This window comes from Chlamydotis macqueenii, chromosome 19 (genome assembly GCF_036417535.1).
Source record: "Chlamydotis macqueenii isolate bChlMac1 chromosome 19, bChlMac1.mat, whole genome shotgun sequence".
In the NCBI taxonomy this organism is placed as follows: domain Eukaryota; kingdom Metazoa; phylum Chordata; class Aves; order Otidiformes; family Otididae; genus Chlamydotis; species Chlamydotis macqueenii.
In genome coordinates this window covers 371,939-439,246 of record NC_141574.1, presented here as the reverse complement: position 1 = coordinate 439,246, position 67,308 = coordinate 371,939, and the positions used below count along the sequence as shown (strand labels likewise).

At 54.3% G+C, this 67,308-nt stretch overlaps 3 protein-coding genes and 1 long non-coding RNA gene across 7 annotated transcripts; 3 read left to right on the top strand and 1 right to left on the bottom strand.

The window, feature by feature from the left end:
* Window positions 1-9,094: 9,094 nt before the first annotated feature.
* SRSF1 (serine and arginine rich splicing factor 1) lies at window positions 9,095-13,140 on the bottom strand. 4 transcript variants are annotated; one of them, XR_015260588.1, is made up of 6 exons: window positions 12,505-13,137; window positions 11,950-12,134; window positions 11,509-11,681; window positions 11,058-11,244; window positions 10,523-10,642; window positions 9,095-9,601 (listed from the first exon to the last, which is right to left on the bottom strand). XR_015260588.1 is itself a non-coding variant. In XM_086762750.1 (5 exons), the coding sequence occupies exons 1-5, from the start codon at window positions 12,696-12,698 to the stop codon at window positions 10,620-10,622; spliced, it is 762 nt and encodes a 253-aa protein (XP_086618876.1). In that variant the 5' UTR covers window positions 12,699-13,138; the 3' UTR covers window positions 9,095-10,619. The 4 variants fall into 4 exon arrangements, 3 of the variants coding, with proteins under 3 accessions (XP_086618876.1, XP_086618878.1, XP_086618879.1); XM_086762750.1 differs by having other exon boundaries at window positions 9,095-10,642; window positions 12,505-13,138; XM_086762752.1 differs by lacking the exon at window positions 11,058-11,244 and having other exon boundaries at window positions 9,095-10,642; window positions 11,443-11,681; window positions 12,505-13,140.
* Window positions 13,141-13,379: 239 nt separating this feature from the next.
* Window positions 13,380-14,201, top strand: LOC147598296 (uncharacterized). Its single transcript, XR_015260666.1, has 2 exons — window positions 13,380-13,560; window positions 13,713-14,201. It is a non-coding gene; the product is annotated as an uncharacterized LOC147598296 (long non-coding RNA).
* Window positions 14,202-28,637: 14,436 nt separating this feature from the next.
* On the top strand, window positions 28,638-35,781 carry DYNLL2 (dynein light chain LC8-type 2). Its single transcript, XM_086763208.1, has 3 exons — window positions 28,638-28,805; window positions 32,109-32,247; window positions 33,894-35,781. Exons 2-3 carry the CDS (start codon window positions 32,116-32,118, stop codon window positions 34,029-34,031), a joined length of 270 nt encoding a protein of 89 aa, XP_086619334.1. The 5' UTR covers window positions 28,638-28,805; window positions 32,109-32,115; the 3' UTR covers window positions 34,032-35,781.
* Window positions 35,782-45,390: 9,609 nt separating this feature from the next.
* On the top strand, window positions 45,391-62,430 carry HEATR6 (HEAT repeat containing 6). Its single transcript, XM_086763261.1, has 20 exons — window positions 45,391-45,597; window positions 46,549-46,656; window positions 47,049-47,189; window positions 47,828-47,943; window positions 49,404-49,518; window positions 49,778-49,879; window positions 50,329-50,466; window positions 51,581-51,873; window positions 52,266-52,443; window positions 52,755-52,961; window positions 53,501-53,600; window positions 53,833-54,188; window positions 55,111-55,233; window positions 55,806-55,892; window positions 56,896-57,030; window positions 58,216-58,338; window positions 59,383-59,507; window positions 60,194-60,290; window positions 60,796-61,000; window positions 61,466-62,430. The coding sequence occupies exons 1-20, from the start codon at window positions 45,391-45,393 to the stop codon at window positions 62,014-62,016; spliced, it is 3,507 nt and encodes a 1,168-aa protein (XP_086619387.1). The 3' UTR covers window positions 62,017-62,430.
* The last annotated feature ends 4,878 nt before the right edge of the window (window positions 62,431-67,308 follow it).

The following is a 67,308-nucleotide window of genomic DNA, read 5'->3' as shown; positions in this document are numbered from 1 at the left end:
AGAGCTGCTCTTCCGAGCCGCGGCGAAGGGGCAGCCGTAGCGTTGCCCCCCTCCACCCCGCGACCCATGGCCGGAGGGTTTCCCTGTCCGGCCCTTTATCCCATCCCCGGCACTGCCGCCGGCAGAGGAAACCCGCGTTTGCAGAGCGGGGGACACCGTTGCTCCTGGTTATTTCTCTCCCGGTCGGGTCGGTCGGTTATTTTTGTTACCGCTTATTAATGAAGACTTGGAGAGGTCTCTTTGTGAAGGGCTCGCGCTCACTTCAATTACAGGCTAAGAAAACTACCCAAGCGTGTCACTGAGTCATCGAAGAAATCCTGATGAGCACGTAGGAGGCTTAGCTCCACGTTCTTGGTGGTTTTACAACTAAAGAACCCAGAGGGGACGCAGGAACAAAACCCAGAAGGCTCCAAGCCTTCTTACTAAGCCAGGAGAGAGGGAAGCAGAGCCGGAGCCCGTTTTCCTCTCGACGGCGTCCGGCTGAGCCCTGCCGGCCCCTCTCGCCCCCGTGACGCGTCCCGCAGCGGGGCAGCGATGGCTGAGAGAGCAGCTGCCCTGGGAGCGCAGCGAGCCGAGGTGCTGCGGAGAATCCCCGGGGCAGAAAGAGCTCGCGGGAGCTGTATTTGTGCAGGGCAAGCCCGTGCCAAGCCTGACAAACTTTCCTTTACCCAGAATTATAACTGGAAATACAAAAAGCCGCAGTGCTTGAAAATACATATTTACATTATATATGCCCCAAAGCAGAGTAAACAAAGGTTAGATTTGTAAACTCTCCATCTTAATTAAAGCAGCGCTGCTTTGGACAAACCCACAAAACAGGTGGCTTGAAGCCTCGTGTTATTTAATTTATACCTTCCAGCTCCCTGAGTCATCGCACTGGGACATGATAGCATCGGCAGCCACCCCGCTGCCGCGCCGGTACCGCAGTGAGCGCGCAAAGGGAATTTCTAGGGCAGTGGGAACCGCGTGGCCCATTTACCACCGTCTCTCGGCTGCTCTTCCCTGCCTTTTCAAACAAAAATCTTCCCTTCTCTCTTCCTCAGCACTTCCCGCGTGGTTGGGAAGGTCGGGAACGCTGCCGGGCTGTCCCCCGGCTCCAGCGCCCGTGCCGAGGCCGGTTGTGGGGAGCTTCCCGGGGCCCAGGGCAGCACCGGGGCTGCCCCTCGGTGCCGCAGACGTGTTCTGCTTGATGCCGGCGCTGCCGAAACCCCTGCGCAACCCTCGGCCGCTCGCATGCCCTCCTGCCACCCAGCACGCGGCTCCCCAGGAATGTTGCGCTCCCGGAAAAAGCAAATCCACGGTCAATTTGTCAAACGTACCTCGCAGCGCGGCTGGTGCGGAGAGGAGCTGTTCCTCCACGTGCTCAGCCCGGCACGGTCAGCGAGGTGCCAGCAGCTGTCCTGCCTGCTCGGGGATGCCAGGCAGGGCAGGGGGACGCAGCTCCCCTCGGGGAACCCGGAGCCCCAGCAGCACCATCTAAACTCTACCCATTTCATCCCGTTATCCTCACAGAACCCTCCTGCGCCTTGAGAGCCGGAGCGGGACACGAGCGATAAAATAATAACTCGCGCTATCTGCACATCTCCCACGGTTACCCAGCGGATGAGCTGGGCCAGGCGAGAGGCTGCCCGGCACCCACGCACCCTCATCACGGCGAGCGTGTGCGTGCATCGCTAAGAACAGAAGATGTTGTCAAATATTTCAGCTTTAGAGGAGCCCCTTTCTGTTTGCGCGCTGCTCCCCGAGCGAGGCGGCGGGGCTTTGAATTTCACGGCTCCGCGGAGCTGAAGAGCCCTCGAGCGTGTAAATGAGCTGCGGCGACCTTACGGAGAACGTGCTCCCCACCGGCGCGTCCCTGCAGCTGCTTCCCCAGTTCGTGCTCTGGTTTCTCTCTTTGCAGCCTCGACTTCCCTCTCAAACTGACCAGGGAAGATAAAAAGAGAAAGTAAAGCACGTCACTGGGAAGCACGGGGTGAAGCCTTGGCCGTCCACGCCGTGGGAAGGTTTGGTGTTCCCCGAAGAGCATCCCGCCGTGCCCCTCAGGAGCGCGGCCCTGACCTGCAGCAAAACCCAAGCTACCGCGCGAGCCCGCTGCCGCCCCTCCCTCCCTCCATCCCGCGCCCTCGGCAGCGGTGGCAGCGATGCCCTGCCCGCACCGTGCCACCACGCACGCCTGCCCCGGGGCTTGGCGGGAGCGCTGCCGCTCGCCGTCGCCTTCTCATAATTAGCACATCTGAAAGATCGCTCCACTTTTCAAAAGAGGAAAATAGGATGCAGGAAATTCCCAGCCAGCTTGGCTGCGTCACCGCGGAAAAGCGCTGTGACAATCACTTGGAGCAGCAGCACCAAGCTGCTCAAAGGGAAGGAGCCTCGTCAGCAGGGCTCAGCGGGGACAGCTGAACGCTGCTCGACTCTGTTTTCACGTTTTCTGCACCAAACTTGGAGGCGCGCATCGCTGCAGCAGTGGTGTACACGGAGGTAGGGAGGGAAACCAGAAAAGCCAGCGGGATGCCTGTGGTGGTGGGCGGCAAGGAGACCTCCGGGTCCGTACGGAGCCTCTGTTAGCTCCCACCGCGTGCTCGCCTGCCCAGGGCTCCCCGAGAGCTGGGTGATGCCCGTGCCCCTTGCCAGGCGGGAAAAGCGGGGGCATCAAGGCTGCTCGGTGCTTTCCAGCACTCCCCGGTGAAGCGTTCCCGCACCAAACAGCCCTGCCACGGTCGCTCCCATCCCCGCAGTTCTCCTGAACACTTCCCACTCTGCTGGGGCACGCGCTGTCCTCAGCCACGCTGCCATGGGAAGCCCTCCCTGCCTCCTCCGGGATTTCATCCTCCTCCCTAATCTTTGCCGTCCCCGTGAATCCGGCACCGTCCCCTCTCTCCGCGGTGTGGCAGCGGGTGGGTTCCCGCTTTCCTGCAGCCCGGGCGTTGCTTTCCCCGGCACGCCGCAATGCCGGTGGCTGGCTCCCTTCCTCCATGGCTGCGCCGCTCCCCTCTCAGCCCGGTGCACGCCGCTGCCGCGCGGGAGATGCTCGGTGCTTCCGGCTGGCTCGGCTCGCGGGACGGCGGCCAGCGAGCCGCGGCCGAGGAGCAGCACGGCTATCTTTAGCCCTGCGGCGGCGGGCAGCGTGCCGGGAAAGTGGCGTTATCTCTTCCCACCTCCTTGTCCTCAGCTGTGCCGGAGCTAATCTCCGCTTGGCACCTTGCGTGGCGGAGCTGCCCCACTCTGCGAGCGCCCGGCGTCCTTTTGTTATTATTTCGGTTATCTCCGGCACAACTTCGCTCCCCACAAAGCGGCCGCTGTCGTCTGCCGTGCTGACGGAGGGGAAGAGCTGCACTCCCTGCCGCTGGCCACGCTGGCCCTGGGGACGGGCGCAGGCCGCTGGCTTTGAGCTGTCCTCAGCCATGTGCAAAATTGCCGCCTGTGCCCCAAAAATGAGGCCAGCCACCTCTGCCGGTGCATGCCTGGGGATGTCCCGGGACAGCCGGCACGCGGAGGGGCGCGCAGAGCGGGGTCACCCACGCCGTGCAGTGCAGCTTGCCCACGCTTAACACCAAATACTGGCTTCTCCGCACAGACGTGAGTTACATGATTTACACAAAGGTGTGTGGTTTTTGTTTCGCGCCGGGACGTTTCAGAGACCTGCTGGCTCACCGACCCTGACCGAGCGCACCGTCCGCCCCGCGCCGCCTCGGCGCTTTGCCTTCGAGCAACCGCTGCTCTCCAGAAAAGCGTCCACAGCTCTGGTTTGAAATTTCCACGAGACAGCGCGTGTACCAATAATTACCGAGCGGCGCGCTCCTCCGCTTAATCACCAGTGACCATTTTTAGTAATAATTCCTGCGGGGCCGAGGACTGCAGGGAAACATCCGCTCCTGCCTGGCTCCCCTTCCCACCATCTGCCCCGGCTTCTCCCGGGCACGGGATGTACGGCAGCAGGCACGTAAGGTCAGCGCATTTAGGGAAAAACACGGCCGCTGAATTAGAGCAGCCGAGCCGGCGAGGAAATCCTAGCGCTAATCCCTGATCTTTCACTGACACACGGCAAAGCTCGGGCGAACCGGCTGCTTCCCTCCTCCCCAGCCACAGCTGGAAAACCGCGGATAATGCTGCATTACCTTCCCCGCAGGGCTGCAGCGATTAATAGCGGTGAAGAGCTTGGAAATCCTTCGGGAAAGGGAAGGGGGATGGCGGGGATTAATATCTGGCTGGATGGCCGCGGTCCCTGGGGACTCTGCCAACACCGTGCCCCATTTTTTTTTATTCTTTGCTATTTTATGTTTCTTTTTTTTTTCCTGGGATCTGGGTGTCGTTTAATCTTGTTTGGCAGCTATGGATTGTCTCCAGAACAATCGATGTTTGTGCATTTGTCTGGATTTGCGCAGGGATGAGCATCCCAGCACTGGCGGGAGCCAACTCTGCACCAAGGTTTTTAAAAATACGCACGCCTGCCGGGGAACGGAATGGCAACGTGGCCAACGGAGGCAGAGCCAAATCCAAGCCAGAGCTGCGTGGATGAAGTTTTTCCCCCCAAGTTATCAAAATTCACTAGAAAAAAAAATACAGACCCGCGTTTGTCAGAAGGAAAATACCGGAGTTCAGCAAGCTGCCAAGTTTTTTTGGTTTTAATTTTCCGCTGGCGTGCCGGAGGCAGCTGCTTTCTGCAGTTTCTCGGCATCCCAGCGAGTAAAACGCCCCGCGGCAGGAGCCAGCCCGGTGCCGGAGCCCTGTGCCCACGCTGGCGATTCTTCCCGCTGGCGCGGGATCAGGATCCCTCACATCGTCAGCGCCGCAGAGCGCAACCGAGTCACGCAAGAAATGGGTATTTAAAAAAAAACATATTAGACCTGAAGCGTGGATCGGTAGCTGACTCATAGAAATATGAAACTCACTTAAGGGAGGAATTAGAGCTATTAGAATAGAGCGGTAATTACTCAGGCGAGCAATGCCCTTCTGAACTCTCTAATGATTACACAAATTAGTGCATAAAATTATGGTAATAGCCCTACAACTGCTGTGTAGGGTTGGGAGGGGGCAGGGACCCTCTCGCCGCCCGGGACCAAGGGCCAGGCGAGGCTGCAGCCCGTCCCGCGGCTCTGCCGGGGCGAGGAGCACACCGCGCGAGCGCGTACCTCAGGGTCCGCAGCCTGCCTCGCTCGCCTTCTCCGGGCGTGCGGGAGAGGGATTTTAGGGAACGTTCCTTACCCAGGGAACTTCCCGGAGTCTGTTTTTTTCTTTACGTTCAGCTATTTGCAATAGCTTCAGCTGCAGTTCAGGACGAACTGCTCTTCGCTGTGCAGGTGCGGCAGGGATTATTTTGCGCTCAGCAGAGTGGACTCGTTACAAAAGCTGCAGCTATTTTTAGCCAATCTAGAAATTACTGTAATTTTGCTGTACAGCTAAAAACTATCTGCTGCCATCGGGAGCAAGAAGTCTGAAGCCACGGCTAACGCGAGCAGATCAATGAATGAGCCTGCTGTTCTAAAGCAGAAGTTTCTGTTCAAAAAGAAAACCAAAACAAACAACAAAAAAAACCCCAAACTGTGGGTTTCTGGGAGAAACCACAAGTTTTCTCACCATTTCTGTTTCAGCGCCGACGTCAGGTTGATGAAGGACTCGGCTATCGGTCACGTCCCGTTAGGAAGGCCGGATTCCCTGCCTGGCGCTGCCCTTCCCAGCCCGCTGGCACAACGGAGGCAGCCGCGCGCCGAGGGCAGGACGGAGGGGCCGCGCCGTGCCGGGACGGACAGTTGCCCTCGGTCAGGCCGACAAAGCAGCACTACAGGAAGCGCAGGAGCATCTGAAACGGTGGATTCCCTGGGCGGGAACGGCGCAGAGCTGCTTCAACACTGCAGTTAAAAGCGTGGTGACACGAGAGAGGTGACACCGCAGCCAGGAAACAGCGCGGCTTGCTTCCATCCGTGGATGGGAAACGTTTGGGAGAAGGGGTTAAGTTTGGTTGCCCCCTCCTCCTCAACAAAGGAGTTTCCATCTTCCAACGACCACCCCTTTCCGCTTCCTTCGGAGCCAAGGGACCCTCAAAAACATTGAGTTTTGGGAAGAACAGGTTTATAAAAAAGCCACTTGGCGGCCTGGTTTGATCTGTTTAAATCCTAGAAAACAGAGACCCGGAAGAAGCGCCGGCAGAGCAGCTAGCGTGGCCCGAGCGCTGCCTTCCAGCAGAACCCGTTTCCACTAATTTATTAAGACATTAAAATAAATGGAAGCCATTTCTCCCCCCCAGCCACTGCCGGGCGAGCGGATGACGCGCGAGGCCCGTGCCTGGAAGCCAGCGTTCCCGCCAGGGAAGCTATGCCGGTGCTGACTCGCGTTCCTTTTCACCCTCAGCCCAAGAAGGCAAAGCGGGGAAGCGCGGGGCTCCCCGGGCCGTGCCTGGCGGCAGCGACTGCCCCCACCGCTCAGGTGACTGCCCGCAATCTCAGTGTTACTCAGTTAATGAGCTCGCAGAGCCGTGGTGTAATTAAGAACAGAGTAATGTCAGAAGGCAGAGAATCCTCCACCTGACTCCTAGCGCTAGCAAACCCGGTTTGCCGCGCACTCCTGAGGCGTTAATTCAGTTCCTCTATTTGCGAAGCCCATGACGTCAATCAGAAAATATGATATTCCCCCGAAGACGTCACGCTGGCTCTGCGGATGGGAACCAGAAATCAAAACCCACGGCCCTTGGGGAAAGCCTTGGTTCGCCCGGTGAAGCAGGCTTTCCAACTCCATCAGCTGCCTGTCTGGCTGGTAACGATACGACGACAGGAAAGATTTTACAGGAAATAAAAGGTCTCGAGGCATGAAACGCACCAGAGCTCCGCAGCGCGAACAGTTTTATTACAGATCTCCAAGCGCTGCACGGCGCCAGGAGGCATGCACCGGCTGGTAACTTGGCGGAACAAAGGGATCGGGCCGGCGGCAGCGCACGACGCCGGGGCAGATGCACGGCAGCGGGAACGCGGAGCTGCAGGTCGTGGTGTGGAAAGCCAAAACGAGAGAAAGGACTCCAGGAGCACTCCATTCCCTTCCGTTTTCCACATGAAACGAGAACGCGGTGTTTCCATTTAAGAGGGAGGATCAGCAGCCTTCTTGCAGAACGACGCCCATGCGGTCTTCAAGAACTCAACGGCTGGAGCTTTGCAGGACGGCGACCAGGTCCGCAGGTCGCAGCGCAGAGAAATGCCAGCGTTACGACCTCCTCCTCCTCCTCGGCAGAGCCCAGCGCCCTCCGCGCTCCCCCCGGGGAGGAAGGACCTTTCGCGGGGCGACGTTTACTACGGCCGCGAACCACTCTGAGATAATCTCCGAAACAAACAAGCGTCAAGTATTTCCCGCTCACTGCCCAGCTGCGCGTGGCAAAACGCAGAGCTGAAGCAGCAGCCCCCTGCGCGCAGCCCTCGCCTGCCGGCTCTCCAGCGCCAGGACCAGGCCCCGTATTTTCCGAGCCCTCCTGCACCTCTACCGCCGAACCACCCTTCACGCCCGCTGGTTAGCCCCTCACGAACTTGCTCTTCCCGACTCCCCGCGGCAGAACCCGGACTCTCGTACTTCGGCGGGGACAGCCAGCCCTTTGTCTGCCGCGCTCCTGGCCTCCCCCCGCTCCTCCTGCCCCGTGAGGTCCACGTTCGTCCCAGCCCCTGCGCAGTCGGAACGCGATCCTCTCCAAGCCCCGCTTCAGCGCAGCCAAATCAAACTCTTCAGTTTTGCTGTTGTGAAAGAAAACATTTCCCCTCCCTGAGCACACTCGCAGCCTTTGCTTTAGAGCTGCTCCCACTTCGCCCTCTCGAACACAGAACTCCTCAATGCCCGGAAGCGCCGGGGGGTGTTTTGGGTCCAATCCCCCTCCTCCAACAGCACGCACCTACGTGCTGCCACCCACACGCTGCCCGCCCCACCGCCCTGCTCCCCACACAGGGACAAACAAACTTCTCCGGTGAGAGCCACCCCGCCTTCGCTCTCCACACCTCTGCAGCTCCTTCCCTCCCACGCGGCATCGCCCCGCGGCCACTCGAGCACCCAAGGAAAATCTGCCCTGCCCATTACAGCTTTTACCTTCCCCCACCCCAGATAAGGGCTTCACCATCAGGATTTCATTATTTTTAAAAAGACCACCTCACACGCACACCTTCGGCAATACGGTATTCTGCAGGGACACGACGTCCTGTGACAAACCGCTGCCAGTCACCACCCACAGCACCCAGCTCTGCTCCCCTGCCCCAACACAAACCCCACCTGGCACTAACGCGGTCCTCCCGCCCCGCTCCGTACAGGACGCCGTGTTTCCCTGCGGCCCTGCCGCCCCGCTCCGTACGGGACGCAGCCCGCCGTCACCCGCCTCTGAGAAGCACGGCGTTTGTAGCCCACACGAGCCCCTCGTTAAACACTAACCCGCTCAGCGCCTGCCTGGCACACCCTGGCCAGCCCGTTCTGCTGCACAGAAATAACCGCCGTTCTCCCCGCCACCAACGCTCCGCTCTTTAATGGGGTGTAAATTCAGCACACTCAGCGTAAGCAGTCCCCCTTCACCGGAATCCACAGGAATAGGCGCACACTCCCCATTAAGCCACGGAAGATCCCCTTGGGAAGGCGCTGGGCTCCCAGCCTGGCCGTGAGCTGCCATCGCCCCACGCCAAGCCCGGCAGCAATGGCTCGGTGACCACGCTCGGCGCCTGCCCCCAGAAACCCGGCCCCTGCGCACCCACGCGCCCTCAAGCCCACCGGCGCTGAGAGGGCAGGCGCCGGGCAGGCTTACGCACACAGCTCCTGCCCAGAGTTACTTCCAAGAGGATCGCGGCGGGAGCTGGGAGCCCGATTAATCCCACGTTTTCCCCTCTGTGAGCGCTTTAGAGGAGCATCGTTGGCAACATTGACACCAAAGCGTCCTCTCCAGCACTGAGGGTTCTCTTTTCCCCTTTTCACCTCCCCGCATAATAAATTCCACCCATTTCCCAGGGAACTGATTCTTTCTTCAGGAGCAGCTCGACCATCAGCGCTTCCTGTGAAACACTACGTCTCTGTTGGGCACAAAAGCCTTTTGTCTGAAAACTCGCGATTTAACTACCGAGACTCTCAGCAACAAATGACGACAACTGTGCAAGTTTTTTAAAAATTTTATTTGTCAAAGAAAAAAGGCAATAGCCAATTGAAAACCTACTTAATCTTTAACTCCAATTTTTGTCTTTAAATTTAGAGAAATGACTTATTTACTTTTTTTTTTAAACAAACCCCCCTTTTTCCCCTTTAACATTTACCATCTACTCGTGCTGAATCCTTCCAAGGAGATTGCTCCAGCGTACCTCTCCAGGTCCTCGCTTTGCTCCTTTTACCAAAAAAATGAAAAACTCCATCGTGCATCTTAAGGGCTCCAATCGTCAAAAATAGGAAAAAAAAAAGAAATCTTTGGAATAGCCAATTGAGTTGAATAAAAAATCCACACGAATGCGGTTTGGTTGGGGCAGGAATCCACTCCTATGTTCCTGGTAATCTGATCCCGCTCCATGAATCCTTGTAATTCAGCCTCCCTATCCTATCCACATTATGATTTGAATCCAATGATCCAGCTCCAAGGATTGGGATCCAGTGAGCCCTCTCCAATCCAAACCTTTATAACCAGCAAAACCAAAAAAGAGGAGGCAAAAAGTTAGATACTGTAATGAAAAAATAGGATTCTGGGGAATGATCAGTTATGTTTGCCATCAATTAATACAGATGTACATTAATAACTATCAATTCCCCAAAACAAACTTTTGAATGGTGATGCTCAGATAATTGCTAGAAATGTTAATTACTATTTGGAGGAAACATCGTAATATTTACAATACGTCAACGGAAAATGCCAACATACTCATCGCTCGTACGGTGGTGCGCTACCGGTTTTGTGGTTGCAAAAAATGTTTATGAAACTGGAAAAGCTTATGCTACAGCTATCCACCTACTGCATGTCTAAACTACAGCTAGCACTCCCAGCCGGAAGGGAACACAATTAACTAACGGAGTTTTCAACGGATCGGTGAGTCAATTGTGAATTAGTCCGAGGGGGCAGGGCTGAGACTTAAGAACTTATTCCCAACTAGGTTTTCTATTTTCGCTTTCATTCTGGTACTTTAAAAAAAATGAAATAGCAACGCTGTATCAGTCACACAGAGGACATGCAGATTTTAGCAGTATTGATATTATACTCCGGTTTAAAGACACCCTCCAGCTACTACAAGTGTACGGACACTACATTAACATCAACACTTGTAACCAAAGGCTGCATGACAAAGTAAACCGACACTCCCACCCCCGGCCCAGTTATTCCTTTAAAAAACTAGAATGGAATAGAGAATTACAAAAGCAAGTATTTAGCCACAATTGCTCCAAAACAAAACAAAAAAAGTTTTAAAGGAAAGGGCAATTGCGGTCTGCGGTAACTGAAACACGCCTGAAGCGACACGTAGGTGCGCGTACTCCGTTAACCTGTCTCTCAGTATAAGGTCAATACTGCCAAGTTCATCTGTGACAATAGCACTTGGAGTCATACCATTGCCTCCATTATTGATCTGCTCCTCCTCAATCCTCCTTTTGACAATCCTAAAATGATTGACATGTGCTCCACAATCCTTTAATCCAAAGCATTCTTAATCCATCTCTTCAGATATGTCTACAGAAAGACACACGAAAAGGCAAGATAAAATATAAGATCCCCCAGAAGAGACAAGTTAGCCACAAACATCCCAACATCCCCAGCTCGTATAAACCACAGCTGAACACTGAGACATTTACACAGCAATACCACGCTCGGAAGAATGTTGGTATTTAACTGGAACGGAACCAAAACTGTCCTGACTGACATCGGTTAAAATACAGTTTACCAAAGACACGAGGGGAATGTTGATGTTGAGGAGCAAATACTCACTAGTGATTTTACACAAGAACGCAATTCAACACTTCAGCCAATTTGAGTAAAACAGCTTGAATTTAAAAAAAAAAAAAAAGAAAGACTGTACTAAGTAAAGGAAAACTGTGTACAACGTGGGGTTCTACAAAAAGATCAGAGCTAGTGATCATTTATGTACGAGATCGGGATCTGCTGTGGCGGGGAGAGTAGCGTGGAGATCCTCTGCTTCTTCTTGGGGAATAACTGCGGCTTCTGCTGTTGCTTCGACTACGGCTTCTGCTACGACTACGGCTGCGTGACCGAGATCTTCCATAGCTTGGACTTCTTGGGCCATCAACTTTAACACGGATGTAGGCAGTTTCTCCCTATTGAATAGACAGAACTTTCGATTGAAAAGTCTAGGCTTCAGGGCCGTCTTTTTAGGCATGCTGACAGACTGAAGATACCGTTTACTACAGCGCGGAAATAAACATCAAAGCTTTAAAGTCTATCTCCTGACAAACCAGCCGCAGACTTAACTCAGCTGTTTTGCAAATAAACAACGGGTACCACGCGTTCCTTACCTGCAAATCCTACTGTTAAGCCCCTTGTATCCAATTCTGGCCAAAGAAAGTAAGTATGAAACCTACCTCATGAGATCTAAATTTAGTGTTATCCAGTTTTCGCACAGCGTAGGTCATATCTTCCTTCCGTACAAACTCCACGACACCAGTTCCATCTCGGAAAACATCAGCATAACATACATCACCTGCTTCACGCATGTGATCCTTTAAATCCTGCCAACTTCCACTTGGAGGCAGCCCTATACAAAACGCAAGACATGAAGTTTAAAAGCGGATTACAGTCTCACTTCTCCTAGTTACAGCTCGCAGGAAACGAAACAGGCTACTGAGTAAGCAGACGGGCTGCCTCGAGGAGCCGTTAGCATCCTAGGGACGGCGTTCCTCCCAGGCTACGCGAGGCGATGCTTTTTAAGAAAAAACTTGGAGCAGCATCACCCCTCGCTGGGAAGCTTGCCTGGAGGACCCCGCGGGAGCGAGCACTTGGGCTGAAAGGGAGGAATGACTCACCCGAGACGATCACTCTGTACTCCGAGCGCCGGGACGGGGGGCCGTACCTGCCCCGGGGGGCTCCGCCCCCTCCGCCACCGCCGCCGCCTCTGCCGGTGCCCCGGCCGCTCCGAGGGAACTCCACGCGGAGGCGATACCCATCGTAATCGTAGCCGTCCCGCCCGTAGACGGCGTCCTCCGCGTCCCTGCGGGACGGGACGGGGCGGTGAGCGAGGCCGCCCGGCCCCCCCCCCCAACCCCCCCGCCGCGCCCTGCCCACGCACCGCCCCCCCGCCTTTGTTCCCGCTTCCCGCCGGCCCCACCCCGCGCCACTCACCCCCCCCCCCCCCATCCCGTTCCTCCCCAGGCCCCGCAACGGTGCGGGGGCCCGTTAGCGCGGCCCGAGGCCCGGCGCGGCAGGAGGCCGCCGATACACGGGGCGGGGAGAGGCAGCTCCCGGGCAGCGGCGCTCAGCTCAAGCCGGGGGTGAGGGATGGAGACGCGGACCCGCCACAGGCCGCGGCGGGGCCCAAGCCCCCCCTCTCCCGGGGGTGGTGGCAGTGGGGGGGTCCTCACCTGGGGTCCTCAAACTCGACGAAGGCGAAGGGCGGGCCCCCGCGGCGGTTCTTGAGGTCGATGTCGCGGATGGCCCCATACTTGTAGAAGACGTCCTCGATGTCCTTGGTGCGGATGTCGGGGGGTAGGTTCCCCACGTAGATGCGGCAGTCGTTGTTGCCGGCTGGGCCGCGGATCACGCCCCCTCCGGACATGGCAAGGTCGGCAATGGCTGCGGCGGTTGAGGGCCGGAGCGCGGAGAGCGGACGGGCAGGCGGGCGCGAGGCCTAGCCGGGCACACGGGAGCGCACACGCCACCTCCCCCAACAACCGCTTCAAAATGGCGACCGCAGCTCCCCTCGCGCTCCTACTGCGCGCAGCGATTTCACCCCGGGACGCAGCACCGCCCTCGCGGGAAGCGAACGAAACCGTTCCCGCGTCTTCCGCCGCGCCCTCACTCCTCCGATATGCGCATGCGCGGTTCCGGAGGAAAAGTAGTTCCTCCCCTCTTTCCCCTCGGCAGCTCCACCGAAGAAGCCGAACCGGTGCTAGCGGTGCCGCTCCTGAGCGCGAGGGTGCGGCGCGCTCGGTTCTTTCTCGGAATCTCCCCGCTGCCCGCGGCAGGAGAAGAACGCAACCCCCGAGCGCGGGCTTTACGGCGGCAGACCGTATGGCGTCACATCCGGTGCGGCGGCGTCCGCGGCAAGAAGAGGCGGCCGGGGCAATGGAGGGGGGGGTGTATCCCACAATGCACCGCGGCGGCGCTTTTGGCGCCAAGGCGTGGGGCGTGTCCCACAATGCACTGCGGGGGTGGTGTGGGCCGTGTGCAGCGGCTGTGCGGGGTGGGGCGGGCGGCAGGGTTCGGTAATGGGGGCGGCAGCGGCGCGAAGGGGAGCAGAGCCGGTTGCTCTCCGCTGTGGGCAGGCGGGCTGTGGCCGCACCCGGGCGCAGTCACGGCTCCGTCACCTTGTGTCGTGGTCAGGGGGCGTGGGGAAAAGGGCTCTGCGCGCTCCCCAGGCGGGCGGGAGGGCCCGGGGTAGGACAGAGGCGAGCTGGGACCGGCTCGGCCAGCCTGAGGTAAAATGGCTGCCCTGAGGGCACGGGGAGCTGAATCCGGGCCTGGGTCCGCTGCTCAGCCCTGCCAGCATCCTGCTTGCCTGTCCCCTTAGGCAGAGCATTAAAGTTAAGTCTTAGGGCTATTTGTTTTCTTTTTTCCCCTCATACCTAAGGCTACGCTCTCCCATTTCTGAATGGTATAGCGTGGTTCTTAGCTCTTAGCCTGATCTTGTGATCTGGCCTATAAAGGCACTCGAGCCTGCTTTGCAGTCTGAGCATTGTAACTTTGGGAATCAAAGGACAGAACTTAAAAAGTGTTAGTGACTTTGTGTTCGCATGAGTTAATAAACATGAAGGAACAAAAAAAGCATTTGGAACAGAGGCAAAGTGGAAGCTCAAGCGGGCGTGTTTGTGAAAACGTCCCCTCCTGAGAGCTATGTGCTCCTGCAGGAGGGTGAGCGATGCCGTGTGTCTTCGGGGGTTTAACCGCAGAATCCTAGAGTGGTTTGGGTTTGGAAGGGACCGCAACCATTCTGTGTAGAGTTACATGAGAAACGTATATGGAAGAGGGCAGAAAAGGATTTCATGGGGAAGAAGCAAGAAAATAACGTACAGCTATGTTATGTTTGTGAGATGATAAATAAAGTCACGTTAAAACACCAGCGTATTACTCTAGTTTGTCACGAGGCCCTAAAATGTTAAGGCAGCAAATGTAGTTAGCGTGCCCACCGCGGCGGGGTCAAAGGAGTGTCGGAACGTGAAGAAAAACCCTTTAGGCTCCTAAGTTAAATAAGGGATTTTGAAAAACGTGTCATGTTTCTTTAGTGGTCTGTCATGCATACTTGTCAGCGGTTAATTAAAAATGCATATTCCTCTGGAAAACAGCAATCCTGATGGCTCTCCGGTAGAACAATATTTTCAGTGTAACGTCACGACGTGCTCGACTGTTACAAATGCCTTTCGTTTTTCTCTGGTGCAAGTTAACGTGCGGTACTGTGCTCTGCTCTGGTGACTGCTCTGCCCGTGGTTTCAGCGGAGACTGCTGTTAATCGCTGGAAGACATTACGAGAAAGCCCGTCTTCAGAAGCGGTGGTTTGCAGAGCGTAAACTACCGGGTGTCTAGGGATTGTCCGCCTCTTTGACCAGAGTCCTGGTTTCACAGTGCTGTTTGCGGCAGAACACGAGCTGGAGAGACGGGGACTGCAGTGCATATAAAAGAATAAATAAAATAACGACTCCCCTCTCCACAAAAACCAAATCTCCAAGACCCCGAATATTCTATTCCCAGGTGTCGAGAAGGCTCTGTCCCTTTCCAAGAAATGAGTCTTTGTTTTCGAAAGTTTCGCTGAAAGTTATTCTTAAAGGCATCATAAAATAATGCCCGGTTTGTGAAACCCTGTTGCATCATTTCTTTTGTGTGTTAATAAGCCTCATAACTGCTTTAAATGATTGCCTTAATTACCTTAATGAAGTGTCTCTATAGAAATACTGCGTGTTTTCTTCCTCGCTCCTTTTTTTAGCTCCGTGTCATCAGCGGAGTGCTTCAAACAGTTGGATAAGCTGCAGAACATTTATTTGCTTTGTCAGAGTTGCTTTTGGGCAAAATGTATCTGTGGAGAATTAGTAAACATTAATTATGTATAAAATAAATTACTGGGAAGGAAACGGCAAACGATCTTGCTAAAGAAAAGGGCCGGCTACTGGAAAATGACAAGATTTTGTTCTCAAAATGAGAGTGATGAAAAGCAGGGCTTTCACATGGAGAATGCGATGAATAACGCGAATATTAACCTGTCCCCCAGACCGGGAAGCGGCTGGGCGCGCTGGGCTTCTCCAGGTGCAGATGTGCAGGGGCAGGCTTTGGCGCGGCCGCCGCTCCGCCTGCGGCAGGCCTCCTCGCGTGGAGAACGAAAACCAACGGCTTCGGTTTGGTGCTTCCTGGCATTTTCACCGCTTTCCCTCCTCTCCGCTTTCTTCCCAGGCCTCTTCCCACGGTGTTAAAATGCGCTCTGGCTCTTTGCGGAGAGCCGTCCCCGTGCTGCAGGTGGGTCTTTCAGTGCAGAGATACGAAAACGCTTTGTAATCGGCTCACTGCCCGTTTTTATTTCTGACAAAAGAGAAACGTTGGCTCTCCCAAGAGCGGGCAGAGCCGGGCTGCGGTCCTGCGTGCTGCCTCTCGCCCGGCTCCCTTCGCCAGAACCTGCCGTTCCCAAATCACAGGCAGCCTTGGTACAGCACGATCCAGCTGGGATTAGTCCTGACTAATCTTTGTTGCAAAATAACAGTTCATCAAAGCTCAGATTGTTTGGAAGAAAAGGGGCATTTTTAAAACCGCGTCTTAAGTTGCAGCGGTTTTTTTTTTTGAGAGCTAAGCTTTGAATTGTCCAAACTTGCTGTTTCCTCCCGTAGCAGTGGTTCTGAACATGCTGCTTGTGGGATTTTTTTTTGGTGTTTCAACATGAAACTGCCCAGAAAGTGTCTTTGGAGCTTGGAATATTAAGCTGATATTTTGAGGGCCTTCAGTTTCAAATACTGCCTCATGGTTATCAAAGTTATTCACTTGCATGTGCAAAAAAAATATCAAAGTACAGTCTGTGATTTTTTTTCAGAGAAACTCCGAGTATATTCATAAGACAAGGAAAGTGTGTAAAAGTTTGAAAATATTTCCCATAGCAGTGGACGGTGGCAGAGCTCGCTTTGTATGTGTAGATTTATACACAAGCAAAAAGATTTCGCACGCACGTGCTGTAGCGTGTCTCGATGCAAAGGACAGACGCAGCACTGCGATGGTGTGAATTTTTCCTGAAAGCCAGCCCGAAAGGACACACACAGGTAGAGATTTAAAGGAGAAAAGCCACCCCAAAGAGCCGGCTGCGTCAGCTGGCGTTCCCCACGGCTAACAGCACCGGAATTGAAATCACGCCTGGAAGGCACGGCGAAAACGCTCATTTTTAGAAATTCTGAACCATTGCTATCATTTCTTCATTAGAGCAGCTATGCTGTTACAGCGGTTGGGCACGACCCGCTCTGTAGAGCCGTGCTGGTGCGGTCTCCGGAGCAGACTGCGAGGGCTCCGCGGGACCCTCCGGCACAGCCCAGACCCGTTCCCGCAGCCGCGGGCCGCCTTGGCACCCGGGCTGCTCCGCAGCGACCCGCGGGCTGGCCGAAGGGGCACGCAGAAGCAGCGTCTACTTAAATGGCGTGGTCTTGCTAGTAGCAATTAAATATTAATATAAAAATTATTTTAAAAATTAAAATCGGGTGTTTTATGTGTTTTCCCTGCCTCCTGCTGTCACTGAGTACTGCAGCAGCCGCTTTCCCTGCTCTGCCCTCTGGATGCTGCAAAGCCGGACACGGAGGGAGGAACATGAATGCGATCTGTTAATGAAAATAAACCCGCGAGGGGATAAATGAACAAAAGGAGTGTGTTCGTTTGGGTCGCTCGTTTCAGAAAGACCCTCGTGGTCAGGCAGAGGCTGCCCGGCGAGGGGTTCCCCCGCAGCCGCTCCTTCCCTCCTTTTCCTTCTGCTGTTTTTGTTTCTCCGTGCATTTCCCGGAGTTGCCTCCTTTTCCCTCAACGCCTTCCCGCACCCCAGGCCCGCGGCACGCGGCCAGCTGAGCTGTCTGCGTGGGGATCCGCCGAGGAGCCGCTGCCGTAGCCCACGCCGGTGGCACGGCACCGGCGCCGGGAGCTTGCCGCCCCCACTCGGCACCTCCTTTCCCACCGCTTGTGCTTCGAACGGCGCGGACGATGCCGTCCCGGTACTGGGACCTGAAACCGTCAGCGGTGACAAAACACCGGGCAGGTAACACCGAGCGAGCCAGCCCCGTGCTGCGGGGCTTACTGAGCCGGCAGCGTTTTGTACATGTCCGTTAGAGGCGTCGATGGCTTCTCGTTCGACGTGCGGCACCTGGCACCTTCCCCGGCGGGAAACCGCGGTGCCGTGCCGCAGCCCCGCCACGGGCAGCGACTGCTCTGCCTTGAGGCATCGTGGTGGCCACGCTGCCGCGCCTCAGGAACGCCGGGTAGAGCTGAATCTTTTTGTTCTCCAAAAATGAGCCCGATTTGCGAGGCCTCAGTGGTTTTTAAAAGGAGGTTTTCCATTAGCTTTCCATCAGAGAGCTGCCGGCAGCGCCGTCGACATCCCCGCTCCCGCTGAAAAGAGTCAGCGGGACGCGGCCCCCGTGGCATCAGCGTGGGTCTGCTAATACAAAAAAAAAATCGAATGAGTGAGAAATGCATTAAAATTTCTTTCAAGCAGAACATTTTAAAGTACAAATAAAGTTTTAGGAACTGTTCTGTTGACCTGCGTAACTTTCTGTAAACATTTGGGAAAGGCGAGGGATTGCGATAACCGCTTGGACACAAAAAGTCACGTAGCCCGAGGTAGGGGTGACACCAAGCCAAATATTTTTCACCCTCTGAGCTCAAGCAAAGGCAAACAAATGAGGAAAAATAAACCAGAGGTTTACAAAAGGCCTGGGCTGGGAGCAGGGCTGGCGAGGGCGGGGAGCCGCAGCACTGGTAACAGCCGTGTTTCCTCCATGGGAACCGGTTAACCGTAAACCCGGCAGTTTGGGCAGCGTTGTGGCGTACCAGAGGACTTTCCCGCTTCCTTCATTCGCCGTAACACCGGCTGGGGTCTCCCAGCACCACCTCCCCTCGCTCCCCACGCCCGGGGCGGCGGCTGGGATCGGTGGCGATGCGTCGCGGGGCTGTACGCGCACGCTGGCTGCTCCGGGGTCCGTCGGGTGTCCGTCCCGGCGCGCGTGGCCGCGGCTCGCTCTGCCCGTGGCCGTCCCCTGCGAGGCTTTTTTGCTGTTAACAGCAAAGAATGAACAATAAACGTCTGCTGCCGGTCCCAGGGGCGACCATAAAGCCGTGCCTCTGTATGCTTTTGTTTGCTCCGAGAGCATCAAAGACATCAGTGAGCATTTTTTTTTTCCTGTAGGGCTTTTTTTTTTATTATTATTCTCCTTTTTATTCCTCCTTGTCCTCCTGAGCAGAGGGCAGCTGTGCTCCCTGACCTGTTTGGAGTTAAACACGAGCTAAGCGCTGCGGTGGACTGGGGCTGAAGTGTCCCCCGAGCACTGGTGGGACTGGGCTGAACTGGAAATGCACCTTCTGGTTCCCTTTAAAAAATAAACCACCTGTGCGGAGCTTTGCCAATGTGTATTTTTTTTTCACTAGAAACCTCTACTTTTTCCTTGCCATGAAAGGCATTCCTGACTCCCTGTCCCCACATCGCCGTGAATAACCAGCACCCCAGACCCTGCCCAGTAATTCCCACCGCGGGGGATGCGGGGCAGGGGATGGGGTGCACTCGCAGCCCCGGGGCGTGAATTCCACCCCGATAAATCAAGTCTGGGTGTGTTTCGCTGCGTGCGGGAGAGGAACGGAGAGGAAACCCCAAGTGCAGCGATCCCTGGCCGTGCCACCCCGGGCCGCGAAGCCAGCCTGCACCGGGCTGCTACGGGGGGCTGTCCCGCTGCCAGGGGTTTCCCCGGGGCCCAAAACGTCTGCTGGGAGGACACCCCCAGATTTCATAAGCAGTGAAATGCCCAAAGCTGAGTTTTCTTCCCAGTTTTGCACAACATGCAGCCGGCACCAGAGCTCCGCGCTTTTTGGTTTTTTTTTCAGGATGTCTCCCTGGCATGGAGCTGTTGCGGTGGGCGACGTTTGCATGCTCGACCCTTCTTACGCAGGGCATCGCTGCCGGGAGGAAGAGCCCCATCACTGGCCAGAAAACGGGAATATTCCCCGCATCCCAACTGAAGAACCGCCTGCCACTTGGGCTGGAGATGCAAGCAGGGTTTCAGCCAACTTTATAAATAAATCCCTGGTGCCCAGAGCAGGCTCTGCCCGCTCCGTACCGGCAGGCTGGCGGCTGGCGCTGGGATCAGAGCCGTTCCGCTCAGCGTGGCTGTTTGTCCTGGCCAAGGTGGCGGAGGTGCCCGAGGGAGGCGAATTCGGGCCGCGCTGCCTCCGTCTCCCTGGCCCTGCCCTCGCGCTGTCGCTGAGCCTTTGGGTCGCTGCGGGCCAAGTGGGAGACGACCGCTCTCCCGCTGCGTCTCCAAGGCAGCTCAAGAGGTAGGCAGAGCATCCTTAAGCGTTCCCCTAATTAAAACAAAATCCCTTATGGCCTCTTATAGACAGAGAGATGTTACAGGCTGAAGGGATGTACAAAATGTGTATTTATTGATTGGATCCACTGTTGCGGCTTCTTCCAGCGTCCAGCATTAATGGACAACTGAGCGGGCCGGCGAGGAGGGCAGGGAAGGGGCGTTTGGCCGGCGCTTTCGTGGACGCTGGCCCGCTGGGCTCCAGCCCAGGCACCCGCGTCATGGCGAGCCCCTGACTACCTGCCTGGTGCGTATACATAGCTGTGTATGCATTTCTATACGTAGCCAGCCATGGCATCACCTCCCATGCCGTGCCGGGAGCCCCGCGTTCCCTCGTTTGCCAGGCTGGTGCCGGCGTGGGGCTGCGGAGCTGCTCCCACAGCGGGCTGTTTCTGCCTGCTCTGCTTCTGCATCTGCTTGCAACGGCTGGATTTTTTTTTTCAGTCACAGAAACGCAAGATCAATTCTGGCGAAGCCGCGGTGGTGATCGAGGGACAGGCTTTTCGGGGAGGAACAACCAGCCCCTCGAGAGCTTTTGCAGGCTGAGATTTTGTGCTTAGCAAGTTGCTTCCCCATGAAATGTGTGTAGTGCAGGCCTGGATTAAAACGGCGCTGGCAGATGATGCTGTAATTTCCACAACGTAAACAGTACAGAAAAATAGTGTAAATATGGGGGATTCTATTTATTTTCTTCCTTTTTTTTTCCCTCACTCAGGCCAGGAACTGCTAGAGCTTAAATAAATCACGGCAGAAGTGAGACTGACCTAAATCATTTTACACAGTGAAGACCTTGTCTCCTGCTCTGGGAGCTTCTTGTATCTGTGCCGTGCCAGAACAGAGCCGGAGTTGTCTGCGCGGCAGCAGCTCCTTCCTACGCCACGGGGAGCTCGGGGGAAGGTGTGAGATGGGCTGGCCCGCGGCGGCAGGGCTGCTGGGGAGAGAAGACCACCGGCGCAAGCGTGCCGGGGGAACCGGCGCATGTTTTTGGTGCTGCACGGTCCAGCTCCGCCGGGCTCCGCTTGTCCCGGCACGAGCACCCGGTCAGGTGATGCCTGAGCGCCCAATTAATTAATACGTAAGTGTCTAATCAGTGAATGCACAAGTGCTCTGTTCGGTTACATTTGAGCGCCCGTTGACTTCGTGCATCAGCACCCAATTAGCGCGTGCAGCAGCGGCCGGGAGGCACGCGGGTGCCCGACCAGCGCACGCACGAGCGACCGCAGCGGTCCCGCACGAGCACGCAGTGAACCCGCACGCAGACGCACAATCAGCTCAGGCGGGAGCGCGGGATCACCCAACGCATGCCTGCCCGGTTAGCGCACGCATGAACGCCTAATTACTGCCCACATGAGCCCCCAATTAGTGCGTGCATGAGCACCCAAGCAGCTCACGCATGAGCGCCCGGTGATTTTGCATGTGAATGCCGAATTAGCGCGTGCGTGACTGCTCAATTATTTGATGCATGGGCACCAAGTGACACACAGGTGATTTCCCGGCGGGTGCCTGGAGCAGGGACACCCTGGGGACTGACCCGCAGCAGGGAAGGAAGGAAGGAGCGCGGCAGGGCGGAGGAAACGCGGAATGCGGCTGCTGTGTTTGCGCTGCAGTGGTGCAGGAGGAGACCTGCAACCAGCCCAATGCAACCCGGCACGCCTTGGCACCCCGAGCTCGGCTGCGGGCGGCTAAACCACCTTGGGCTCAGGGCTTGTGCTGGAGCACCCAGCCCAAATGCTACAAGGGGTGGGAGGACAGAAAATGAAAAAAAAAAGAAGAAACTCAAGGGAAGAAGTCAAATTAACACTCGTTGACTTGGCCCCTGTCCAGTCCGTGTCCCAAAACTCCTGTGCCTTGTGGTCAGACCCGGGTCCCCGCAAAGCTCGCTGCGGGAGCGGAGCCGCAAGGCTCGGCCACACAACACGGTGGCTTTGATGTGACTTTTTCCATCGGCGTTTATGTTGTCTCTAAATTTGCCTCTCACTTTGGGAGAGATGGGATGAACGGGAGCTTCCAGCTCCCTGCGCACCCCACTGCTCCGGGGAGCCTGGGCCGGGGTGCCGGGCGCCGGGACGCACGCGGTGGTTGTGTTCCCGGGCTGCCGTGACCCCGCCGAGATTCCAGAGAGGTGTTTTTATTTACGGATCCTGCGTGAACTGCACACTGCCAGTCACTTGCAAAAACTTGCAGTGAGCAGCTGACCTGAATCCATATTAATAAGGCTCACAACTCATTTAGCGTTAGTTTTTTCTTGCGGGATGGCAACGAACGTGCTGCCTCGTGGAAAGCAGTGTGTAGACGAAAAGCCGTCTATGGCTTCTCACATTTTTAAGCCCGTTTGCCTTGGACATAAGCCCAGGCTGCCCCGACGTGGCTGCGCCTGCACCGGGACAAACCCTGGGGAGACGTGGAGCCACGGAAGGGCCGTGCTGGTTTTGGGGACGGGCAGGCAGGGCGCTGCGTGGCTGGAGGCCGCGTTTGGGGGTTTCAGAGCCCCGGTGCGTGATGCTGACCCAGTCCTGGCTGGTCCCACCGATGAAGGAGCATTTGTCCCGCAGTAGGAGCCCCTCGACCCCCTGCACCCGCTGCCCTGCTGCTCCCGGCAGCGATAACGGGTTGTGACCCGTCAGCTGGCTGGGGAACATGGGGGGCAGTCCCCGGTCTGGTGTTCGGGCGCTCCGGTCCCACTCTGGACCGAAAACCTTTGCAGACCGGGTGTGGGGACGAGGTGCTGGGAGCACCGGGCGCGGGGACGGCCTGGTGCCCATTCCCCAGGGATGCGAGAGCAACTCCCGGGAGACAGGAACACACCCAGGCCGTGTCTCTGCAGGGTGGCAGGAGGTGAAAACGCTTTATCGTCCCACAGTTGTGAACAATAAACTGGGGGACTCGGGGTCCGATATTGGTGTTAACAGACTGCTTACAGTGGTCAAACCCCCAGCATCAGCGGTGGCAGCTCCCCGCCGGAGTTTGACAGAGCATTGCCTTTTATAGGGCATTTTCTTTTTCCACGGGATTTGCTCGGGTTCTATAGCAGGGATTCAGGGAGATAATAGCGCACATTAAGCAGGGCGCAGAAAACTGCTTCGCAAACAAGACTGATCAAAGCAGCCCCGGACTGACAGCGAACCCTCCGTAGTGCGGTTTGCAATCACCTGCCAAAACAACTGACTCCTGGTCAAAAATAACCCCTTGGGCAGCCCCGAGGGGCCGCGGCCGGCGAGGGGCCCGCTCCAGCGGCCAGAAAGCTGGCGGCTGGGGACCGTAGCGAGGAGCGAGGGCCGGATCCGGCTCCCTCTCGCCCAAGGCAAGCGCCGGGCGTTGGCACGGAGGGGCGGGCGCCCGGAGAGGAAGCTGAACGCGGCGCTGAGCCGCTCGCGGTGCCTCCCTCTCACGCCCGCGTCTCGTTTCCGTGCGGTCGTGTTGCGGCGCCGAGGAGATGGGGAGCTGCTGGCTCCTCGCTCGATGCCTCAGCCACTGGAGGACGATGGTCGGCGATGGCGACGTTGCCCGAGGAGGAAGAGTGCCCACAGCCGCCCCGGCTGTGGTGTGGCGCTCCGGCCGCAGCAGGCAGTGCCTGACGGAGGGGGTTTGTGTTCATACGATGCGGTGGGCAAATCCCCCCTGCTCCAGGGTGTGCGGGTGTCACCGCCGTGCCCAGGACACGCGGGGAGAGCGAGGAGGAGAATTAATAAAAGCTGCTGCACTGCTGCGGTGGCTTTTATTGATTATTGGCAAAAGGGAGCAACTGACGGCGGAGTTGAGAAGAGCAAGGAGATTCGCAGAGGTGCAGGAGGAGGAGGGAGGGAAGGAATTCTGGAGGGAGAGGAGACAAAGGTCTGCAGTCATCTGCTGCGGACACCTGCGACGAAATTCGTCGCTGTGCCACATCCGTTGTGGGGCAGAGCAGAAGTAATGGGCTAACTTACAGCAAAGTGGGTGTAGGTTAAAAAAGAAGAAAAACCTCCGATGGGGGGATGCTACTGCGGAGGTGCAGCATGGAGGCAGAGCTGGTGCGGTGCTGCAGCCGCGCTGGCAGCCGCGCTTCCCGTTTCCCAGATGTTTCTTAGGGCAGATGTGCACTAAGTCTGCGGTTTTTTACTGAAAATCGCCCAGGATTGGCAACGCGTCCCGCGGGACAGTGCAGGGCCGTGGGGCAGGAGGAGCACAGCCTTAGATGGCAAACGGCTCCTCGCCGCCAGGCCCTTTTCCTGTGAAGTGCCTTATATAGAGCACTCGGGGGAATTTATAAATAAATGCTTTTTGTCACGACTCAGGAACGCATCTCCCTCCGCGGCATTCGAAGCACTTTCTTCCCTCGAGGCCGTGCTCCTTGACTGCAAAGATCAGCGCCGAGCCTGCAGCGCCCGGAGGCGGTGACGCCACGGCTGGGGCTGTGCCGGGCGGGACGGGGCTCTGGAGCTGGCTCTGTGGACCGCTGACCGTCACCGTTTGGGCTCAGGGCCGCTGTTTCATACCTCGTCCCTTCGCAGCCGTGTCCCTGGGGCAGAGCCTGTGGGCATCCCCGGGACAGACAGAGCAGGAGGGAGGCGAGCGCTGCTTCCGCACCCGCTTACACCGGGAAAATACCGGGAGGTTTGAAGCGTGGGAGCCCTCGTGGGAAAGCCTGGGGCTCCCGTTGTATGGGACAGACAGGACGAGCATCGCTCAGCAGCTGCCTCCAGCCTTAAATCTCACCAAGCCCCCATCGTCAGCCCCAGCCTCAGCTCGGGATTAACAGTATGGTAAAACCTGACTTTGCAGTTGTTGCTCTGTTGCACACGAGGATTAAGCAGAAACTTATGGCAGCAGGAACAGCGATCTGACTTAGAGCAGCTCAGATCCCTCCCCGCTAATGAAGCTCCTTCGTTAGTAGGGGATGGTGCGGCAATACAGGACGGGCAACCTGGCTCTGCCGCGGGCGGCGGCGTCCCGACCCACAGCCTGGCTCGCCTGCGGCAGCGGCACTGCGAAGCTGGTTTGGTGTTTGCCAGATGCCGGAGCTCCTCGGAGGAGAAAAGCGGAGAGTTTCCTCCGCAGCTCGGTGCCGGGGAAGGGAGGGAGCTGCCTCCTCCAGCACAGCCGGGCTGGTTCCTGTGCCTGCACCGCGGCCGTAGCTGGGCTCTGTGCCCGCAAGCGCTGCTGTTGTGATGCAAACCACAGCTCCCTTCTGGCCTGGCAAGGGGAGAGCCGAGGCCCTTGCGCCTCCCGTCTGGGATGTTTGTAAAAAGGATCCACAAGGCTCAGAGATGCCTTGCCTCAACAGCCTCGGCAGAGCTATAAATAGCCCAGCCAAGCGCCACGCAGCGAACCCGAGCGGAGCCGGCTGCCCTCGCGGCCAGGCGCTCCCGGGAGCCTCACCGGGATGACCGGCTCTGCCACTCCACGGCGCGGCCCCGGCAAGCCCGGCCGCTCCACTTGGGCAAGCCTAGACCATGCTGCAGCCTTGGGGACGTGGGTCTGCTCCATCCCTGCTCCCGGGGCTCCCCGTGGGCTCCTCGGTCCCTGTCACCCCACGGGACGCCAACCTCCTGCCTCTCCCAAGCAGTTCCCACTCTGGCAGTTGCCCGTCATCTGCCTGGACATGGCCTTTGCCCCCTCCTCAGCCCGGACATCAGCACCTCCAGCCCCCTTTGGCCACACGGCGCCTCCGGAAACATCCCCATAAAAATACTCCTGTTGCCACTGAGACGCGAGCTCGTAAAGGGCCGTAGCTAAGCCTGTCACTGCATTAGCACTGGCATCCCAAACAGGCGAAGGCAGGGGCCCGGCTGCGGGTGCAGTGACCCAGAGCACGTCGGTGGGTCCCTGCGTCCCGGCAGGACGGGCACTGCGCGCTCCCCCTTCCTGCGGAGGAGCAGGACAAACCAACCTGCAGAAGAAAGCAAGAAAAACCGGGGTTCAGCGGTGCAAGGAGACCATCAGTTATGTCTCAGAGCGGTGCAGAGGGATCTGGATATTAGTAAGGCTGAGGCCCGGGGCTGTAATTTGACGGCACAGCCCAGCTCTCCGCTCTGACCGCGTAGTTATTTATCCACACTTTGCTTCTCGGCCGGAGCAGCCCTTGGTGCAGCCCCGGGCTGGCCGCAGCTCCCGCGTGCGCAGTGCCGGGCAGAGAGCCGGCGACCCGCAGCCGTTGAGCATCTGAGCTCAGAGGGGAGGCTCGTGCCCTCAAATTCTCCGCCTGAGGGCCGGAGGTCAGGTCCCACGCAGCCAGCGGTGATCTCACAAACGCCGTGCCGTGCCCTGCGGCATGAGTCCTCGCTTGCTTTTCTGCTGCTCTCCAGCTTCTCGTCTCAAGGCTGAAGCTGAGGTCCCATCTGGGAATAGTAAATGTTTTATTTACTGTTGGGAGTTTTGACCAGTATCTCGGAGGCTGCAAAGGTCACGCTGGGAAACAACCACTTCGTTAGCGAAAGGGATCGGCCCGTCCCCGGGCAGAAGCGCAGCCGTGGCGTGAACTCCAGCCTGTCCCCCGAGCGCTGTTAGCAGCCGTGGGCTCGTCTGCCTCGAGCAACCGAATTAGACAGATTTCAGTACCCGGAGTGGTCTCCCTGCTTCTCAAGGCCATGCAAGCAATTAAAACTGGTCTCATTAAGAGCCAGCTGAGCCCCGGCAGCGCCGTCCCCATCTCGCTGCCGATCAGACCAGGCAGCGCTGCGCGGGCACCGCGGTGCAGGAATGGGGACGGGGCGGGAACGGGGACTTTGGCGTCTTGCTGGGCTGTTCTTCAGGTGGCTGCTGCAAAGGGGCTTCTTGGCACCGCTGCTCAAGAGAAACGGAGCAACCAGAATGGGAGCTGGCGGGCGGGGGCAGCCCAGGGCGCGGGTCTCTGCCCAGAGCACGTTTATGGAGGGCAGGAGCTCCGTGCGGGAAAGCCCAGCGGCCGAAGCGCCGGTGTCACAGCCGCGTGCCAGGATCCTGCCGGCCCCGCTGCCCCCTCGCCGCCGGCCCCAGCGCAGGAGCAGGGCTTTACTCCAGGGAGAGCAGTAACGCTAACTGGAGTCTCGCAGTGCTGCCGCAGGCCTTTCCCTGGAGTTTGGGGTGAACAGAGAGTTATTATTCTCCCCTGTGTCCTTAGCTTGGCTTTCACATGCACATGAACCATCACACGTTTTCACAGCGAACGTACAATGAAGCTCAGCTGCGTGTGGTGCAGCGCCAGTTCTCGGCGGCGCGGTACCCGGGGTTGGGATTTTATCAGCTTTCCCACAGGAAGCAGGGCTGGACCCGGCAGGACTCGCTGAGACAACCCTGGGGAAAAGCAGCGGCTCCCGCAGCACGTGGGGCTGGTGGTTTAGTGAAAGACGCTCCCACCTTTGCTGGGCATCCCCCAAGCTTTGTTGCCAGTAGAAAAGCAGGAAAAACTCAAGAAATGAGGGAGCCCTGGAGGGGAAAATCTGTTTGGCTTTGCAGGGCAGGGAAAGATGATGAATCCCGTGCTGCCTGAAAACCCTGACATCTGGGGACAGTGGAGGAGAAGGAGGTTACGTGGAGCTCCAGGAGACCTGGTTGTGTTCCTAACGGGGTCGCTAACGGCCTCAGGGACCTTGCACAGGTCGCGCTCTCCTGCTACTGCCTTAGTTTCCTCAGCTGTAAACATGAGGAGCTGCAGCAAGGCGAGCCAGGTTGGGACGGTCTCCAAGGCTGGAGTGATCAAGGACCATCAGGTGCTGAAGATCCCAGGTGGAAGACACCCTCGAGGTACAAACCTACAACTAACCACACTGACAGAACTGGTTTTTCACTCCTAGGTTGAGCCATCTTTCCAAGAACACGTTGCACACGGCGGTCCCTGGCTCTGCAGACACAGGGAGATCTCACGGGACGCAGGAATCTGCTGGCGGGGAGCCACACACGAGACCTGGTTTTCCGTGCGCACAGCGCTGCCGAAATGCGGGCGCTTCGGATGGGCACAGTGCTCGGTGCCCAGCGACATCACGGGAAATCGTGCCACCAAGATGCCCTGAGATCTCTCAGGGTTGGGAATATAATCCCCTCCGCGGTGACGCTGCCCTGTTTTCAGCGCCCGGCGGAGCTGCCACACTGTGCGGCTGCCCGACGCCGAAACCAGAGCCCCGCGGTGCCCGCTCAGACCCGGAGCAGGGCAGAGCCTAGACCCAGATCAGGGTCCCCAAGGCAGAGGGGACCCTCCCGGATGAATTGTGGCCCCCTAAGGCAGCAGAGACCCCTCCATCTGGGGATCCAGGGTCCCCTCCAGGGAATCAGGGTCCCCAAAGCAGAGGGGAGCCCCCCCAGAGGAATCATGGCACCCCCATGGCAGCAGAGACCCCTCCCTCTGGGGATTCAGGGTCCGCCCAGGGATCAGGGTCCCCAAGGCAGAGGGGAGCCCCCCCCAGAGGAATCATGGCACCCCCATGGCAGCAGAGACCCCTCCCTCTGGGGATTCAGGGTCCCCTCCAGGGAATCAGGGTCCCCAAAGCAGAGGGGAGCCCCCCCAGAGGTATCATGGCACCCCCATGGCAGCAGAGACCCGTCCCTCTGGGGATTCAGGGTCCGCCCAGGGATCAGGGTCCCCAAAGCAAAGGGGACCCCCCTTCAGAGGAACCATGGCCCCCTTACGGCATCAGACGCCCCTCCCTCAGGGGATCAGGTTCCCCAAGACAGAGGGGACTCCCACCCCCAGAGGAATCACGGCCCCCTATGGCAGCAGAGACCCCTCCAAGGGCATCAGCCCCCGCAGAGGATCAGGGTCGCCCCGGGGCTCAGGGTCCCCCAGGCGGCAGGGCGCCCGCAGCCCCTCACGGTACCGGTAACCCCCCCCCCACACCCCCGCCGGGCACCGCCGGGCACCGCCCCGCCCCGCCCCGCCCCGCGCGCGGCCGCGCGGCATTGTGGGATGAAACAGGATGTAGGCAGACGAACGCGGGCGGACGGGCCGGGGCGGCGGGCCGCCCGGCGGAGCAGCCAATGGAAGCGCGGCGTGCCGGCAGGCGCAGCCAATGGGGGAGCGGCGGGCCGCGCGCCGCAGCGGGCGGGGCGGTATTTGAGCGCGGCGCGGCCGAGGGGCGGAGAGCGCTCGGCGCGGCGCAGGGAGCGGAGCGGGTCCGGGCCTCCTCCTCCTCCTCCTCCCACCTCCTTCTCCGTGCCCTGCCTCGCCCTCCCGGGGTGGCCCTGTCACTGTGAAGGTGAGCGACGCCTTCCGCCGGGGGCGACGGGGACCTCCGCGCCTCGCCTGGTTACCGGTAGTTCCGTGCGTGAGGTGGCGGTGGTGGCGGCCGCGGCGGGGCCGGCCCGGGGGGAGGGGGTCGCGGCCTGTGGGTAGCGCCCGGCGGCGCTCGGAGCCCGCCCGGCCCCGCTGCGGGCAAGGTCACCGATGCCTCGGGCGCCCCCAGGGCTTTCCCCCCTGTGAAGGTCACGCAGGGCCCCGGCCTGTACGTGCGCCCGGCTCCCGGGAGCGCCTCCCCGGGCCCCCTTCGGCTCTGGTGGGGACGGGGCTGTGCCGCATCCCCTTCCCAGGGCCCCCGCCTGCCGTGGTGGGTGCTGGGCTTGGGCTTCGCCCCGCTCTTGGGGCCCCATCCTGCCTGGGGAGGGAAAGGGTAGGCGTGGGGGGTTTGTCTCATCCCCATCCCGAAGCTGCGTCTTGTCATGGTGAGGGAAGGAGCGGGTGCTGAGCTCGAGCATCGTCCCCCTCCCAAATCCCCCATCCTGACCTGCTGGGGGAGTGGCTGGGTGCTGGGCTTGGGCACCATCCCCCTCCCAAATCCCCCATCCTGACCTGCTGGGGGAGTGGCTGGGTGCTGGGCTTGGGCCTCGTCCGCCTCGCAAGGCCTCATCCTGCCCTGGTGAGGGAAGGTTTGGGTGCTGGCTTGGGCACCGTCCGCCTCCCAAGGCCTCATCCTGCTCCGGAGTGGCTGCTAGGGCTGTGGTCTTCCCTTCCTCCCTCAAGACCCCATCCTGCCCTGTGCTGGGGAAGGGGTGGCTGCTGGTGCTGTGCTATAACCCCTTCCCAGGCCCATCCTGTTCTGGGCTGGCTGCTGGGGCATTGTGGTTTTCCTCAGAGGGCCGGACTTGAATGGCAAGACCCTGGGGGCCAGCTGTGATCTTAAGCTTAGGGATGAGAAGCGTACATGGTGCTGCTGGGCTGCCTTGCAGGGAAGATGCCTCTCTAACCCCACGGGGGAATGAGCTGAGGCTGGGGCCCTGCTCTGTGGTGTTTGGGTGGGTGGGGTGGCACTCATGCTGCTCCCTGCCCCGCAGCAGTGCGGGGGACCCTCCCTCCAGCAGACAGCCGGCTGCCAGCCCCTGTCGCGGTTGGCCTGTGAAGGATGCTGTGCCATGGAGCAGTGCGGTGCTGGGGAGGGCAGGCTGGCCAGCGCTTGCAGCTCTGCTGAAGGATAATAGCTTTTTTTTTTATGGCACTGTTGGCCCTCGGCAGCGTGGGCCTGCACTGAGATGCTCCTTGCCTGAACAATGAGGAAGGGAGATGCTTTTTGCAGGTCGCTCTGTGCCTGGTTATGTAATGGCAAATGCCCTCTGAACTCAGCGGGTGGTGGAGGTGTGCGGAGGCCTCACGTGCGTGAGAGCTTGCTTGCCCTCTTTCCCTAAAGAGGCTTTCCTGGAAGAATGATCCACAAGTGAATTCCTGCTACTTCCCTTTCCTGTGTGCTGGACCCACCCAGAAGACTTTTCCAAGAGATTCCTGGGTAGTGAATCCAAATCTGCAGGCAGTTGGTTGGGCTGTTCTGAGCAACATCTTGTCCTGCCGCGGCTTCTGGGCCACAGGCTAAAACCCACCGCCTTAAACCGCAGCGTGGAGGGGAACAGCCTGCCTGGAAGTGGCTTTTCCAGAGCCGCAGCGGGAGCGTGCGCTCTCTGTTGGCGTTTGAGCTCAGTTCCTGTCGTTCCTCCTGCTGCTATTAGTGCATGGTAATAGCAGTGCTCTGTTAAACACTGTGTCTAAAACGTATAAATTAAGGTGGCAACAGGAGGCTTCAACTGCAGGCAGAGTGAAGAATTGAAGTATTGTAATCATAGGGCTGCAATTATGTAACTGGATTCTCTTTCTCTCTGGATAGCAGGCTCCTTTAATTGCTGTAACAAAGCTACTCCTTCAGCTTTCTGGGGCTGTTCCAGGAAGCGATCATGGCAGCAGATTTTCCTCACTCCCCAGTAGAGCTAAAAATGTGTCGTTTCACTATTTCAAAACGTGCTTGGTAGTATCACTCAAGACTTACAGCACTGTGAGAGGATTTAGGAAACTTAGTGGTGCTCTGCAGGCTTAATTGGAGGCACTCCTTGCCCTTGGGAAGCTTATTCCCACAAAGTTTTAATGTGCTCTGGTGAGCAGCCGTGGTCCTCGGCGCAGACCTTCTCCTGACCGCTCCACCAGATAACACGTGCCTCCTGACCGGGCCTCACCTGCGGCTTGGGAGCGAGGGGTCCGGTGCCCGGAGGGTGTTGGCATGTGCCGGGCTGCGCGGGGCTCCTTCCCTGGGGCGTGAGTCCTGGCCTCTGCTTGAGGAAAGGCTGCAGGGCTCGGATTGCCAAATCCCTGTTTTCTAGGATAATAGGAACTGCACTGGAGACTTCCCAATGCTGACCGCCTCCCTGGAAAGGCCATGACAGATCTGTGTGTAAATGGCTTCGGTTTGAAGCACCTGAGCTCACTTGCGGTGAAGAGGGCTATGTGTCCGGCTCCGGTACGCTGCTTTGTAGTCTTTAAAGGTCACGGGCAACACCAGCATGCTGGTTTCTAGCATCTGTGTTGTGGCTCGCAGGCAGAGGGGGAAAGGAGGCTGCTTTGCCAGGCCCTAGCTGTGCTAGATCTGTGGTGGGGCTTGCTTCCCCCTGCTCCTAGGCTGCAGTGGTGCTGACCTGTTTCTGCCTTGTCAGACCAGCTCTGTCCTGTGGGAACGGCTGAAGTCTGGGTTTCGGTGACAAAGCAGCGGTGAGGTGAGGGGATGATGATAGGCAGAATGAGGAACGCCACTCCTTCCAGGCTAAACGAGCAGCAGGACCTGTAACCCCTGGCGTGGGGTGGAGTAGAAGCACTGCTGCTGGGAGTGCGCTTCCAGAGCCTCCCTGCCGGACTGGAGCAGTCTGGGATTGCTTGCTTGCTTGCAAGGCTCTGAACAGCTGGTGCTCCAAACCACTGGTGCACCTGGGAGGCAAACTTGGCTGCAGCCTTTTGATGTCTAGGAGGGCTGTGGCTCTCTGCAGATCCTGTCTCCTCCCACACGCAAGCTCTTTCTGCGTGTGTTTAATGCAGGTGGTGGTGTTGGACTATCTCTGATCTGACCTCCGGACTGCAGCACTCCAGCTGTAAGGGGCACCTCAGCCCGGGACTACCCCGATAAACCCCCCCTGCCCAGAGCAGGGGGTCTGTACTAGCGGCATGTGACGCAGCCCGCGGTAGAGGACCACCTCTGATGTGCGGGAAGCTGCTTCTTTCCTGGGAAGGGATTAAAGGAGTTTACGTTCTGCCTTAGGTTCACGATGTCTGACAGAAAGGCTGTGATCAAGAATGCGGACATGTCTGAGGACATGCAGCAGGATGCTGTGGACTGTGCTACGCAGGCGATGGAGAAGTACAACATCGAAAAGGACATTGCGGCGTACATAAAGAAGGTAACTACGGGAGGAGGGGCTGCTCTGGCTGAGCCTTCCCAAAGCTCTTTTGTGAGCCTGTTGTGAGCCTGAGTGTCTGAGACTTCGTACCTGCGTCTTCGGAGGGAGAAGGTGCTTTCTTCTTGCCGCCTTTACTGCTGTTTCCAAGAGGATGGAGTGACTTCTCCAAGGTCAGGGGAGGGCTGTGGCAGAGCAGGGCCTGGTCTGCCGCTCTGGCAAGCCGTGAGCGAACAGCGTGAGCGCTGTCCCTCTGGATTTGCCAGCCTGGGAAGAGCTGGCTGCGGTCTCTGTTCAGGACTGCCTCCACAGATGCTGCTGCTCCCCTTGCAGTATGAGTGCAGGGTGGGGTTGATGTTCCACTCGGGGTGGGCAGCTGTGCGTGTGTGGTTCTGTCTGCTGTGTTCCTGGCGCTGTGGAGGAGGCTGGGGCCTCGTGCTGGGCTGGCAGGGCTGCGAGAGGTGCTGCGTTACGAACAGTGCAGCTGGCCTGGCTTGTGAAGAAGTGTCTCCTCGTTTGCAGGAGCCCATTAACTGAAGTCTCCTGCTTGACTGCGTGTGGGGGGTGTTGGTTCCCTCTGTAGCAACTTCTAATAGTTGGGCAAAGTGCTTTTGAAGGAGCAATGTGTGACTTCAGCCCTGACACCTGGGCTGGCTTTTGGGCCTTGCTTGTGATCCAGGATTCAAAGGTGTCTCCTAACCTCTCAGATTACTTTGAGGCAAGACTTACCTCAGAGTGCTTGGGGCAATGCAGCCTGTAAAGGAGAGAGTGCAACAGAAGGCATCCAAAAAGAAGCCGGCCTTTATCTCCTGAGTGTGTTGGGAGGAGGGGAGCAATTGGATGCACCTTCATGCCCTGGCAAGAAAGCTTTCCCTTGCCTCAAAGGTTACCTGCGAGGAGCTCACGCTGTCTCACTGCTGTCTGAGGATTAACACTTGCTTTAATCTTGAATGTGGAGTCTGTTCTTCTGGCTCTGTCTCAGGGGAGGGAGGGGTGTTCTTGGGAGCTGTGTATTAATTAGAGGGAGGACAATGGTCTTTAACCTGATCTTACCTGCTAAGCAGGGGAAAACTAAGCCAGCATTCAGCCTGCTCGCCTCCGACCTCTTGGGCCTCCCTGTGCTGCCTGGCCTGTGACTTTGCTCACTTTTGATGCAGGCTTCCTCCCCTTCATGGGAAGAAGAGTCCCAAACAGCACAGGCCGGACTTCTCCTTCCTTTTTTTAGGTGACCTTTAAGCTCAAATGCCTTGCTGGAGCAGAGATGCCAAAATCTTTTTTTATTTTTTGTGAGTGGGTTTGGAATGGGAGAGGAGGAATATTCCCCTGAGCTAGCCTACACGCAGGGCTTGAATAGCACTGTGCTAAGGAGAGCTCTCACGCCTGCTCTTTCTGCCCAGGGCCGATGGGTCCTGCAGGTCTCGGGAGATGATTTGCTTCTGTTGGATCCTTCACACAATCCAGTGCAGGGGTCTGGTTGTGTCAGTCACTGCCTCGCTTAATATGATGGTGTCTTGCAGTGGGGAATCTTAAAGATGCTGCAGGTGGGAGGGGACGCGATAGTGTGTGAACAGAACCAGCGAAGAGTTTGTGCTTAGAACTATTTTCATGTGGGCTTTCTTGGCCTTAATGCTTCTCTTTTCTTTCTTCAGGAATTTGACAAGAAATACAACCCAACTTGGCACTGCATTGTTGGCAGAAACTTTGGCAGCTATGTAACACACGAGACAAAGCACTTCATCTATTTTTACTTGGGTCAGGTTGCAATTCTTCTCTTCAAGTCTGGATAGGAAGTAGGAGCAAGTGAAATTTGGACTGTAATGCACTGATGGCTGAAGCCACGACTCCCTTTAACATGGCTATGCCGCTGCATGGACTGTATACTATATTTAATGTGTATATGTTGCAGTAAAAATCTACTTCTGTTTAGTTGCCTGGGAAGAAGGCGGCATTTTTTTTGTTACTGCTTTTTTTTGGTTGTATTGCACTAGGAAACCTGTAAATGCTTAAACAATGGCCTTTACGTGGGAAGAAATAAAACTATTCCACAGCAGCTCCCTCAGTGGTAACTCCTTCTTTGAGGCTGGGAAAACTTCTTTGGGCAGGCCAAAAGCCCCTGACTTTCCTTCCTGAGTTTTATTAGACTGTTAATCTTGTAACGAGGAGCAAAGCCAGTGTGAGCCTCCGTAGCCACCCTGCAGACTGTAGAGAGCTGGCTCTCCCGGTAACCTCAGCGCAGGTACTTAGACCTTCCCTGAAAGCCGGCGGGGTGGCTCTGGTTACGTGGTTTTCACACGCAAGTTGAACTCCACCTCGGACTGTGATAAACAGACTTGCAGCTGACACCCTCGGTGTTCTCTTTCAGTGCCCATCACTGTATTTTTGGTTCTGCTGAAACACTGACCTAGACTTGTAAGCCGCTCAGCCTGGTCTAGAAGACTTCAACAGAGATCCCCCTGCACTGCCGCTTGCTGCGGACAGTTGCGTCCCAAGGCTGAAGTCTTTAGACCTTGACGTTGAGCTCTAAAGCCACGCGGCCCGTCCCCGCGATGGAGTAGGATAGCAAATTGGTGACTACTGACAACAGCTCCGTTTGGCATGTTCTTAGCCAGTTGTCTCGACACTGCCTTAACTTGACGCTCTCCTTAAAGCAAGCTAGTCATGTGGAAGACTTGTAAGTGGCCACTGTCTCCTTTTTTTTTAATTTTTTTTTTTAAATTTTGTGTAGCTGATAAGCTATTTCTGGAGGACTGTCCTCCATGTTCTGATATCTGCTTTTGTTCTTAAAGCACAGTACCAAGAAGTTTAAATTTACATGTGATGTTTGTGTGAAGGAAACTCATGTGACATCTGCTTTGAAGGCAGACAAATGTCTTGGTCTCCAGTAGGTTCAGCGGTGATGTTGTCTTAGTATGTACTGACTCTTGGCTTACGCTGCAGGAAGTTCTTTTCATCTGGGTGCGGAGAAATGCTGTGTGGTGGCAAGTAAATACCTGGTGCTCCTCGCAAGGTCTAGTTATTGGTTTGCTAACTAATGTGTGGACAGCACGACCGGGCTGGTGAGCCCGGCTTGTGTCTCTGAGGTGAATTTGGTGTTGGTACTAAGTCACTGCTGGGGGGAAGGGGCAGCGTGAAGGGAGCTCTTCGTTGCGAAATGACTCGGTGACCCAGGTTGACTACTTCCTGAAGTAAAAGTCCTTCTTGTCTCTGTGCAAAATCCAAAGTATGCCTAATTTTGTAATATTGATAGAACAATGTTGTAACTAGAGAGAATGTAGCTGTCATAACTTCATGTTGATGGAAATGTCTGCACTGGGGTAACGTGCCTTGGGCTGTCCGGGGCACTCTTGTCTTGTCTGTTCAGAACTCCACTCTGGATCTGAAAGGAGAATGTTTTGGGTTTGGTTTTTTTCCAAGCATGAGTCTAATGTGAACCTGTTCACGGTCTGTCGTGGAGCAAGATCTGTTCCCTTCATAACTGCAATGGCTCAAATACCATTTATTTTTTTCAATCATTAAAGGTGAATTGACACATTTCAACAGTCTCTAGTTTCTTCTTCATTGCCAGCTGTCCCGAGCAAAAACTGCACTTGTCCAGAGCGGGTGAGCGGTGACTCCTCTGCCCTGGAAGGTGTGGATGACCCAAAGGAGGGAGGTCTGCAGAGGGAGAAGCTCACCCTGAAGAGCGTATGTGGCTGGTGCTCAAACACTGTGCCAGAAGGAGGGATGGAGGGGAGCATGTCCTGCCGCAGCCCTGAGGGTGTGATTCTGTGCCAGCTCACCTAGATGTGAAGGTGTTGGGGCGAACTGAGCTCAGACAAACTAGGGGTGGTGCAGCAGCTGTGTCCTGGCTCCTGTATGCGCTCTAAGGTACCTCCCTGCTTTGCAGGAGAGGTTTTTCTTTGCAGGAGAGGTTTTTCCCTTCAGGCTTCCTCCCTGTGCTCCACAGAAGGGTGAAGCTGACGTGTTTAATGCTGCAGGGGCTGTGTGCTTGCGCTTAAACAGCCATCCCCTCCCAGTTTGCTGTCTTGCTCCTGATGCAACCTAAATTTCGGGTAGATATTTTGGAGAAGCTGTGGGCACAGCAGTGTAAACAGCTATGCTGCGGGACAGTAACACCAGCGTGAGAAAAGGAGGGGAAGTGGAGCTGCAGACTGGCGCGACTGGTGCTAAGCAGCTATAAAGTGAGCTGAGCCCTGGGCTCCCGAGCTAGCAGCAGCGTGGCTGTTACACACGGGCGATCTGCTGTCACTGTGCCGAAAAGCAGAGGTGGTTGCTACTTTGTGGGGAGCTGGGAGTGATGCTCCTCCCTCAGGAGTCCCAGCAGGCCTTTTAGCTGGAAGAGTGGTTACAGGGCTTACACTCCAGCTGGGCTGTGCTGGGGCTCTGCGCTCCTGGCCTGGTTACGTCTGGGTTCACGCTGCGGCTCCAAGAAAACGCTTGCAGCCTTGTGGGGCTAGGGTAGTCCGGCCGCCTTGGTGCGCAGGGCTCTTGAGGCGAGTGGTGGAGAAGCTGGCTCCTGAGTGCCGCTGCAGCACAGGAAAGTGCTCATCTAAACCTGAGGTGAAAAGCTGTTCCAGGCTGGGTTCTGCGTGTGGGAAAGCACCCCTTCCAGCCACCTATCCCGTGGCCGTGGTGCTGCTCTGAATTGACCTCCAGTGGGACGCGGAGGCCTTGCCAGGGCCGGAGGGACGGTGTGCCCTGGAGCTGACGCTCGCAAGTAGGAAGTGGGTTTGGTGCTTCCTTGGATGTGTCACTGCGGTGGGAGTCCTGCTTCAGGCTGAGAAAAAGAAGCTGCGGCTCGCACCTTGGCACTCAGGCAGTGAAACTGAGCCCTGCTCGCCTCCCTGCAATGGACACTGGTACTGCGTGTCCCCAGCCTTCCCCCTAAACCCTCTTTTGCGTAGCGCTGGGGCTCTGGAAGACACAAACTGCCCGAAGTGAAGCAGCGCTTCCCTCCACACGGCTGAGAGCAGGGTGAGGTTTTAACATGGAGCTTTCTGTCCCCGCTGCCTTTCCCTCCTGCCCTGCAGCAGCTGTCTGACACAGCTTTTGGCTTTGACTTTTTCCGTTGCTGGGCTCCGCTTTGTCTCCAGTTTCCACCAGGCGCAGGTGTCCCACATGATGCCTCAGGGCATTGTTTCCGTGCTGGGGAGGCCAGCAACATGCCCAGGACGGCCGCTGGGTTTCAACCGGGGCATGAAGCTGTTAGGAAACATCTGGATCTGGGGCACTGAGTGAAAGGTATGCAGCTGGGGGAAACATCTGGAGAAAGAAACTGCTTCCAGATGTGCTTCAACAAAAATGCTATTTAAATGTAAAAATATACATTCCTGTCCTGCCGTACAAGCATCCGGAAAAAGCCTGGTTGCAGAGGAGTCCGAGGGGCTGGCTGCTGTGTGTGGGTGCAGGGCTGGGTGCAGGACAGTGTCCCCAGCCATGCGTGTGCATTCGCTGCGGGTAACGGCGTGGTTTGTGGCTGGGGAGAGTGCCGCGTTATTGTCTCTTGTACAACCCAAGTTACTCAATTGCTGTGGAGTATTTCTTCCAGATGTGGCCTTACCAAAGCACTGAAGAGCAGACAGGCTGGTTTTTGGTAGCTGTGCTCCACATGTGCAATGACCAGACATCATGTAGGGGTCATTCCGCAGAGGGAGCGTGGGGTAAAGCTGCAGGGGAAAGTGTGTGACTCTGTTAGCAGGGAGAGCTGGCCTTGCTCCCTGCCTGCCTGGCACCATGTTCTTCCCCTTCTCCGTGGCCATCTGGGACTCTGAGAAGGCACAAAGTGACAGTGACGTCCTCCCCAGGCGTTGCACCCTGCTCTGGTGGGAACAGCCAGGGCAGCGCTCCCCTTCCCTCCCATCCGGCGCTGCCAGTGCGGTGTTCATCTTCCCCAGGCACGAGGGAGCAGAGCCTGTCGCTGGTAAAGCCGGTACCCAGCGGACCTGTTCCTGTTCACAGTGCTTTTGTGGGAGATCTGAGATGAAGAGAGAAAACGTGGAAATAATTTTTATCTCGCCTTCAGTCTCTGGCGGGTAAATCCTTAGGAGGCCGGTGCCGCTGCGTGAAGGAAGCGTGGCTGTGCCATCCCTGCCCACCCGAGGTTTCCCCGCTTTGTTCTATTTATTGAGCACCGGCTCTGACACTTTCCCAGACTGTGACTCATAGCAGCAGTGTCTGTGCATAAGCCGTGCGTCTCGAAGCGCTTTATAGATACAGGAGCTGCAGGAGCCTCGCAGGAGCCAACTGTGTTTATTAAAAGACGATCAGATGTTTCCTCCCTTAAGGCAGTGTCTAGCTGAGGCTGGGTAATAACTCATTACCAACGAGAGAAATAACTGCTTATCGTCAGGTCAGCACCTTCACCGGCCCTTCTGTTAGCGACGGCAGGCGCCGCGCTTCTGCGCCGAGCACTGGTGGTCCGCTCTGTCCCCGTCCCTTCCGCTGCCTGAGCAGGGGCACCCCCGGGGGGACAACCCCAGGCTCTGCTCCGGTGCTCACCGGGGTTTGGCCCTGGGTTAAGCCTGAGGAAAAGTTTTATCCGGCCCGGTGTAGCTTGGTTCCTCCTGCTCGTGGAAGCAGGCTGCTGTGGCAGCCTCGCAGGCCGCATTTTTCTGTCCTGCTGCTGGGGCCTCGGAGCAAATGCACAAGAGCTTTTTGTGGCCTGGTGGAAAAATCAATGGTGGGCCAGCACAGCTTGCCGCAGCAGTGCGGCGGGAGCGCTGCCGGGGCCGTGGATGAGGCGGGATGTCATGCTCCGCCACCCGGCATGGCAGCGTTTGCTCCCGGGCCTCTGGAAGGCCGGGCTGGAGGAGAGCGGAGCCAGCTCTGGTCCCCTTGCAGGACGTGGGGCTCGCTCAGAGGCTTTCCTCAGACGCCATCCTCCGGCGTGGCCACCGCGGCCCTCCCCTGCCAGATGCCGTGGCATCTCTCCATGTCCTTTGTTCCCTCCCTTGCTTACGCGGCTCCGTTGATTTATGGCCGTTGCGGAGCAGCCCGACCGCAGCTCCGCTGCTTGCCCAGACCCCGGCCGGGCTGCGTGCCCTCGGTCCCGGCCTGCCAGGCAGGGAGGGTTTTGGGGAGAGATCCAAGCCCCCTGTGCAGTAGGGCCCCCACATTTCAAGAAGTGCGTGGCCTTTTCTCTCCCCTCCCTCTAGCCTGGGTGTGAATGGAGCGCTTTCAGGGGGAGGAGATCACTGGGAGCCCTGCTCTCCCTCTGCATGGGTTGCAGCCCGTAAAAGCATCCGAGGAATTCGCCGCAGCGGTCCCTGCGCGTGGTGAGCGCAGTGAAAGCCACTCTTTGTTCCCGTGGCCCCAGCTGCCGAATCCCACACAGGGATGGGGCTGGAATCTGCAGAGCTGGACGCGTGCTCCCACCAGCACGTTGCCCTTAGCTGCCCCGTTGCAGGTGCCGTGCTGCACCGAGGCTGTCAGGACAGGGTTTGGTTTTCCCATGTCCTGCCCCGGCCAGGATGGGCAGCGTTTCCGGGGAACGATGAGAGGGTTTACCCGGAGTTCACCCCACTGAGCGCCTGGTGATCCACGCGCTGCGCCCCTGCTGCTTAAGCTGAGTCAGAGGGACGGGAATCTCATCTTACGCAGATATTTTGCCACAGGTTTGGGGTTTAATCTCGCGCCCACCTCGCGCGGTTCCCTGGCTGGCCCTGCTGCGCGCCGGCTGCCTGCCAGGGCCGCTCCGGCAGGAAAGGACGGAGGGCTGACACCGCGCCAGGACGTGCCTCCGCTGCAGCCTGCGCGCAGGCGGCTGGCGCCCGGCCCAGAACATGGCTCTGGAAAAAAAAAATAAATGCCTTTTTTGTTTTTTGAGGAAAGCCCAGAACGCTTCGACAAGGACAAAACCTCTTCCTAAATCCAATTTTCAAAGTCCTGTTTTCCCTATGGGACCGAAATGACCTGGCCAAAAGCGGCTGCTCCTCCGCGGCTCACGGGTCAGCTTGGATGGGATAAACCTGGACCCACGTTGCAAAGGTTCCCTCTGAAACCACGGCTCGTGGGAGCGCTGGGGACGGCGCCCATGCAGCTCCCTTCCAGTGGGGTCCCCACCCCTGGGTGCAGGGGGTCCCTGGGCCGTTCCTGTGCTGTCATTAGCAGAAAAAAAACCCGCTGGGTGACTCAGCAAGCGTCGGGTGCCTGGCCAGGGCTTTGTCACCATCCTCCAGCAAAACTCGACACATGCGGTTCAGGCAGAACCTGGGCTGGCTAAAGACACCGTGTTACTTAAATATTTTATAGAAAATCATTAAGCAATTAAACCTGGCGGATCTCGCATTGTAGAAAAAGCAGCTTGAAGTCTGAGCAGTAAGCAGGGCACTGCGTCCCGGTTTGGGATGTCTTCTCGGAGTCTTGACTCCAATCCTCGCTTCAGAACAGCTATAATTATCTCTTCATTGCCATTATTGTTTAACATTTTTAGCATTCGCAAGTGCAAACTGTTACAGTTTTCCGCGCAGATACAATCGGTAGCCAGGGTTCGCAACGAAAGCAATTAAAATCCTGTGATTATTACCAGCCTGCGTGTCTATCCAACAGCTTCAGTCTGCATAAGTTGCCAAGACGTAGGCTAGAAACTCAGACAAATTTAGGGTTTATTTGGTAACCCAGCAAAGCTACTACCTCTTGCTGCCTCCAATGATTCGCATCTACGGCACTTTTTGGAAGGACGTGAGCGCTGAGGGGAGGGGAAAGCAAGCATTTTCTAGAAGACATCTCTGGAGAGAGTACAGCGAAGATAAAATTATGCACATGAATTATGCATATGAATTATGATTTCACTCCTATTTTTGTTGGGATTAGCTCATGTTTGGTGTGCATCCCTGGCAGGTTGCTGGCGGTTCGGCAGCTCGCGGAGCACTTGCTCCAGCTCCCAGCAGGTCACTGCGGTTTGGGGTCCCACGTTCCCCGCTCGGCTGGCGGCAGAGCTTCTTGGGGACCCAGCCCCTGCTCCTGCACCCCTCTCGGGTCAGGGCAAGTAGGTTTTTTTCTGTGTTAATTTATGGCATCTCCTCTGAAAACATGCAAGGGATAAAAACAGATTTAGGTGTAAAAAAAACCCCGAGTCTGCGCTATTTTGTACAGAGGGAGATGTTTGCAGGCTCTGCTGCCACCAGCCAGGCTTTGCCGGGGTCCCCAGGGTCCCCACCATCACCCGGGGAAGGCAGACATGGAAACATCCCAGCCTCTGCCAGCTCTGGGGGGGATAAAGCCCAGGAGAGGAGAGCAAGGGGGAGGCAGCAGCAGCATTTCCAAAATCTCCGCACCAGACTGGGCTGCAGTCCTAGCACACAGTCCTTCCATGTGGAAACATCTTGGGAATCCTGAGCCCCATTTCCAGGAGGGCTGGTGACCCCAACCCACGGGTGTTTCCTTGCGAAAGGAGGTTTGGGGCGCTCCCTGGCCGGGTCCTTCCCTTGCCATCCCACGCGCAGCAACATCCTTGACAACCCTGCAGTCGTTTGCATGAGAAAATGAGATTAGGAAAGCATTTCAACTATTTGTGTCTGTCCTTCAGCAGCAAACAAGCCCGGAGCCAGCGCTGTTTGTCCGTCAGCTGGCCCGAAGCTTGGGAAAACAGCCGGGAAGCCAGTGGGAGACACCTTTGGCACCAGCGGAGATAATGCTGAGTATGGGGGCTGAATTTGCACGTCTGTGGGGAATGGTACAGGGCCAGCGTGGTGCGGGCAGGGGCGCTGGCTAAACCCCCCTCCAGGGATGGAGCAGCTGCCTGTGCGTCTTTGCTCTGTCACCGATCTCAGCTCTGGGGCAAGCAGTTTTTCTGGTCCCGCTGTCCTCAGCCCGGCCGCTCTCCTGCTCTCTAACCTGAGCAAGTCGCCTGAGAACCAGCGTGGCTCGGGAGGACGGCACAGCTCGTGACACTGGTGTGTAACACACGGCGATGCTCCGCGGGGCACGGGCAAAACGGAGGCAATCGCTGCAGCCACATCAACTTCCCTGCACGTCTGAGCATGCCAGAGGATCGGGGATTTTTCTAGGTTCAGGACTTTGATCTGTCTTGAAACGCTGCTGATAGGGAGTGAAACGTTAGTAAATTTGGACAGTCCCAGGGAAGAGGGCCAAAGGCAGGACTGATGGAAACAGCAGTGTTAGGGAAAGCCTGGGATCAAAACCCCCCAGAATTCCCAGCTGAATTTTGGGCCAGTTTCTCTCCCAGGGCAGTAAGATTAAGATGAACTCTCCCTGTTTTGCCTTTAACAGGAAGAGACCCAGCTGACAAATCCAAAAGGTGAGGAGGTGGCAGGGAGAACCGGCAGCAGCGCCCAGGTCGTCGCTTTGTCACAAGCAGCAGGTACCTGCTGCGCCCTGAAGCTCGCTGTCCTGGCTCCTGTTTAGTTTGGCTTCCCCGTGGCAGCTTTCACCATCCCTGCATTAGCAAACCACCTGAATTTCAAGGATCTCATCCTTCTATTCAAAGGAATATCAATTTCCAGGAGCTCCTGGAGGCCTTGAGATCAGAGCAGCGAAACCGGGGATTTCTGCTGAGCTGTGCTCGCCCCAGCGGAGCTGGGATTTCTCTTGGCTGGGATGTCTGCTGGGGGGCTGCAGGGAGGGGTTTGGGTTTTTTTTTGTTTAAGCTGTAACCACACAGGCTTGGCAAAATGTTGTCAGCGTTTGCCCGGCCTCAGCCCCGCTCCCTGGCAGGCGGAGGAGCGTGGATCCCACTGTGGTCCTACTCTCCGGTCTGTCCAGCGGCATGGCGTGGAGCTTGGCTGTGCTCCTGGGGCCGAGCCCGCACCCCAGCCGCATCGCGGCCGCTGGGACTCAGCCCAGGAGAAAGCAGCCCCAGCGATGCAGCCCAGGGAGGACACTTTCTCTGCGTGTTTTTAAGCCAAACGTGGCTCCTAACATCAGTAGAGGAGATTCCTCTGCAGCCTGGGGAACTATCCTGTCCACGTTCTTCCCTGGGACCTTCAGAGGAGCTGAGGAATCCAATTCCCACTAATTTTCTTTGAAAACACCAACCTAGAATTGTGATTGTGGCATGCTGTGTTACAGGGGAGGAAAGAACCCCCCAGACTGTAGCTACTTGGTTTTCCTAAGGCGTGAGTTTTGATGATTTATTAAGACTTACACTTTTAACAGTATTCTGTTGGTTAACGTTGGAAGATGTTCCTACAAGTAATGAAAATTTCGTAGACTGCCTGGGGAAGAAAGAGACCATTTTACGTCCCCTACCAGATGGCCTGAACCACCTGCTCACTTTTTTCTTTGAACTGTGATTCTAACAACTTCTCTGTCCTTTGAAGTCTGCCTCCGAGCTGCTGAACCAGATGTGTTTGCGCTGTAGTAGCAGAGCACGTTTAACAGTCGAGGACTTGTGCTCTTTTCCCTCACGGCCGCTGCTGGATACTGCGATGTTTGTTCTCGTTTGGGAGCTTTGAGGGGTGAGTAAACGCGAAGGCTTACCAGGCGCTGGTAAAATGTGTCATGTTGTAATGTCACTGGCTTCAGCCGACTTATTCCCTAAACCTGCGGCGTCTTTACGCAGCTCTCGGCTGGTTCTGTGGCTTTACAAACCCGTGCGGCGGTGTCAGTCTGCTTTCCGTCACAGATTTATTAGGGCCTCACAAAAGCGGGGGCTGCTGTCAAAATGCACGTTTCAGCACCGTTTTGAAAACAGGGCAGGAAGAAAGGAAGAGCTGTAAATATGTATTAAGAAGTTTTAAAAATAATAAATCACAAAATGAAATGGTGACAAAAAAAAAAAACAAAACCAAAAGAGGTCCCTGAGTAGGGATTTGGTAGAAATTTATGCCAAACAGAGAAGTTGGGAAGGCAACGCTGACATTCCTGGCTTTGAAATGTCAAACCCAACACAGCTCTGCCTGCGTCCGTCCCCGCGTGCTGCAGAGTGGCAGAGCGGCAGCGGGTGTCAGCCAAGACCGCGGCTCCGCCATGGCACCCACTGACGCTGTGGGTGCCAGAAAAGCTTTCTGGGACGGAGCGAAGTGCCGGGAGGTGCTGGCATGTGGTGGATGCCGGAGGTTTCCCCTCTCTCCATCCCACCCCAGGCCCCGGAGCTGGCCGGTGTGGTGGTGGGGATCAAACCAGCCCGCAGGCAGTGGCTGTGCGACATGGCACCGGGCTGCGTGCGGGTACGACTCATTTGATGAGCTTTCACACCAAAAGAATGCCTGTGTTTCTTCTGACAGCGATGAAGACCCTCGCACAAAGGCTCTGTGGTGGTGAAGATGGCTTCATGCTCCTCTTTTTTTCACACTGCCTCCCAGAGCACTTAGAGGACATCAAGCATCTGCTCTCCCCAGGGCGACGGCTGGGCTGGGCTGGCAGAGAGCGCTCTAAAACCATCTTTGCACAATATTGACGTGCTTGAGGCTGCCTCTTTGCTACGCTTTTCCCTGTGCCTGCCTCGGAGGCCTGTTAGAGACTTTTAGGGAACAAATAATAAAGAATCAATGGGACGATAAAGGTAGGAAGCAGAGCAATTTGTTATAAAGAGACAGCCCAGGGCAAGGAAGAAAGCCAAGGCGATGGCGCTGGTGGCGCAGCACGTACTTTTCTGACTTGAGGTGCTCAGTCTGATAAGGAACTGAAAGGAAGGTAAAGCGAGGCAAAGCGGAGGTCAGACAGTCTCTCGAGTGAGGTACCAGAGCTTGGCTTCGCCTGGTTGTGACAAAGAAGGAGAAGACAGCGTGCCCGCACCCTGCAGCCCTCCCGCTCCTTCCTGGGCGATGCAGATCCCCGTGTTGGCAGCTGCCTGTGTGCGGCAGGGCGGTAACGCTTGGCTCGTCCCCGTTCAAGTGTGTCTCCCCATCAACTGGGGCCTTTCAACCCTCGGCCTCTCTCCTGGGATCCCCATCCCTGGAAACGTTCCAGGCCAGGCTGGACGGGGCTCTGAGCAGCCTGATCCGGTTGGAGATGTCCCTGCTCCTGGCAGGGGGTTGGACTGGGTGAGCTTTAACAGTCCCTTCCCACCCAAACCACTCTGGGATTCTATGAAGTGGCACGAAAGGATCAGTTAATTAGATGGTACTCATCAGTAAGAAATTAATTCTGGGTGAGGTGCAGACAGGCCCCTCCCGGCCCCCGTAGCCGCCCCCCGCCCCGGAAGCGCTCCCCGTTGCCATAGCGCCGCTGCCGGGAGGGCGGAAGATGGCGGCCGTGGCAGTGGCAGGGCCGGAGGAGCCGGAGCCGGGCGGCTCCTTCCGCCGTTACCTGGCGCGGCTGGGCGCCCTGCGGCCTCAGCCCGGCGGGGAGCGGCCCGACGGGGGCCGCCGCCGCACCGAGCTCCACCTGCTCTTCGACCAGCTCATCTCGGAGAGCTGCGGGCCGGCGCCGGCGGCCGGGCCCAGCCCCCAGGTACCGCGGGGCGCGGCCGGGGAGCGGGGCCCCGGGGACGGGACGGGACGGGACGGGGCGGGACGGGGGGACCGAGGGTCTCGCCGCCCGCGCTGGCGTGCACGCGCATGGGGACGCGCCCGCTCCTGGGGCGTGGCGGGGGGGGGGAGAAGGCGCTTGCACGCGGGCGCGGACGTCATGCGGGCGTACACGTCACGGGAGTGTACACGTCACGCGGGTGTGAGCGCACGCTTGGGGGGGGGGGCTCTCGGCCACCCGCGTGGGTGCTCGTGGTGGGGGGGGGGGCGCACACACACACTCACACACGCGTGTGCGCGCTCTCGAAGGCGGGGGTGCGCCCCGCGGTTGGCGTGCGGGTGCTTTCCCGGGTGCCCGCGCGTGTGCGCAGGCTTGGCGCGGAGGTACCGCAGCAACACCCCCGCGCGTACCAGCCCGCCGCTCCCCGCGGGCCGTGGGTTTGCCTCCCCTCCCCGGCACCGCGTTCCCTCCGGCCCTCGCCCGCCCCTGGCTCCCCTCCCCGCGCTGGGGGCCTGGCGAGCTGCGCTGCCGGGTGGGCACGGGTGGCCGGGTGGGAGGAGGGCGTGAGGGCGGTGGCGGGTGACACCGGCGGGTGGCACCGTGGGCACGGGGACTCGGCGAGTTTTCACAGCCAGCTGTTGAAACAATTAAAAATTTTCAGTTCTTAACATAAGCCCTTCCACGGTGACGATATTGGTACTGCTTCGTTGGGAAGACGCTGTACGTCGCTGTTACCCCGTGAACACTGCTGACTTCCCCCTTTTTCTTCGTTTTTTTTCCCAGTTTCATTTGTTTCGTTATGTTCTCCGTGTGTACTGGTGTCAGCGGTATCCACACGCAGACCGGGCTGCATGATCAAAGTCGTAGCTGCTGATGTGGTTGCCGCCCTGGCTTTGTAGTTTCTAAATAATAAACTGAGGCTCTGTTTTCCAGGATGTTTGCGCTCTGCTTGTCCAAGCCTGTCAGCTGGTTCACCTTGATCAGGAACATCTTGTCAGCAAAGTTTGTCAGCTCATCCATCACTTACTTAACAGATTTCAGGTACTGCAAGTTTGGCCTTGTCCCTTCTTTTCCTGTGTGCTGGCTCCCTGGGCCCCCACTGAGCCAGGGAGGCTTTCTGTCTCCCGTGATGGGCACCTTCATGCGGAGTTTTTCGGATTTTCACCGTATTGCTTATTTATTCTTGGCTGAGGTTCTGATCTGTGGCTCATGTAAAGACAGCTCTCAGTCAGAAGGGGCACACCATCAGAAATACTCTTGGCTAGAGGACGTTTGGTGTTGATTTATCCAGGTCTTAAGTGTCAGCTGGTTCTGTGATGGTGTGTCCTTTTAACAGCGGCTCACCCGAGTCTGTAACCAATGCATCTGTGTGTGTCGACTCCAGCAGTGTATGGTGATGTTTTCTTCACCACAGTCCTTTTCTGTTACTGCAGGTGATGGCTGATGAACAGAACTTGAATTTTCTTCTCTCCTACTGCATCTCTGCTCTTAAGCAGTGCAGCTCTTGGACACATGTTGAAATTCTGCAAGCCTTAGCAGCTCTTGTTTACAATAATGGACCTAAGTGTCAGAAGGTGAGTTTACAATCTAAGAGAAAGGAACTGCAAAAATATTTGCACCCTTTTGCTGTTTCTAACTCCTCCCCCCACTCCCTAAAAGAAGGAATTTTTAGGTTTTAGTATGTGGTGGGCTCAAAGACGTTTCAAACTGGAGATTCTCAGATATCAGTCCTGAGGTTTGTACCAAGCTCCTTGTTGCTGCAGCGCGACCGATAATGTTTGATGTGTTGAATTCCCCTGCTGTCACCAGCTCTTGGCAGCCTGCGGAGCGGTTTCTGCTGTTGGGTTGAAGCGGGGGGCGGTGATGCTAGCAGTTTTGGAGCTGCCAGCTTGCGTGGGTTTGTAGCCCGTATAACGGCGGCAGTTTGGTACAGCAGTTGTTACTAACTTAGCTCTATGTCTGGGAAGAAAGCGTAAATTGGAACTCAGTCTGAACCATACTCATGCTCGATACTTTTGGAATACAAAATAAGAGAGCTTTGGAAACTAGTATTTTCATGTCGTTTTTTATAAACTTCATCTGTCTGTGGAATCTGAAGTGGCAGCTGACAAATCTTCTTTTGTAGCATAGATGTGTTTAGCTACCAACCAGAAGAACCAGGAGGCTGAGGGAAGAGCGCTGACCCCTAATGACTTGTGCTGGTTTGTTTTAGTATCTCCCAGATTTGCTGGGCGAGACTGGGCTCTTGCTGCAGTTCAGTGATTCTGCTCAGCTGGACGTGGAACTCAGGAGGGCGGCGGTGCGCGGCATGGCAAACCTGTGTCTCAGGTGCGTGCGAACCTTTTTCGGGTGGTGGAGCGGAGTAAGTCTGACAGCATGGACAGCTGGTCTGTTCTGTTTGTGCTGGGAGCTGCACGTTCAGGGCCAGTAAGGTGTGTATACATGAATTTGAAATCTAAAACGTCAGTGCTCCAAGGTACTGTATCATCTGTGGATAAAACCGTAACCTCTTAGTCTTCCAAAAATAATGTTATGGAGATTAGTTTAGAGAAGAAAAGAAGTGGTGTTGTGCTTGTGTGGTCCCTAAGGTGATTCTTTGAGTTAATTTCACGTAAGAAATTGTCAGTTACAAGTTTTTATAGTGATTGTCAGTTATTCTCTTGCAATTCATCCGTTTCTCCATCCCACATGTAAATATGCTGCTGCCACAGCAATGTCAAATCTTCATTAGCTGCTACGTGGGAAGAATTTTCACTAACCAGACTGTGGGCAAGCAAGCAACTAATAAAAGCAATAGATATTTGGACTTGCTGTGAAGAGTTTTTTTTGATTAATAATTCCCCTGAACAAAAAAGGGGGGGCAAAAAACCCCAAAACACAAAAGCTTGGCATTTCAGCACTTATAGATGAAGTCTGAAGAACTACTTAATGTAAATAAATGCAACATCTGACAGCTTTAAACATGAGAGAGAAAAAAAAAAAGTGAGAATTATCAAACACTGGGACCAGTTGCCCAGAGAGGCCGTGGAGTCTCCATCCTTGGAGATATTCAAAACCCGACTGGACGCAGTCCTGGGCAACCTGCTCTGGTTGACCCTACTTCAAACAAGGGGTTGGACGAGGTGATCTCCAGAGGTCCCTTCCAACCTCAACTGTTCTCTGATTCTAATTTTGGGAAAATCACTTGCAATATTAGACTTTTCCTGTGAGTATCATCATACATGCGTTGGTGGCTTGAAGCAATTACATGTGTTGGAACCAGGTGCTTAGGAATCCGTTACAAAAGAATTGGTTTAATGGCTCTAAATCCACTGCAACAATGGCTGGCTCTTACTAACTGGTCCTCAGGGTAACAAAGATGTGGTTGCCCTCTTTCTTCGTGCAGTAAGTCAAGTGGATATTAAAATGTTTCGGCACATTGAGGTTGCCTGGACTTCATGGAAACTAGGGAAATGCCAAAAGTCATTCTAGGTCCTTTTCAGTGCCTAATTTTGCCTAAAAAGCATTTATAGCTTGTTCAGCTGTGCTTGGAGAGTCACTGTAATCGAGAAGGTGGCTGCAGAAGCAGGGTTGGTGTAAGGCACGCTGTGATTGTCCTAGCTCTTTGTGCAGGAGGTTTCTTTTTGTTCTTTTCAGTGGTGGAGCTGATCCCTTTCAAAGAGCCATCCATCCATCCAGGGCTGTGCTTTTCAGTCTCGCAGAGGGCTTGGTTCTGAGTTTGTGTAACTTTAAAAAGCTGTGGGGCAGTCTGTAAACCAACCATTTGTTGCCTCCTGCTTTAATTTTAGTGTGCCTGGACAGCCATACTTGGATGAGTCCTACAGAAATGTCTGTTTCCAAACTTTTCTAAGTGTTCTGCAGTCTTCAAAAACCTCTGATGTAGATGACATCACTTTTTGCATGGTAAGTGTGAGTCTAATTGTGTAGAATACTCTAATTAAGAGATTGTGCTGCTGGAATGTTGGAATTTGGAATGTGTGAAATTTGGAACATTGGCGACTGAGATTTTGCTTAAATAGTCCATTTTTTTTTAATAAATATGAGTAACTGTCCCAGTAATTATGTTGAGCAAAACTGTAATTGTCTAGAAGGTCACTTGAAAGATGTGAACCTTCAATGTTTTGAGAAGGAAAAGTAAGTAATTCTGTGTTTCGGTTTTCAGCTACTGCAAAATGCACTGAAAGGTATCCAGTCGCTTCTAAACGGTGGGAAGATGAAACTGGTGCAGACTGACCAAATTGGATCTCTTCTTGCAGTTTTGAAGGTAAATACTCAAATCCACCTTGCGGAAGAGGCAGGCACTGGAAGGTGCGTGTTCTGGATGCTTGTTAAATGGGAAACAGTAGGAGAAGATGAGAAAGAGGGAGCAGGGAAGCGTGAGCGTGGGAGGAAATGTAGTGTGAGATACAAAGAAAAAGACATTGAGTTTTTCTCACAGCATCTGAACTGCGCTGCCCACAAAAGAATGTGAGAGAAAGATTGGAGGATTTTTTTTTTTTTCTCCCCAGACCTACTTAAATTCCCTCTAGGAGATAGTTGAATTTCAGACGTTGCATAGCTGTTACGTAGCATGGGGAGAGGCAGGACCTGGGGGAAGGATCATGAGCTCAACTGAAAACTGAACAATGAAAAATTGAACACCTGAGTAAATACCCAGTAAATCTTTGTGCATCAAAAAGGAAAAGTATGCCAACGTTTTTGTTACTGTTCTAGAAATGTATGTTTCATGGACTGCCAGGACTGAGCATAGAAATGCCCGCAGCCTTGTACCCAGCCCCGTTACCTCAGTATGACAGAAGGTCGCCTGTCAAACAGGAGCAGTCAGAACCAGCCAGCTTTAAGCAGACGGGGGTAAGCTGAAATACGCTGGTTCTGCTGCGGGCACACTGTGTGCGCGTTTGTTGCAGTTGGGTGTTACCTGGTGTGATATTAGTGGCTAACAGGCTCTTTGTGTTCTGAGAGTGTGATACGTTTCACGTTCTTTGCTTTAAAGGTATTGATTATAAATCTCTGCACTGAGTAAAATTGCTTTGTGAACGCAGGTGATGAGGACAAACGGCTCTGCAGAGATTGGTGTTCCTGAGTGAAGCTGTGTGCATCAGTTATTCATCTATAGCCAAGAATTCTTGGCCTGCAGACATGGGATTGGTGCCTGCAGACTAGCCAAAGCTTTTTATTTTATAAGTTACTTTTTCTCCCCTAACACTTGCACAATTGTTTGACTCTTTCTTGGGGAAGTCAAGTTCATCTAGAGACTGATTTCCTCCCCACTCTCCCATCTGTTCTGCTCAATGCTTCTGCAGGTTATTTTTTAACCCTGTGAACGTTTTGGATTACCGATTATCTGAAAGACATTATAGAAAATAAAGTTGTATAGTCTTCGTGACTTGTGTCTTTTAAAATGTCAAATACCTACTGTAAATCCAAAAGAACTACACAAGTATTTACTGTTCCTCTTCTTTAATCATTTTTGTGTGAAATATGATTTTTAACTAAAAGTTTTGTTGGAAATCTTTTGCTTTACTGATAAAGAGGGCAAAGCTTAATTTTTGAGACTATTCAGATATAAACCATTTACTTACACTAAGATATTACTGTACTGATGTTACTGTTGCTGTTAATAAGCAGAGTTTGCAAACTCTCAGATAGTAAAGAGGTGACTGTTTCTGTATGTACAGCATTGCACACACATGTAATTGCATTGTTGTATCAGAAGACATTAAATATCTGTGATAACTCTTGGTTAAACTGAATTTAGTTAGTCTTGGTTAAAACTCATTTGGAAGCTTGTATCATTTGATGTTGATGTATTATACAGAGGCTTTTATTCTGCATTAGCAATTTGTTTTGTTTTCAGTTGAGACTTTTTTCGTTTAGATTTACACCTGTAAAATGTTTGCACATCTTTCTAGAGATTATTTTAAAAGATTTAAAAAAAAAATCTTAATTTTTCATGTTAATACAGAACCGAAGAAAAAGATCCAAAGGAAAACAAAAGAAGGGAGAGTTTGAGGAAGAAGGAAGAGGAGATTTGAGTGATGCAGGAAACGAATCAGTCCTTGCAGCAGGCATGCTGAAATTGCACTTGGGGGATGCACAGAACAGTCCTTGTCTGGGTCCTCGGACTCGTGCATCAGATGTTGCGTACGTGCCTGCTGGAAAGGATCCCTTGTCTTCCCATTGTACTAGCTGGAAAAGAATCAGCAGCAGTGAGTCCGAATATTCTGATGCTGAAGGTGGAATACAGAGCAAAATGAGGTGATTGTTGTTGATGTAAACATTAAGCGTGGTAGCAGAGTGTACTGTTGTTCATAATGATTTAAGCTCATGTATCAAAGCACACCTTTTGTTCCTGCAGATCTGGCACAAATTTTACATGTGTGCAGGCTCTTAAACTTCCACAGGATCCTAGGGCCTTGTTCTTAATGAAAACTGTTGCGGAAATCACTTTCCCTTTTGATTTATGTGGTGACACAAGAAAATTGGAAGGTGGTGGTTGGTATTGGTTTGAAAGTAAATTTGTTCTTCCTCTTCCTGTTTTTGGTCTAAAAAAATGTCTTCTTACAGCTAGCCACTAATATAAGTGAAATAAGTTAAGTCCATTACTTTTCACTGCTGCTATTTCATTCATTTTTTTGTTTGTTTTTAAGATCTTATCAAGCCAATGTTCGTCAAGGGGCTCTAGCCTGTTTCCTCTCCGCTATAAAATCCATAGAAAAAAGAGTTCTTTATGGCTACTGGTCAGCGTTTGTTCCTGATGCGCCTGGTATTGGCAGCCCCCAGTCAGTGTCCTTGATGACTATTGCTTTAAAGGACCCTTCCCCGAAGGTGAGGCAGTTCTGAGTAGAAAAAGCATTGTATTTTTCCCATATTAATCATAAGAGTTGTCTTCTCTGGCCTTCAGCAAGTACTTTAGCTGCTGTGTCTTTGCTGCTTGGTCACTGTACTACAAGAAATAAAATAGGATGTGTTTGTTATGGAAACAAAGGATTGGTTGTGTACTGCTTAAAGGTATGAGAAAAGATAATGGGAGCTGAATTTTCTCTTACTGGAGAAAGAGGCTTTCATAAACTTTAAAATACGTCCTTTGAGATGATGGGGAGTTAGAAGCGGGTAACAGAAATGTTTTATCATTTCAGACCCGTGCCTGTGCTCTTCAAGTTCTCTCAGCCATCCTGGAAGGTTCTAAGCAGTTTCTTTCTGTTGCTGAAGACGCAAATGATCACAAGAGAGCTTTTACTCCCTTCTCTGTAACTATTGCTTCCAGCATCCGGGAGCTGCACCGCTGCCTGCTGCTAGCCCTGGTGGCAGAATCCTCTTCTCAAACACTAACGCAAATAGTCAAGGTAACTGTACTGTGAATGTTCCAGATGCTGCCCAAGAGATTGTATGGGTCTCTAGATTAAATCTTGAAGAAAGATTGCACAGAAATCACTGCAGCTGTTGAAGCCTAAGGTGGTGGGGGGAAATAAACTGCTGTCATCTCACAAGCCTTTGTTGACTGAGTCTTCCTATGGAGTCCTAGGAGTTCTCTTTGACACAGTTTCCTTGTTCCTGCATTTCTTTCACGTAGTCTTTTTGGAGCTGAATGAACCAATGAACCACATTGGCTTTAAAACTGGAGTCCAGATTGGCTAAAAAAAGCTTTCCATGGGCTATTGAAGTGCCTTGGTCTTTATGCCAGGTCACAGTAGTTAAATAGTCGTTCTTAGGAGCCAAGTTTGTAACCAATTTTCAAACAGCAAATAATTGGGGCATTCATTTTCAGGTGCCCTCAGATAATTAGCTGTCTAAGTGACCTAATTGCAAATGTAAAACCAAATCTGTTGGAGGCCAGGCTGACATTGTAACCACCACTCCATGTATGTTCTTATGTGTGTTTCAGTGCCTTGCGAATTTGGTTTCAAATGCACCATACAACCGTCTAAAACCTGGCTTGCTGACAAGGGTCTGGAACCAGATAAAGCCATACATTTGTCATAAAGGTTTGTGTTCTGTTTGACTGAAGCCTCTCTGTATATGTTATATCTTAATTCAGCATTGGTTATTACAAAATAATTGTGGATTTTTCACACACCACACGCATAAATATATATATTGCTACTGAATTGTACGTTGTGACCTGTCTTGTCTGAAAGCTGCTGAAGAAGGATGCTGACATGTCAGCGCGATGCTAACAGACTGGCTTTTTCTTCCCCGCCCTGTTCTTTCTTGCAGATGTTAATGTTCGAGTTTCTAGTCTCACGTTGTTAGGGGCTATAGTATCTGTCCAAGCACCTTTACCAGAGGTGCAGTTGCTTTTGCAACAGCCCAGTTCTTCGGGGCTAAATAATAGTGGTAGCGCAACCCCTCACCGTTTTAATTCTGAGCAGTGGAGAAAAGCACTCCCTTCCGAAGGGGAGCCTCCAGGTAATCCGTCAGGATGTACGTCTTCAGAACCGTGCTGGCTTCTCCGTCTCTGCGTTTCCATCATCGTTCTGCCCAGAGAGGATTCGTGTTCTGACAGCGATGCTAACTTCCCGCCGTTTTCCAGCGTTTATGAACCGTGTCCCCTTCGACTGGAATCCTTACAGGTGGGAATGAACAGCTAGCTTGTAAAATGAACAGCTTGGTACAGTATCGCGTTACCTTATGTCAGCCAAGCCTCAGTCATGGCTTGCCTTTGCTCCTAGCTCTTTCAGTGAGATTTAGGCTACAGCATTTGCTGGTGTAGCATGTCTGAGCCGCTGTGACTGAAAAAGCAGTAACGTTTTGGTTCCGTGCCTGTGCCACAGCATAACGGTCCCACGGTAAACCTGCTGCAGCAAGCTCACCTGCCTGTGATTTTTATCTTCATTTTTTTTTTAGATATTTGGTTGTGTGTGCTGTCATCTGGTGAAGGCTGTGAGTCTTCCCCGTGCAAACTCCTCCATACAGAACCTAAGTTAATGTTTTGCTAGAAAATGGTGAGGAAGACCCCTGCAGTCAAAGAACAGTCTGCAGGGATCTGTGGAGTGATGCTGGCATGACTGGAGGAGTACCTGTGAATGTTGAGACTTGGCCTTGGTTTTCTTCGTGTAACCACAGAAAATAGTAAGATTTTGTGACATGCATCCCGAGGAGTCTCACTCTTTTTCTAGAACAATGAATATTTGTTAAATCCGGCTTCACAGAACGCAGCAGTGCTGTTATAGGAGATGCAAAATGTGTTGCTCTTAGAGGCACTCTTGCTTAGTTTTTTAGCTACAACAGACCTCACTTAGAGTAAATAATTCATTGTGTTGCTACCCGATAGTGCTTTTGTGGCCCTCTTTTGAACAAGATAATGGAATAGGGAGGCTTTTAATTAGCTGTGTTATTCTAGAAGTTGTGCCACAGGGTGTATCTGTTACACCAGAGTTTAGTATGTGGTCCCAGTGTTGATTAGCCCGTTAACATCCTCTCTGTGTATTTGGGGTATTCTGGTTTAATACAAGTAAAAAAACGCTGAACGGGATTTCTTTTGTTTGTGTTTAGGTGTTGGCTCTTCTTGTGAAAGGTTACTTCTCTATGGCTCAGAGCTATTTCCTAGAGCTTGGAGAGGTGGCTTGCAGGTGCATGGAAGAAATGGATCCCTCCATTCAGCTCCACGGAGCCAAAGTAAGAGCATGAGGAAATACCAGCGTTGTGTTAGCAACTCAGTTTTATCTACTGCTATCTACAGATGAGTAGCGATGAACATTTAGGGCATCTTTGTGTGTAGCACACTGTAAAGAGCTGCTGCCTGCTGTAGCTCTTTGGGAAATGCAGTACCCTGACACTTTGAGAAATGCACTTTCTGCTTCCCATCTTGAATTCTTAGCAGAATTTTGTTGCTCTGCTGAGTCACCGGGAAGCTTGGGAAATGCAAGGACTATAACACTGGCCCTTCCCTGATTCAGCATCAGCTGGTGCAGGAACTGTGTTCTGTCACCCAAAGGAGAGCTCAGAGCGATTTCCTCTTTGTGCAGCTATTTGTTATGCTGTTCTAGCTGAAGACTTTACGTAAGAAAGACTTTCCTAATTTCTTCACTAGTAGGGACAGGATAGTCCAAAGCAATACTGAATTTTTAATTTTTGTTCCCTGGGTCAGTTACTACAGTCCTAGGTAAAGCTTGCTATCGTTCCGTGGTGCTCAGAGTCATCCCTGATAAAGACCTTGTTGCTTTTTTTCTTTTGTTGTTTCCCTTCAGCTCCTGGAGGAGCTGGGCACAGGCGTACTACAGCAGTACAAACCCGATTCAGCTGTTGCCCCTGATCAGAGAGTACCGGTCAGCGTGGTAAGTGTGTGGGCTGCCTCTGAGACTCCACGTCACTGAGCTTCCTTTCTTGAACTCTCTGCAAAGTTACTGCCAGGGATACAGATAAATCAATTGCAGAAAAGCAGCAGGAGGCTCAGTACCCCAGGGCTTTATAGGTGCTGATATGTACAATTTTGGTATCTGGTCTTGTCTGTAGGAAGATGTAGAGTTTTTTCTTCTTTTTTTTTTTTTTAACATGATGTTAACACTGCCTCTGTTTTCATAATCCCTCCTCTTCCTGCCTGCTGAAATTCAGAAAGCTGGAAGAACAGCGCAGATTTTCATGCATCAGTACTGCTGCGTAAAGCCTACACATATGCTTGTAGAGTTTTGGTGAATTTGCGTTGTTACAAGAGCCAGCCTACGTGTTCTGGCTGCTCGCAAGTGCAGAGGGAGCAGCCAGAACCATAGTATATGTGATTTCAGAAAAATTCATTGTTTGAGGCTGTTTGTTTGGATAAGTTTGTGGAAGCTGAGGAACTCGCATTTTAGTATTAACATAGGCCTGTTTAAGTCTTGCTTCTGTGAACAGAAGGCAAGCTTAAAAATTTCTTTGACATATGCTAAGTTTTGAGCCACTCACCAATGACCCTACAAGATAGGAAATGTGTCCAGTAGCAGTGGGTTTCTGCTACCTGCTATGAATGTATATTGTCAGGCAAATGAAAATACCCAGCTGCGTGGATTCCAGAATGGGATCCTAATTCTACCTCATGCAGTCTGATCTGGGTGTCTGTGGCCTTGAGAAGGAAACAAACAGAACTCGGTGAGTCAGTGCTTGATAGCAGTACTAAAATGTCTTTAAAATGTGTCTGAATGCAAAGTATTTTAGGCTTCCAAACAGCTGTAATTGCTTTCACGTGTGATCATGCTACCTGCTGTAAGTATGTCTCAAAGATGATAACAGAAAAAGACAATCTATTATAGAGCTTGGGCGTAATTGCTGAGTTCAAACAGATAAACCTGGCTCTTTCCTCTGTAGGTTGTAACTTTCTGGACCATGGTGTTAAACGGCCCTTTACCTGCCACTCTTCAGAGCTCTCCACATGTGACGCTTCAGACAAGCGCCTGTGATGCCCTGTCCTCTATCCTGCCAGAAGCTTTCAGCAGCCTGCAGGTGAGAGAGGGCTCCTTTAAGTATGGCATTGTTACCTACTGAGGATTTGTTCTTGTCTACCAGATTGCAGTAGTGTAAAGCTTTTTAAAACTTGTCAGGAGAGGGTGAAGGAATCTTCTAGGATTTTTAAAAATATTCTATACAAGCTGTGACTATCGAAGACTGGAAAAGGCAACATTGGCAGTAATTAGTCTGTCAAAACAATGAAACTGTGGGTCACAGAAGCTGTTTAGCCCTGCCATGAATACTCAGCCTTGGCAATGATGCACGGGAGATGGAGGACAAGAATTTCATTGCGTGAGGGAGGGGTAAGGAGTTGTTACTTTGCTAGTTAAGTGTTTGAAGAGACAGCTGAGCTAACAGGCATGGACTGACGTTGTTCACCAGTTTGCATGCATATTTTTCTTTTGGCTGGATTCTAAAAGGCTTGACTGTGGTGATTGCCCTGGCAGAAGCAAACAAATGTGTTGGCCTTACTCTCCTTTTGCCACATGAAATATGCTTTTAAACATGAAAGCCTTGGCAGCGTATCACCGCTGCATTGTGCCGCTCCTTTTGTGTCACTGTGCCCTTCTTGATGGGGAGTGCTCTGCCAGATCCCATTTGCCCAAGAATTGCTAGTACAGCAGTGTCTCTGGAATTCTGCGTCTGGTTTCTCCAAGCACAGCATGTACTTCATCACACCGTACTTTGATCCCATACTCTCTTGTCCCTGTGGCCGTGTGGGGTCAAGTCAGTGCCCACTCTGACCCTTTGCTCTGATGAAACAAAGATTTTTGTCATGGGTTGGTAAACTGACAATCTGCCCAGGATGAACTCAATCTGCCTGGCTGTCCTTGTTAATGAAGGGGAAAGAGCCACGTGAGACAGGAAAAAGCAACCGATCCAGTCTGTTTTACCTCTCATGGGCCATGCCTGCTGCGTTTGGATGATGGTTAATATTTTGGTTTCCTTTTTGGTCTTATCTAACAGCAACAAGATCATGTTTGCTGGAAGCATTCGCGTTTCCTGTGTGGCATCCTGAAATGCCAGTCGGGTTACTTCAAAGAAAAGAGTGCTGTCTGAGTGGTAGCTTCTATAGATTCCGCACATTAGGGTCTTTCAGAGTGGTTGTCGGTTGTCTGTGTTTGTGGGACAGAGATATCTTCAGTTTCTCCCTATTACCACGACTGCTTGTTGTTGCAGAATGAGCAGCAGATATTGTGCGTCACTCTGCTGCTTGGCCTGAACCACAGCGAGAACCCACTGGTAAAAGCTGCTGCCACACGTGCGCTTGGAGTCTACATCCTCTTCTCTTGCCTTCGGCAGGTCAGAACTGGCTCACTTTTTTGTATTTTGCGCCACTTTTTAAAGGGCTTTGAACCGTAAGACATGGGACATGAGTTCTTTTGGAAAGAATTTGCCTTCCTTCTTGCTTTTGGTCTGCAGCGTGTGTGTAGCTTTTTTTTTTACTGTCTCCAGCCTTGCTCTTGCCTTCTGTGGGGTGAGCAGAAGCAGCGCAGTTTTAAGTGAGATGAAGCAGAAGCCAGAGTGCCTCCTAAGTGAGAGCAAAAGGAGGGAGGTCAGGCTCTTCCCGAGCTCTCAGGGACAGAAGTGGGAAAGGCTGCGTTGGCACAAAAGAGCTGCAAGAGATGAGGCAGAGCTAGGAAGAAGGGAACAGCTGCACAGCGCTCTGTAAATTTTAACAAGTGTTTAACATGAAGGCTTCAGTTTTGCTTAAGACCAAGAAGTAAAGTTTATATAGAGAAAAGTGCTGGTTTGTTTCCACAAAAAAAAAAAAAATTGATCTTAGCTTGGCTGAGCTGGGAGGCTCCGTAGTTTTTGCAATGTGGCCTTAAATGGGTGATCGTAATAGAAAATTTATACAGTAGCTGATGTGAGATTTAAGTCCAAAATATTTTGAAATAAAATCCTTTACCATAGGCAAGGGAATGAAAATGAAATGTAATGTACCACAGAAGAGAAGATTAGAAAGGTGGCTCAACAGGGAGTTTGGAGAAGCAATTACTTTCTTAAGAGTGGGATTTGATGAGTGTAAGATTGGCAGTCCAGGTAATTATGTTAAAATCCAAAGTAACTGAAGCACCAATGAAATTAAATAATACAGTGAAACTTTTGAGCAACAGCTGCCCAGGAGAGTTGTGAACTTGGGCAGCATGCAGGCTTCAGCTGTTAATTAGAGACCAGAGCTGTACAGAGAGCGCCGTAAACACGTTAAAAGTTGCTGCCTAAAAAAGAAGAGTATATTAATAGAGCTGGTCGCTGTGCAGTTATAATGTTCCCTAGAAAGGCCAGGGTGTGTATGTTACTGAAGAAATCTTTCTAACTTTGCAGCAGTTTTTACGTTTGTAGGATGTGATGTTTGTGGCAGACACGGCAAATGCTATTCTGAACTCCCTCCACGACAAGTCTCCGAACGTCCGTGCCAAAGCAGCTTGGTCCCTGGGCAATCTTACGGACACGCTGATCATCAACATGTGCGTAAGCGTGCCTTGGCCCGCGGAACTCCTCTCTCTGCCCGTATTCCTAGCATCAGGCAGAGGGTACTGATCTACTTGGTATCAAAAAACCCCAAATTTGGCTTGGATGCTTCTTTTTAACGCCTTCTCACCCTGTGTGTGACACTGTACTGCAGGTATCCTGTATCCATCTGGGGTTGAGTTCTGCTGAACTGCTTGGGTTTAGGTCTTTCTAATCATTAGTTCTGGAGTGTATTCCAAGTTTACTTTCCCGTTTTCAGTTTCTTGTACATTGCTTTGTGTAATTACATGTTCCCTGGTTACTTTACTTTCAACATAACACAGAAGTAAGATTAATAAATATTTAACGCTTCCTCAAATCAAAGACTGGAGGAAGTCTAACCTACTGTTACACTTTTAACAGGAGAAATAGTTATCATATATTCCTGCTAAAGAGTTCCCTCTGAGCAATTCATTGCCCTCTGTTTTTTTGTTACAGACTTAATGCATTGCTAACCGGCTTTCTTGCATTAATAGTTTGGTTTTAAATTAATAAACATAGTGGTCACATGTAGTAAGGTCTGCCTTACATATTAGCTTTCTGAAGAGTGAAGGTTGTTCCTACGCCTCTATAGAGGGTCCGTATCACATCTTTGGGGATGGGTCCCCTGAGCTGGCTTTTCACGGTGTGTTTTTTCTGCTAGGCAAACGATGGGACAAAGTTTTCAAGAGGAATTTTCTGATCTCCTGCTGTTGAAAATGTTACGGTCTGCGACTGAAGCATCCAAGGACAGAGACAAGGTATGACTGAGGGGAAGGAGGGTGGAGTTGTCATAGTGTAGTTAACTCCTGCATTTTGATTTAAAAAAAAAAAAAAAAAAAAAGAGAGAAAGAAAAAGAAAAAACAGGGAAAAAAGGCTCTAGTTACTTAGGGGCGTTTTGCCCCAACGGATGGGGAGCTGCAGCTCAGCATACTCTCTTGAGGGCTGGTGTTTAGAGGTTTCCCTGTTTGACCTGGAGGACACTTGATTGCACTTTTCCGCAGCGTAGGGTTTTTTTTTGTTTTGGTGGGGTTTTTTTTGTTTGTTTTGAGGTTTTTTGGTTGATTCGGTTTTTTTTCAGGGTGAGTACTTGCAGAGAATGATCTTTCTGGTGGCATTTAGGAAGTCACCATCTGTTAAGACGCCAGTCTGATTCCAGCTGGGCTCCTTGTTGGCTCTGAGCATGATTTTGTAGCAGGCTTGACAAGAGCTTTGCCTACAAGTTGAAAGTCAGAACAGGTTTTTTTTGTGTATGTGTGTTCCAGGTAAAGAGCAATGCGGTCCGGGCTCTTGGGAACGTGCTTCATTTCCTTCAGCCATATCACATCGCAAACCCTAGGTTTAGGGAAGCCATTGAGGAATCTCTGCAGGCCCTTATTTCTACTGTTCAGAGCGAGGCCACTATGAAAGTGCGCTGGAATGCTTGTTACGCGCTGGGGAATGTATTCAAGAACCCTGCTTTGCCACTCGGTGAGTAACTTGTCCCACTGGCTTTGGATTTGCACAGCAGGTTGTGGTTTTGATAAGAAGGTTTCTGTTACAAAATGCGTTGAGGAAAAGTGGAGAAACCAAGCTGAGCTGAGTCTTGCTGTCCTAGCTTCCCCAGAACTGTTGCCAGTGCAATAGGCTCAGACCCTGTGAGTGCTAGTGCAGGCTTAACTGTGCTGTGTTCAGTCGGATCTGTCACGTTAGAAAAGAGCATGAGGATGGGATTATGGCTGTGAATAGATGCAAAATGTTACTTTCCTCTTAAAAAACTTCAGATTAACTGGTTTTGACTCATTTTCTATGTCGTAACCCCTGATTCTCTCATTTAGAGCAGAATAAATACAGTAAATGTAAACTCATTAAATATTTAAGAGATCCATTTACAGTTTTGTATATTTTGACTGAAAATATTTTTTTTTTTGTTTTGGGTGTGTGGTGTTTTTGCAGGAGATGCTCCTTGGACCACGCAAGCATATAGTGCACTTTCCTCAGTAGTGAAGTCCTGCAAGAATTTCAAAGTCCGAATCAAATCGGCCATGGCCCTCTCCATCCCCAGCAAGAGGGAATGCTACGGCTCCGCTGAGCAGTTCTGCCAAATCTGGAGTGCCTTGGTGGTAGCCCTGCAGAAAAGCGAAGACACCGAGGACTTTCTGGAATTCAAGTACAGTGCCAGCCTCCGGACGCAGATCTGCCAGGCTCTGCTTCATTTGTTGAGTCTGGCAAAGAGCAGAGACCTGCCAGCCATTTGGGAAACCCTAGCAGAACACGGGGATGCAATCAAATCCTATTTCTTGCAATATCTGAAATCTGGAGTTGAAGAAAACGAAGCAGGGCTGCACTCGGACTTGGGCGAGAGGGAGAGAGCATTAACAGGAGCTATCGAACATCTCGGTGGGATAGAGAAGCAGCTGGAGGGCAAAGCCCGGCTGAGAGTCTCTGGTTACCTGGAAGATGTCTTGACAAACCACGCCAGTGCTGCTGAGTTAACAGAGGCGTAGGAAGATGCGCCTCTTTTGGTGACCAATAACTTCTGACTGGGCACACAGAAGGAACACGCTGCTTCCCTCACGCAGGGCAGCCAGAAAGAAAGTTTCCTGTTGTTGGTATTAGTTTATAATGCCTGATGAAAAGATCTGCAGAACCTTTATTTTAAATTCTTGTGTTTCGTGAACTCAAGTTGTCCCTGGTTGGTTTTGTCTGTACACTTAACTGTTACAGCCCTTGGAAAACAAATGCCTCTTCCATCTTTGTCCATTTTCTTAAAAAACCGCTTATCTAAAACCATTTTGTTACTGTTGCTGCTTCATTCAAAATCGTGTTTGTAAAGGAGGGGTCTGGAGGAATTTTGTTTTTCTAAGCACTGCAACTGTTGTTGCTCTTGTGTTCCTGCAATAAACCTAAATATCCCAGAATTTGCTCAGAGCAAACACCCTCGGCCTTTACCTGTCTGCGTTCCTAGTGTCTGACACCTGGCCTGTGCCTCCCTGCTGCCTTCGCTCCCCCTGGCTTCCAAAAACTCGAAATTCCTGGTTTCCAGGTGGATGCTATTGTGCTGCGTAAGGCAGAAAATTGAAAGGAGGTGTGATGCTGGAATTCTGATTCTTCAAGCAGTGCTGCCCCGGGGCTCTGTCGCCTTTCTGCGGGAGGTGCAGGGATGTTCTAAACCGCGTGTGGGTTCGTTGCTGCAGTTCCGTTCCTTTGTGATGCCGTTGCTCTCTGTTTGCCGTGCGCTTACTGCGCTGATAGCTGGTGGAGGACTGAGCTCTCTGATGTTGCTGGGGACGAATCAGCGCCGCCAGGAATGATCCGGTGTGCAGGGCACTGTGAGAGTTAAGTGCCTGCTGCCCTAACCTCTGTGTGGATGTTTGAACAGGGCTCAGTGCGAGCTCTGCCTGTCGTAAAAGCTCTTTGGGATATGAAATCTGTCTGCTTTGTTTTTCCATCCTCGCCGCTGGTTTCAGGGGGCCTCAGCCAGCGCGAGTACGAAACCCCTTCAGAGCGATGGAGCCTTTTCACTGGAACGGTGGGCAGCAGGAGCCGCTCTGCCAGCCTCTGGCGCATGGTCGAGCTTGTCCGAGCGCTTTGAAAGGCTGAGCAGCCACCTGGGACGGAGCCTGAGGAAGAGTGTGGCAGAGCTGAGCATTGCTGCTGGGCCCCAGCACCACTACTGCCCTTGCTGGGCCCCATCCTGCCTCAGGAGCACCCCAGCTATGCTTCAAGTGACAAATTTGCGCTTGAGCTGACGCTTGCTCCTTTTCTCCCTCTTTGGCCGCTGCAGCTGTACCTGTACCCATCTTTTGAGTTTCCACCAACTCCAATAAGCCTGCGTTTTGCAGCTGTGTTCTGCCTCTAGAAGAAATCTGTCCCGTTACCACTGAAACCACAACTGTGCCTGGATTTCTTGCCCAGGTTTGCTGACATCTCTAGAGCTGCCTACGCGCTGTCCCAGCTGAAACACTGGTGGTGAAGCAGCTGTGGGACCCGGTGTGTGACGCGTGGTCGGGCAGCAGACATGGGGTGTACTCGTGCTGAGTGGCTGCTCCAGCAGCCCCCATCTGACGTCAGGGTGTTCTGAATGGCCCAATCTCTGATTTTATGTGCCCTGAAAAGCAGCTGGGAGCTGCTGGGACTCTCAACAGTGCATAACCAACCTCTTTGGTTTTACTAAAAACTTCCATGAAGTCTCACCTGGCTCCTGAAACACCCGAGGGCTTTTGAGGAAACGTGGACTTGTGCTCTGAGCAGCGCTGAGCGAGTGATGGAGGCAAACCAGGAGCTCGGGTGGCTGAATAACACAGGAGCGTCCCCCCAAGTGTGGTAGCAGTCTGCCCGCCTGGCGTAATAAGTTTTTCTAAATAAAAAAAATAGTTGCTCTCTTCTGTATTTCCCCAGGGACACTTGTCGACTCCGACGCGACCCATCACCACATTACACCAATGAACGCTGAAATGCCAGTTTGGGTCAGATTCAGGCCTAATTGCTGTGGGCAAAAACGAAAATGCAGCTGGGCGGGGGCCTGGGTCAGTCACGGAGATCAGCTGTGCTCGGCCCCACGGGGTATTTCTGCTGCGGCTGGTTGCACCTGGGTGCAGTCCTGAGGGTGCTGGAGCAGAGCTGGGATGGGTTCTGCCTGATGCTGAGGTCAGTGATGATTTCATGTGTCCTTTTCGCGTCAGATGCTCGGTTTTGGTGCTCATGGGCCGTGTGTGCCCTGTGCCGCGCGCTCGCCGCCAATGAGAGCGGCAGGGATGGACGCGGCCTCGTCCTCAGTGAAGCACGAGGTGCTCGGGGCTGGCGAAAGGCAGCGCCTTCCCCACCCCGGCCAAGGTTTTATTGTCCTGCCTCTTTATTGTTGTGTTTACGAGCCAGGCGCTTTATAGGTTTTCGTATGAATAGTTTCAAGGAGAAGGTAATTACCTTATCACATGCCGGATGATTTATAGCCGAGGTGGCGAGGGACGTTCGAGCTCTGCATCGGCTCCGTTTGAAAGACAATCCGCCCGTTCTTCCACGCGGGGTCACTGGGTGGGTGAAAACAAAAGGGCTTTAGTGCCCAACCTGCCTGGTCCCAGCACCGGGACGTCTCCTGCGGCCGAACCCCGCGGCGTTTCCTCGGGCCGAGCCGATGGCGCTGATGCCCGCCTGTGGTCCCTCGGGTTTGCGGGGGCTGCCGGCCGCGGTGGGCTCTGCGCTGCGCGGCCCGCTGAGGTCAAAGCTCAGGCCGGGGAGCACTTTTGAGGTCACCGCCTTGCCTGGATCAGTGAATATGCAGCGCGCGGCCTGAGGGGCTGTGCGGGCGCCAGCGGCCTGCGTCTCGGGGGGACTGGGCTGGCGTGTGTGGTGATGTCCTGGGGAACCGAAGCAATTGTTTTTGTTGGGCAAAACTCCTCACTGGTGGCTGCAGGCCTGGCTTGTGGTGGCTGTTACACATCTCCCCTTGCCTTCGTGTAGCCATTTTTTTTTCTTCTTTCTCTTTTATTTCCCCCCGCCCCTTTCTTCCCTTTCCCCCAGTAACCGCTCTTTGCGGACTCAGAACACGGACAGTAATTCACGGGTCACCCTGTGCCCCGAGCATCCCGTCCCCGGGGGAGGGAGGGAGGGAGGGAGGGGACCGGTTGGCCCCGGCAGCGGCCCCGCTCCCCGGGCCACGAGGTGGCACCACGTCCCCGGCCACCGCCGTCCCACGCGGGGCGGGGTCCCCACGGGGGGTGTGGGGGCGGTGGGGTCCCCTTGCAAGGTGTGCATAGGGGCACGTGGGGGTCCCCCCTCTGCAGGGATCGTGGGGGCGCACAGGGGACCCCCTTGCGGGAGTGGTGGGGGTCCCTTGCAAGTTGCACGGGAGTTCGTGGGGGTCCCACTTGCAGGGGTGGTGGTGGGGGTGCAGGGGGGTCCCTTGCAAGGTGCATAGGAGAGCATGGGGGTCCTTGGGGGGTCCCCCCTTGCAGCACCCGCAGCCCACGCGGGGAGCTGCCCTGGCGCAGCGTGATCCGAGCGGGGTGCCGGCACACGGGGCACAGGCGTGTTTGTCCGTGTCATAAACCCAACCTTTTTTCTGCAGGTGGGGCCGATCGTTATCGCCCCGTGGGTCACAGGCACAAGGCGGTGACAGGGCTGCGAGGCCCTTTGGGACGTGGGTGCTCCCCAGGACCACCCTGCCGCTGGCCTCGCTGCTGCCCGCTTCCCCCAGCCCCTCCGAGGGACCCCGGGGCGGCGGTGGGCGGCAGCAGCGGTAACGGCGCGTGGGTGCGCGAGCAATGGGGTGGCGAAGGCAGGGGTGACTTCCAGTGGCGGGGTCAGGGGGAAGAGGCTGATCCTCCGTCCACGCTGCTGTCTTTCCCGTAAAAAATGGCTCGGCGCTGTCTCGCGGGCCGTCCCTCCCTGGGACCCGCTAATTCGGTGATTTTTATCCTGTCTGTTTTCCTTTTCTCCCCTCTGCCCCGTTGCAACCTCCCGTCACTCCTCCTCGGGGCAGCTCCGGGCTTGCGCTGACGGATGGCCCCATGGGGGAGGTGATGGCCGGCGAGGGGGCTTTTGGCACGGACCCCTCCGGTGGGCCTGACCCCACCATCCCGCCAACCTGCACTCCGAGGCGACGCTCTTCGCTGGGGCGGGAGTGTGCGGGGGTGGGAGAAGGAGCGCGGAAGAAGGGGACAGAGAGAATAATGGTGCTTGGCGAGACCCGGGCAGCGGCGACGTCCCTGGGCTGGCTTCTCCCTGTGCCGCCCCCGGGAGATAGGAGCCCACGCTGCCCCGGGGGGTCCGGCAGCTCCCTGGGAGCCCAGACTGGTATGTCGGTCTAGACATGCTGGTTTTTTTTGTTTTTTTTTTTTTTTTTCCCAGTCCAGGAAATTTCCTTGATGCCCAGCGGCGAAGCACGAGCACTCTCGGGGCGTTGGCATGGGTGGCTGTGGGGAGGTGGGGGGTTCCCGCAGGGGCACGGGGGGGCAGATGTCCCGCCAAGGCTGTGGGGGACCGGGAGCTGTGAGGAGGTGACCGATGCACCCGCTCCTGGCGAGGCAGGAGAAACGTTTGGGCTGTGAGGGGAGGGAAAACTATGTGAAACTTGAAATTTGCTCATAAAACCAGGGCTGCTGGGTGGAAAACTTGCCGCATCTTGCTCGAGCGTTGGCCCCGTCTGCCGAGGGCCGCAACAGGCTTGCGTGAAAAGCTTTATTCAACAGGCGCCGACGTTCCCGCTGCGTCGCGTGCGGCCGCCCGGTCCCGCGCACCCGACAGGGTTGGGCTGGGTAAATACTTTAGGGGGGCGACCGGTTCGGCGTTGCCGGAAACACGGCGGTGACTCAGGGGTCAGTCCCTTCCCCTCGACGCTGCGGGCACCGGGCCGATGCTTTTACCAGCCCGCCCGCCCCGGCGACGCTGCTCCGCTCCCCAGGGACTCCGCCGCCTGCCCGGGGACCGGCCACCCGGACAAAGGTGGCTTTCAGGGCCCCGGCGGGGTTGGCCGTGCCTGGGCGGCCTCTGAGATGTGTGAAATTCGGCTTTCGCCAAGCTCCTTCCTGGAGCGGAACTGTTCTCAACGAAACCATCCCCGCCGCCCGCCCTAATGGCTTTTCTCTGTGCGCCCGCATTAATGAACGCGAGGCCCAGCCTAATCGGAGGGAAGCCATGCAAGTAATTGCTTGAATTTTTAATTCGGGGTTATGATAGGGGAATCAAAGTCACACGGCAGCCGCTGAGGCCGCCCGCGGCTCCGCGCCATTGACTCCCGCAATTTGCTTTTGATTTTTGCCCTCCCGGCTCCCCCCATGGCCCGGGGGAGACCCTGCTGG

What these genes read in the sequence shown, in the direction of transcription:
- SRSF1 (XM_086762750.1), bottom strand. Translation starts at nt 12,698, where the DNA reads ATGTCCGGAGGGGGCGTGATCCGCGGCCCAGCCGGCAACAACGACTGC. An exon ending in GTCGAGTTTGAGGACCCCAG is followed by an intron (nt 12,135 to 12,504) that starts GTGAGGACCCCC and finishes CCCGTCCCGCAG; the next exon opens with GGACGCGGAGGACGCCGTCT. An exon ending in CCACAGCAGATCCCGATCTC is followed by an intron (nt 10,643 to 11,057) that starts GTACATAAATGA and finishes GTCTTTCTGTAG; the next exon opens with ACATATCTGAAGAGATGGAT.
- DYNLL2 (XM_086763208.1), top strand. Translation starts at nt 32,116, where the DNA reads ATGTCTGACAGAAAGGCTGTGATCAAGAATGCGGACATGTCTGAGGAC. An exon ending in TTGCGGCGTACATAAAGAAG is followed by an intron (nt 32,248 to 33,893) that starts GTAACTACGGGA and finishes TTCTTTCTTCAG; the next exon opens with GAATTTGACAAGAAATACAA.
- HEATR6 (XM_086763261.1), top strand. Translation starts at nt 45,391, where the DNA reads ATGGCGGCCGTGGCAGTGGCAGGGCCGGAGGAGCCGGAGCCGGGCGGC. An exon ending in ATGGCAAACCTGTGTCTCAG is followed by an intron (nt 47,944 to 49,403) that starts GTGCGTGCGAAC and finishes CTTTAATTTTAG; the next exon opens with TGTGCCTGGACAGCCATACT. An exon ending in TCTTCTCTTGCCTTCGGCAG is followed by an intron (nt 58,339 to 59,382) that starts GTCAGAACTGGC and finishes TTACGTTTGTAG; the next exon opens with GATGTGATGTTTGTGGCAGA.